This window comes from Ochotona curzoniae, unplaced genomic scaffold (assembly GCF_017591425.1).
Source record: "Ochotona curzoniae isolate NIBS_2020 unplaced genomic scaffold, NIBS_Ocur_1.0 scaffold_2587, whole genome shotgun sequence".
Classification (NCBI taxonomy): Eukaryota; Metazoa; Chordata; class Mammalia; order Lagomorpha; family Ochotonidae; genus Ochotona; species Ochotona curzoniae.
In genome coordinates, this window is record NW_024467096.1 from 17402114 (window position 1) to 17472645 (window position 70532).

Below are 70532 nucleotides of genomic sequence, written 5' to 3' on the forward strand. Positions count from 1 at the left end.
GCTGCACCAGCCTGAAATCCCACCAACAGTGAAGTAGGGTTCTTTTTTTCCTCACATTCTCACCAGCAGGCATTGTTGGTAGTTTTCTATATTTGGGCTATTCTCACTGGTGTTAAGTGGAACCTCAGTGTTGTTTTTATTTGACTTTCCCTTACTAGTAGGGGATTTGAGCATTTTTTCATATGCCTGTTAGCCATCTGGATTTGTTCCTTTGAAAAGTGCCTATTTCCTTTGCCCATTTCTTGACTGGTTTGTTTTGTCGTTATCATTGTTCTGGAGTTCTTTGTATATTCTGAATATTGGCCCCTTATTTTCTGTGTAATGTGCAAAGATTTTCTCCCATTCCATTGGTTGCTTTTTTTTACTTTGTTAGTTGTTTCCTTTGCGGGGCAGAAGTTTCTTAGCTTAATGTAGTCCCATTTGTTTATTTTGGTCTTGATTTCCTTTGCTTTTGATGATTTTTCTAGGAAGTCAGTGCCTACACCTATATCTTGCAGAGTATTTCCAATGTTTTCTTCCAAAAGCTTGATGGTTTCTGGGTGTAGGTTTAGATCTTTTACCCATTTAGATTAGATTTTTTTTTTTTGGTATGGTGAAAGGTGGGTCTTGCTTCTTATTTCTGCATGCTGCTATCCAATTGTCCTAACAGCATTTACTTCAGACCTGCCTTTTTCCCTGGGTTGTTTTCTGGGTTTTTTTGTTTGTTTGTTTGTTTTTTGTCAAAGATGGGTGGCTGTAAATGTGTGGGTTCCATGGATAGTTTTTGTAATAGACATTTTCCCTGAACTTCTTGAAGACCATTCATTTTGGGATTTCATTTCCCTCACTCAGTGATGCGGGCAGAGCTGGACGGGTTCCTGTCTTTCAGTCCAAAGACTCTAGTACCTTCCCACCAAAGTTATCCTGTGGAATGGCTGGTTGATGTTTGCCATGCATTTTGCAAATGCAGAAGTAAATAGACTATGGGGCATGCAAGCAATGGGAGGAATATAATGTCGTTACTCAGAAAAAGGTTTACAGTCCACGTGCATTGGGAGGAGCTTAAGCTGTATTGCTAAGGACTAGAAACAGGTTACAAAACGGTATCTAGAAAATGAGCTCCGTACATGTACAGGTGCAGCATAATTAGAAAAAGGCTAGGAGGAGAAATGCACTGAATATAGAGGGGCCTCTGTGACAGGGTACGGGAAGGGGAATTTCTCACACTGTAAGTATTACTTGAACCTTCTCAGGACATGGCGTCCATCTTGCCAGTTCCATAAGAAATTTTAAAGAGGCAGAAATCACAAGGCAATTGGGCCACGTTACCGTTTGGAACACTTCCAGTGTGTTATGCTAAGTGGGACAGTTGGAATCTACAGCTTTTTTCCTTTTACTTTCTCCTGTTTTGAAACTGTCTCACACTTATGTTTTGCAGAAAGGAGGTGAAAGGACCAATGTCTACGTGGACTTCTCCGTGAGGAACTGCTCTAGATCTCACTTCCACAAGCACCCTGTGAGTACAGGGATGTTTGTGAAACAAGTCCCTTCTGCTCTGCACCATTCCAAGCTCTTTACACACATATTTGTTACCCTCACACCACTCAGAAGGGCACGTACTAGTTTCAGCCTGGTTTGTAGGTGTGGAAACTGAAGTACTGAACATGAAGTGAATCATGAGAATGAAAAATTTTGCCATCTGCATCACAAGATATTGTTTGTGTACCTAACCTTAAAACAGTCTTTTAACCCATTGGGATTCAAGCTGAGCTAACTAGCATGTAGCTTACGTTAAGACCCTGCACAGCAGGTACCTTCACTCATTCCATCTCAAGCATACTTACCGGGGTCCCACTGGACACTGGAGGGAGAAGAGAATTCAGTTCTCACACCCCTTCTCAGAAGGAACCTTACCCTCCCCCACACCCAATCACGGACAAAATGATACTTATGACCCTGTAGAAGATCTCAGTAATAGCACACTTTCTTCTTCTTCTTCTTATTATTATTATTTTATGATACAGTTCCATAGGCTCTGGGATTTCCCTCCCCACTCCCTAAGTCCCTCCTCCCCACTGATTTCCCCCACATTATTACAGGAATAGTCGTTCACAAATAGTCAATAGCAGACACTTCCACGGTGACTTAAGGCTTATGCAACACCGTTGTGCAACACACACACACACACACACACACACACACACACACACTATTGCTTCGTAGGAGCCTCCTAACAGCCCTGCTGAAAAAGAGTAGAATATGTCTCCAAAAGTGTGATTAGGAAAGATTCTAAAATAACAGGAGGGAGAATCTGATGTTGCCCTGATTTTTCCTTCCTGCACATCTGGAAGCTTCTAGGGGGGTACCTACACACACATATTACACACACACACACACACACACACACACACACACTAATAGGCTCTCTTTTTTCACAGGATTTTGGATTCTGCAAAGCAGATCTGTCCTATAGTGTAGGAGCCTCAGACTTGGAAAACCCAGAAAACATCGTTATAAACTGTGAAGTCTTTAACTTTGAGGTAGGTTGTAACTAGCCTTCATTATGAGCAGTGCCAGGTCAAGTGATGTCTTCACATACATAGTGCATTTGGTTTATAAAGTTATGAGCACACCATGATGGTGGGTTGAGGGGTGGGGTGGCATTGAGAAATACAGAGAGAACAAGCCCCTGGGCAAAGGAGTGCAATTACTGATATCACTTCAAAGTAGGAAGAAATGTCCTAGAATTAAAAGGGATAATATTTAGCAGAAAAATTAAATTATCAACAATTCAAATCTACCCTGAATGAATTTCAAAATATTCTTTTGTAATCAAGACTCCAAGTACTAAGATTTAGTCATTCTTTTTTGAAGATTTATTTATTTTTATTGGAAAGTCAGATTTACAGAGAAAAGGAAAGACAGACAGAAAGATCTTCCACCCGTTGGTTCAATCCCCAAATGGCCACAACAGCCAGAGCTGAGCCAATCTGAAGCCAGGAGCCAGGAACCTCCCCCAGGTCTCCATGGGTGCAGGGTCCCAAGGCTTTGAACCATCCACAACTGCTTTCCCAGACCACAAGCAGGGAGCTGGCTGGGAAGTGGAGCAGCTGGGACATGAATGAGTGCCCACATGGGATTCTGGCACATGCAAGGTGAGGACCTTAGCCAAGAGGCTACCACATCAGTCCCAAGATAGTAATTCTTAGTTTTATTATTAGGGAAAAAAGCCTCCAGAGAATTTATCAGCTTCAATTTTATTTGTTAGAGGCATATAAAGGGGTAGCACTTGGTACAGTGGTTAAGTTGCCACTTGGGATATCCACAGCACATGTAATAGTGCCTGGGTTTCCATCTTGCCTCTACTTCCAAAGCAGCCTCAAAAATGAACATCCTAGGGGGCAGCAAGCAATTGTTCAAGTAACTTGGTCCTTGACAAACACAATCTCCTGGCTTCAGCCTGATCCAGCCCTGGCTGTTGGGGGGACCTGGGAAGTGAACCATCTGAGAGAAGCACTCTCTCTCTCTCTCATTCTCTCACTGCTTCAAATAAATTAAAAGTTATGTAAAATAAGATGTAACACATTTTTTACATATATTCCAGACTGTTCCGTTTTGTTTTTTTGGGTGACCTCACATAGTCTTAATAACATTTTTAATGTTATTTAACTTTCAAAATTTTATTTGAAAGAGAGAAAGCAATGAGAGCTCCCATTTGCTAGTTTATTCCCAAATGATCAGAATGGTGCCTGGCTGGGAAATAAGCCAGGAGCCAGAAACCTGATCCAGATCTCATTGTGGGAGGTAGGAATGTAGTAATGAGCCAGGGCTCCCAGAGTGTGCGTCAGCAGGCAGCCGGTGCTGAGCTGCAGACAGGGCTCAAACCCAGATACTCTGTTGTGAAATGAGAACGTGCTAACCCGTGCCCTAACTGCTAGGCAAAAAACTCACCCCATGGTATGTTTATATCATCCCAGAAACCTGAAAATAATCCAAACATCCATGTTCCAAGGAAAAAAGAAAGAGAAATCTTGTCCCCATGGAAGTGACTCCATTTTTTAAATTAAAATTTGGACAAAGAAGAATGTGACAAGACCAAATGTTTATCCTTTAGGAGTACAAAAGGTTTATATAATCGAGCCTCAGAATAATGTTGGGAGTATCTGTTATAAGGTACTCATTTCCCAATGGGTACCATTGGTCTACAGTGGAGGGTAACAGACCATAACTAAGTTTCCCAATTTTCTGTTAAAATGAGAAAACTAGGGATAATAAGGAAAGCTTTTCAAAATGCAACATTCATTCCATCTAAATGACTCTTTTTTAAGATTTTCTTTTTTCCTTGTTGTCAAAATATTGTTCCTTTTATGAAATAATGATTGTAGCAGATGAACGTTTTTCTTTGTATTTAAAATGTCCACTTAGCTAGGAAAAAATTTAAAAAGATGGTAGCCTACTTAAATATATATATTGATTTGATATAAGTTGATTGATTTGAAAGGCAGAGTTAGAGAAAAAGAAAAAACTTCCATCCATTGCTTCACTCTCTAAATGGCTGCAATGGCCAGAGCTGGGTCAAGCCAAAGCCAAAAACCGAGAACGGCATCTGGGTCTCACACATGGATGGCAGGGCCCAAACACTTGAGCCATCCTCTGCTGCTTTCCCAGACACACTAGTAGGGAAATGGAGCAGAGGATAAAGCAGAAGTGGAGCAGCCAGGACTCCAACTGGTGCTTATATGAAATTCTGGCATTGCAAGTGGTGGCTTAACCTGTTACACCACAACACCAGCCCTGGTAGATTACTTTTTAAACTGATTTGTGAAATCCAAGTTTTGGAAACCACTGTTCTCATCAAGTGAAACACCTGATGTCTCCTTTTGTGCTACACAGTGATGCTGACTCTTCTGTCTTTTCCAGGATCACAGAAACATCAGTGGTTTTGAATCCCGTCTGGGCCACCCTTTCCACTTTGGAGGTCACAAGCATCCCCACAAACCACATAAATCTGAATGCCCACCTTCCCAAGAAGGGAAAGACTTTTCAGATGGACCACCGCTCCCAGGAGAAGCACGCTCTTCAGGGCCAAGATGTCGTCATCGGCCTTTTGGAGCCAATGAAACCCATAGGTTCCCTCATCATCGTAATTTCAGTGAACACCATTCCCAAAGACCTCCTCCCCATGGTCATCCCCACCATAAACCCCCTCCCCACGGCCATCCCCATGGCCATCCTCCCCATGGGCCTCCTCCCCACGGCCATCCTCCCCATGGACCCCCTCCCCACGGCCATCTTCCCCATGGACCCCCTCCCCATGGCCATCCTCCCCATGGACGCCCTCCCCACGGCCATCCTCCCCATGGACCCCCTCCCCACGGCCATCCTCCCCATGGGCCCCCTCCCCACGGCCATCCTCCCCATGGACCCCCTCCCCACGGTCATGGTTTCCACGACCATGGACCCTGTGACCCACCATTACAAAGACAAGACCCCCAAGATCCCCATGAGCATGGCCACGGCCCCCCACCTAAGCATCCCGGAAAGAGGGGCCCAGGTAAAGGACACTTCCACGGGAGACCATTTGGAAATGTGTACCAGCTTCCTCCACTGCAGAAAGGTGAAGTCCTTCCTCTTCCAGAAGCCAATTTTCCCAGCTTCTCTTTGCGAAATCATACCCATCCTCTAAAGCCAGAGATTCAACCCTTCCCTCAGTCTGCCTCGGAACTCTGCCCAGGGGAGTTCAAGAGTGAGTTTTCACAACTTTCTAGGTTTTTTGCATCTACAGTTTCAAAATAAAATCTGATTTCCTTGGTGTGAAAAAAATGAAATGATGTTCTGTATTAGAACCATAAATAAAACATGATAATGAGTACAAATCAGTTCTTTAAACTTCACTTCTGTCCTCTGGCTAGGGGAAATGTGAGTGGGGGAGAAGAGCCCATGAGGACACTGAGCGAGGAAAGGAGTTGAATGCTCCCAGCACTTCGGTCAGTAGATCATTGTCCATAGGCCACCACCACACAGGAGGCAACCTCTAACCCTCAAAATTTCTGTCTTTTCTTGGCTTAACTCCTCATATCTTAGGACCTCCATTACTGCTTGCACTACAGTTGGGTATACCAAGAAAGCGTGTTAGCCTTTAAATGCTTATGATTACAAAAGTAATCCAGATTCTCTTCCCTCCCAGAACAATTAATTCTAAATTCAATTATGAAGCCAACAAAACTCTAGCTATAAGTTGTAAAGACGGCTGCAAGCATGCACCATGACCACACATCTTGGTACATGTAAATATCACATTCTTTTCTGAACCAATCCACTTCTGTTGCAAGGCATCACCCTACTGAACTCCTGTGTACTATAATCTCAGTCCTTTTGGTGTCCCCTCCCATGCACTGGACCACAGTTCCCAAAACTCACCCCACAGTGTTTGGGGTGAGCATGAGAAGGAGGTCTGGTTCTTGGTCATGGCTGTGCAAAGCCTCCTGCTGGAGAATGCTCCTCCAGTCTGCTGATATCATTCTTTAAGTCCTGACTGCTGACACGTGCACACAACTCTTTCTCCCTGGGGTCATGCTGCCTCCAGGTTGCATGCCCAGGAAACAAGGGAGAGGTCTCTTCTACCTCCTAGCCCAGTCTGTACTTTCTCCTTCACTTCTCCCCAAACAAGGGATTCCTTTTTTAGTCCAGTTGTTTCTTTATCCAATTTTCTTAAGCCTCTTTCTTTCCCCTTCTTCCCCAAAGAAGGAGTGATCATTTAGTCACAGGCTGGTAAGAATTCAGTCTCTGTGCCTTAAGCCACAGTGGTGGCATTCCTAATACTGAATAACCAAGACGACACAAGTGCTGAGCAATCAGACCAGAGACAACATGTCATCAGAAGAGTTGCCAGGTATATTGTGCCAGCCAGGCCACAATGGTGGGTACCAGCTGAATGCCACTGTGCAGACTCCTGCAGCACAGGGCAAGCTGCTTGAATGGGGATCATGGAAAGCTGAACTCCAGGGATCCCCCAAAATATACATGAATTAACTTCTTCTGAAGCATTTATCACCTACCAGGGGTAAGGAACATTCAGCCCAGCAGGCCATATCAGGTCTGCAAAATCATTTGATCTGGCCCTGCAAGGCAGCCAGAGACAGGATTTAAAAATCAGTAAATGAATAATGTTCATTTTTGAGTTGATCATTTTGTATGACCTGCAAATTATGTTATAAATACACAAATAGTTCTTGGCTGAAAAAAAAGATTTCCTACCCAGGATAGTACTTTGAAAACCATTGCTTGAGTTAATTAAAGTGCTACTTGGAAGACGTAGGGATTAAAAGTCTAAATTGGGGGTAGGGGGGAGGGAGGAGCAATGTGGTAGCTCAACAGGCTAATTCTCTACCTGCAAGCGGCAGTATCCCATCTGGGCACCAGTTCGTGTCCCAGCCACTCCACTTTCAATCCAGTTTTCTGCTTATGACCTAAGACCACAGCGGAGGACTTGTTGCAACCCTGTACCCACATGGAAGACCCAGAGGAAGCTCCTGGATCCTGGCTTTGGATCAGCTCAGCTACAGTCATTGTGACCATTTGGAGAGCGAATCAGCAGATGGAAGATTTTTCTCTCTGTCTTTGCTTCTCTCTATAAACCTGCCTTTCCAATAAAAATAAATAAATCTAAAAATAAAAGTCTTGAGGGGGAATCAAGATGGCGGAATAGGGTAAGGACGTGTTTAAATGGATGGAAAAACATTTAATCAGGATGAAGCTGAGAGGACATATTTCAGGAAATAGGAAAGGACAGAACAACAGCAGAGGAGTAACTGGAGACTGACAGACACAGGAAAGCAGCAGACACAGCAGTGTGGTGTTGCAGTGACTGATACTCCAGCACAGCGATCTGAACTCCACCAGCAGCTGGAATTCCACCAGCAACCAGGTGGGAAGGGACTTTCACTGGGAGCTTGGGAGGTGAACCCAGACAAAGAACTGTCCGTCTGCTGGTCCGTTTGATTTGACGAGGAGCAGAGACAGAGCAGCAAATCTCAGATGGACAATGTGAGAACAGAGTGGATTTCATAGCCCAGTCAGCTCCTAAAGCTGAATTGGATGCCATTTTGCGTAAGGAGGAAAAAGCAAGGGAAAGGACTAAGCATTCTCTGAGCTGGGAGTGAGCTCATTTCTGACTCAGTGAACTGCAATGACGTGGCATTCTACGGGTTCCACCAGGGGCAGGTCTGGGTAGCCCTCAGACCTGACGGCCAGCAGATCAAGAACTATAGTAGTGGTGTGTCAGGTGCCATTTTTTACACTGTGGCAAAAGCTTTAGGACTAAAGGAGACAACAGTGAACTGTGCATGTGCTGAGCTCGTGAGAACTCGCTGACGTCCTGCAGGAAAATAATACTGAGTGTGGCATAGTACTGGTCAAAATAGGTCCGTGTGGCACCCAGACCTAACGTCCCACAGATTCCGACAAGATCAGCACCAACAACAACCTAGCTATATAGGACACCTGGTGTCTCCCTAATCCTGGGACCTGCTCCAACCGGAAGTGGGAGAAAGGTTGCAGAGACAACAGTGCAGCCTCAGCATGGTATCACAGGAGGTGGAAAGTGGTCAGCCAGGATCTGGGGCTGTGGAGACCACAGTGGAAATCTGACATAAGAACCCAGACCTGGAACTCACTGGAGGTTGTGGCACAATTGACTGCAAGCGAAGAGCTGTGTGCCAACTGCAATAAGTAAAGTCAGACTATAGACCTGTGGGTGACACAGCTTAGAAACCTGCCCCAAGGAGAAGACTCTGCTAACCAGAAGTACAATGATCAAGAGCAAAAGAAGAGACAAATGGCACAATGAATATTACTGAAAACTCCCCTGCAAAGGAGCAAAACCCTATGCCAACCTCAGAGTTCACTGAGGAAGACATTGAGAAAATGGGGAACACAAAATTCACAAAACTCATTTCAAAGCTTCTGATCAACAATGAGAAGCACATAAAAGAGTTCAAAGAATTTAAGGAAGCAATGTATCAAATCAAGGCTGATATATCAGAAATTAAGAACACAGCAGAGCAAATGAAAAGTACAGTGGAGAGTCTCCAAAGTAGAATGAAGCAAGCAGAACAAAGAATCTCAGAATTGAAAGGTATCTCCTGTCATCAGGGGGAAGCTAACAAAAAGCTGGAAGCAGAGCTGGATCAGGCCAAAAAAAGTATTCAAGAATTGAAAGACACTATTAAGAGGCCAAATATAAGAATTATGAGAGTCCCAGAAGGTGCAGAAAGAGAAGCTGAGTTTCAAATGTATTTAATGAAATGATCAAGGAAAAATTCCCTAATCTGGAGAAAGAATTGGGAAACAAGATCCAGGAGGGGCACAGAACTCCCAACAGGCTTGATCAAAAGTGATCTTCACCAAGACACATCATCATGAAACTCTCTTCAATTGAACATAAGGAAAAGATCCTGAAATGTGCACGTGAAAAAAAATCAATTGTCATATAAAGGAATGCCAATTAAACTCACAGGAGATCTCTCCCAGGAAACTCTACAGGCCAGAAGAGAATGGAGTGACATATTCCAGATTCTAAAAGGAAAAACTTGTCAGCCTAGGATAACATATCCAGCAAAGTTTTCTTTTGTCTTTGAAAATGAAATACAATTCTTCCATAGTAAAGAAAAGTTAAAAGAATTTGCCTCTTCCAAACCTGCCCTACAACTGATACTTCAAGGCGCTCTCCTGACAGAGAAGAGGAATAGCACCTACCAAAACCAAAGGCAAATGGGAAGAACATCCCAGTAAAATGACAACAGAAGACTAAACCAATGAACAACCCATTCCTAAAATGACAGGACCAAAGTACCACCCATGCATATTTAACTCTGAATGTAAATAGCGTAAGCTCAATTAAACATCATAGGTTAGTAGACTGGATTAAAAAACAAAACCCATCTGTTTATTGTCTGGAGGAGACACACTTCAACAAAGATCAGTGGAAACTATATTGTATGGGTTTTGTTGTTTTCTGTTGGTTTCATCTCTTCAAAACACTTTCTTCTGATTAAATCATTCAATGACTCGTGGATCATGCAGTGGCATCATTTTCTTCAAGAAGGTTTTTGATTTTCATTTCTTCAGCTACACGTCAGTCATTTAATAGCATTTTATTTAATTTCTTGGTGATGTTAGCTTCTTTTTTTCCCGGATGTTGATTTTGTTTTGTGGCTCTTAATTTAAGGGGATGTATGGTAGCTGTGTAATGGAGACTGTCATATCTAGTAACATGTCATTTAACTTCATGGCATTGTAAATTTCTATTTTTCTTACTATTGTTGATTTTGTATCATGACTTTTCATTTAAGGGAATAACAGTAGGGTGTAATGAAGACTGTCATATCTAGTAATATGTCATTTAACTTCATGGCATTGTAAATTTTTATTTTTCTTTCTATTGTTGATTTTGTATCATGACTTTTCATTTAAGGAGATGTACAGTAGCTTTGAAATGGAGACTAACATCCAGATGTGAGAATGCAGTGTGATATGCATTTCTGCTTCCAGACAAAGATGGACTTACAATGAAACTGTTTACTATATCTTGACAATAGGATTCTGGACTCTCTGCCATTGTCCATGCCCATAATGATGGACATATGACTGAGTATGTTGAACTATATGTTAGTAATTATATATAGAGGAACTAGGTGGGGGGGTCAGGGAATTGGGGAGGGGATAAGGGAATATGGAACTGTATCATAAAATGATAATAATAATAAAATGTAAAAAAAAAAATCCTACAACAGTAGGGGCAGGGGCAAGCCAAATCCTGGAGCCAGAAACTCAATCCAAGGCTCCCATATGGCAGGAAGTTCCTTGGGCCACCACTTGGTACATCCAGGATGTGCATTAGCAGGAAATCAGATTTGGGTATGGAAGTGACACTTCTTTTCTTAATGCATATTTATTTTGTTTCACCTGTCTGAGAGGTAGAGTGGCTAAGACAGAGAATGAGGTGGGGACACTGGGGGGAGAGAGAAACCAAGGAACAGAGGGACAGATATCCCATCTGTTGACTTGCTTCTCAAATGCTCCCAAAAGCCAGAGTTATCTCAGGTTGAAGCCAGGTCTCCCACTTCAGTGGCAAGGGCCTAAGTCCTTGGGCTATCTCCTACTGCTTTTCTGGGTTAGGTTAGCAGGAAGCCAGGTCAGAAGCAGAGGTGCCAGCACTCTGATATGGGATGTAGGCATCCTATCATCTGCTTTACCCGTGGTGTCACAATGCCCACCCCTGGAGTCAGTACCAAAACCCAGGGATTCGGGTGTCCTGATAAATATTTTAACTAGTAGTACAATCACCCAAGTTCTTTTATCCAGATAATACTGCAGCAGGCCATCTGCTATAACGAACAAACACAGAGCCTTAAGGAGACAGAATGTGATTCTCTCCCATGTAACAGCTCCATGTGGGCTACCAGAAGGTAACCTTCCATACAGTGATTGAGAGTCCAAAAATTCTTTCATCTTGCAACTCTATCTTCCTTCTGGGCACCTATGTTTTCCCCTAGATCTTCTGTATCCAGCCTCCTTAAGATAAAAGATCATGAGAGTGGTTTTTAATGGGCCTGATTTAGAAGTGATATACATAATTTATATTCACATTTCATTGGCTAGAAGTCAGTCAGGTGGCCACACTTATGAATGCAAAGGAAATGAATGCCCTCTTTGTCTTCTGCTCCAGGCTGCTGCTCAGTGAGACCCAGGAACTACACACTGAAGAAATTGACTGCAGCAACGAGGATGTGTTTAAGGCTGTGGATGCTGCTCTGAACAAATATAACACCAGAAGGGGTGAAGGGTGGCTGTACACCAAGAAGAAAAGGGAAATAAGTTTGGAAAATGAATGCCATATTGTTTTTTTTAGAGAGGGAAGATGAGGTCCAAACAGGTTTAATTACTTGTGTAGTACTTCACAATTAATAATTTGTGGTACTGGGATTAGAGTTCTTACTGTTCCCCCTCCAAAGCCACATTTGTTCTTCTTTATTTATTACACTGCATGAACACACTACCAAACCCAGCTACAAAGACTGTGTGTCATCTGCTGGACACATCCCCTGCTGGGCAGCCTTGCCTAACCCCTTCCAACCCCTCTGGGGCGTGCATGTCACTCGATTCCTCACCCTCCCAGTTCTCAGCTCCTGCATCTCTGCTGCCTGCTCCTTCCTGTAAGCCTAAGAACCTACCCAAGTTTTGTTCACCTTTAATTTTGTTCTTTCCTCTTCAGGTAGAATTTATCTCTGCCATCACCATGCAACTTTGAGTAAGTCAGAGATCGCCAAACATCTCCCCCAATAGCAGACACCATTTATAACAGATAATTACCAGGCCTTGCACATACACTTCACTCACTCCTAAAAAAAAAATGAAACAAAACAAAAACCTTTTTAAGAAGGGGGCCAGTATTGTGACATAGTGTGTTAGCTGATGCCTGAGATGCTGGCATACCATGTGTTCACCTGTTTGAGACCCAGCTGGGTCCGCTTCTCATCCAGCTGCCTGCTAGTAACCTTGGGGAAGCAGTGGAGTAAAAGAAAGTCCTTGAGCCTCTGTACCCACTTGAAAGACCCAGGAGCTCCTGGCTTCAGCTTATCCCAATCCTGGTCATTGTGGCCATTTGGGGAATAAACCAGTAGATGGAAGATTCTCTCTCCCTATCTGTAATTTAACCCTTCAAATAAATTAATACATCTTTTAAAAAGGAAAAGATATGATGACTTTCCACATTTTACAGAAGAAACTGATTCACAGAAAGGTTATATAATTCCTCCTTGCTCAAGATAACATAGTTCTCAAGTAGCACATCCAGACTGGAACACAAATTAAACTTACTGCCCTGTTCTTATACTACTCTAAGGGCACCATTCAGTCCCCACTGACTCTTCTTTTCCAAAATGGGGAGGGGCTTCTCAGACAAATTCAATTGCCAAGCTAAAGATCCTATTAACAACCGCAAAAGAATTCAACCTTTGTTTTGGTAAGACTTGTAGGCAAGCATCTACCAAGGACGAACTCACAGTTTTAACCTTACAGCTTCCATCAGAAAGCTTGCTTAGGCTTGGCGAGCAAAAGACACCCATACCTAGAAACAAGAAGCAAAGGCAGGAACTGCAGGCCTGCACTCAACCCAACCTTTACTACGGGAGACTAATTGTCTCCTGTCTCTTCCACCCTGCTGACAATTCATTTTTTTTTTTTTAAACGTAACCAATGCACTCGAACTACGAGACTGGCTTGGCCAAAGACCCAAGAGATTGCTCATGTTTCTTTTCAGTTGTGCTACTGTTATGGGGTTCCCAGGCATGCACATCAAGTGACAGCAGCTGGCTTCTATACAGACAGATGCATTGCCTAGAAAGTTGTTGGGCAAAGAGGCCTGCACCTTGTACTCTTTGTTGCATTGTTTGCCCATGGAGTCACCTTTGGGAAAGTCATCAGAGAATAACAGAGCTGACTGATGGTGTTTTCTGCTTTAATGGACTCTGCTGTGATTTGCAATGCAAAGTGGTGCAATCTCCTGTAAATATGTTCTGTGCTCTGACACACTTTCCCAAGGCCAATGGGCAGGTCAGCAACCCCAGAGTCACAATGTTCTAAGCCAGAAACTGCCTTGGGTAATGAAACAGTCATTTGTCCTTTTGGAATAGGGGCACATAGCGTATGGCAGCAGGAATCCAATCAAGTCCCCATACGCTGAGGCAGAAGAGAGAGAAGACAAGAGACTGAAGATTGCTGGACTCAGCATCCAAGTTGGCTACAGAATCCTCATCCCTCTGCTCCTAGAGGGAGACTGTTACATCATGAAGCTCATTGCCCTCCTTGTCTTCTGCTCCAGGCTGCTGCTCAGTGAGACCCAGGAACTACACACTGAAGAAATTGACTGCAACAACGAGGATGTGTTTAAGGCTGTGGATGCTGCTCTGGAAAAATATAACACCAGAAGCCAAAGTGGCAACCAGTTTGTGTTGCATCGCGTAACAGATGTCAAGAAGACGGTGAGTTAGATTTCACCTTGGGGTCCTTTGGGATTTATGCTGATACTCAGAGACCAGGCACCTCCCCCTACACACACACACACACATGCACACACAATCATTGATAATCAAAGGTAGACTTTCCAACTCTTAAAAACATCAACACCACTCTCTGGCCTTGGAGGGAGGACAGGGAATGATGAGTCCTTGGACCACCATCGTAAGGCTCCTCAGTGATGAGAGAAGTGATACGTAGCAATGGGAGAAGCTGTTTCTAGGGTGAAATGAAACAAAGGGAGGGGGAGTGACCTAAAAGGCATTCAGCCAAGTAGGAGGACCCAGGAACTCGGACTGCAATAAGAAAAACCCTGGGGGTCTGGGATCAACTAAAATATAAAGCCCGTAGATCTCAAGTGAAACAAATCACCAAGAAGGTCCATCTACACAGGGTCAAGGCTGAGATTAGCGTGGGTAGGCTGCTTAGACAAAATACAAAATATGAAACTCAGACGCCAGATCAAATCAAGTCTGACAGCCAGGACTTAGCTGGTTGTTCCCATTTTTGGTCACTGCCCTGACAGCCCCAGGTAGGGGACAACTTCTAGCAGAAAGTGTGATTCAAAGAAGTCATCTTTCCAAGGTTTGTTTTCGCTAGAAAAGACTACGTGGCTGAGATAGATAAGCAATTGATCGCCTTGATGGGGAAATAACCCAACCATGTGACCTCACAAAGATTGGGCCAAAAACCACAGTGGGAAGATCTCGGTTGTTGGTTTTTGTTTTTGTTTTTTTTTTTCCCCTGAAAGTAAAATCACGCCACTCTGTCTCATAACCTGGGGTGGTCATGTGAGGAGTTCTGTCCCCAGGGGCCCTTGCACACAGTTGGCCTGTGGTGTCTTCGTTGGATGAGGTTGGTAGCAACCAGGGACTTTGCTCTAAACTGACCATGTCATTCTCTAGTTAATCTTTACTTTGCCACATGAGTGCTCCCGCCACTACCTGTGCCTTAGGCCTGCCTTGTCACCATGCAGGGAATCTTGGAGACCATGCTGTTTGACTGTCCTTGCCTGATGCATTTACTCTGACCAGGCAGGATCACGGCCAGCACAGTCATGGGCTTCCCTAGCTCCAGAATTGTAGCAGGCTCTGCTCAGGACCTGGGGGCAGCTTGAGCCAGGTCCCATTCCTCCTGGGACGTGCCTGCTCTCAGCTGCAAAGAGAGGGGCTGCACCATGTCACTGCCTAGGCCCTTTACTGCTCCACATGCCAGAAATCTGCATCCAAAAACCCACCCAACACAGCACCTTTCCACCGTAAAAACATACTCAATTAGATCTTACAAAGTAATAGAACAGCCATGAAAAGGAAGGAAGTACTAACATATCCCACACATGGCCAACATTGAAAACATGGTACAAAGTGACAGGAGCCACCGATGATGACCACATGCATGACTCACTAATAGAAGTGTCTGGAACAGGCAAAGACAAACTCAGAAAGTAGGTTATTGGCTGCTGGGCTGGAGGAAAGGAGGAACGTGTAAAATTTCTTTCAGGGGTGAAGAATTACTTGGAAGAATACTAAAAAACATTTAAGTGTATACTTGGGTGGGTTAATACATCTATTTAAAATCGGAAAGAAGAAAGGGCCTGCTGTGGTGCCCTTTCAATCAATTGCGCAATCCTCTCTCTACAAGTGCTTACATACCTAAGGATGCCAGGTTTGTGTCCCAGATGCTTTCCCTTCCAGCTCCCTGCCTGTAGCCTGGGAAAACAATAGGGATCGGCCCAAAGCCTTGGGACCCTGCACCCGTGTAGAGTCCTGGCAGAAACTCTTGGCTTCTGGTATCATATTGGCTCAGCTCCAGCCGTAGTGGCCATTTGAGGAGTGAGCCAGCAGACAAAAGATCTTTCTGTCTTTCCTTCTCTCTATAAATCTGCCTTTCCAATAAAAATAACTTTTTTTTTTATTCAAAGAAGAAAAACTAGAAAATAAATAGAAATACCAAAATTACCCATATTAAACCCCACCACTCAGACACAGTTATTCACATTTTTCTCTTTAATCATGATGTCTTTTTTGATTTTTATTTTGTTGTATTGTGTTCTTTGATTGTCTAAAGTACTTCAGTGAGGCTGGAACCATGGCATTATAGGGTAAGCCTCTGCCTGTGGCACCAGCATCCTATATGAATACCAATTCAAGTCCTCACTGGTCCTTTTCTTTAAAATAAATAAATAAATAAATAGTTTTTCCCAGACCACAGGCCAAGAGCTGATGGGAAGTGGGACATGAAGGACATGACCTAGGGCCCATATGGGATGTCAGTGCTTTCAGGTGGAAGATTAGCCAATTGAGCCATCATGCTGGCCTCTGCTGCTCCACTTCTTCTTCTTTTTTTTTTTTTTAAAGATTTATTTTTATTATTTTTTTTATTGGAAAGGCGGATGTACAGAGAGGAGAGACAGAGAGGAAGATCTTCCGTCCGATGATTCACTCCCCAAGTGAGCGCAACGGGTTGATACTATGCCGATCCGAAGCCAGGAGCCTCTTCCAGGTCTCCCACGCAGGTGCAGGGTTCCAAAGCTTTGGGCTGTCCTCGACTGCCTTCCCAGGCCACAGGCAGGGAGCTGGAAGGGAAGCGGGGCTGCTGGGATTAGAACCGGCGCCCATATGGGATCCCGGGCGTGCAAGGCGAGGACTTTTAACCACTTGCGCCACCGTGCCGGGCCCTGCTGCTTCACTTCTAATATAGCTTTCTGCTAATGATCTGGGAAAGCAGCACAAGATGACCAAAGTGCTTGGGCCCTGCACCCACATGTGTGACCCAGAAGAAGCTTCTTGCTTCTGGCTTCATTTTGGCCCATCCCCAGTCTTTGCAGCCAAATGGGGAGTAAATCAATAGAAGGAAGATCTCTCTCTCTCTCTCTCTCTCTCTCTCTCTCTCTCTCTCTCCTCTCTCTCCTTCTCTCTCTCTCTCTCTCTGTAACTTTGCCTTTTAAGTAAACAGATACTTTCATGCTCATTAGGAAAAAATTAGAAGACCATTTAGAAATGTTTGTTTGAAGGCACTCCACTATTCCAGCATCACAAGTAGCAGCTTAACCCACTGTGCTACAAAATCTGCCCTTTTTCTAGTCTTTTAAAAGACATGCAAGGGATCTTCTAAAAGTCTATAGAAAATGTATATAATGGAAGCCAGTGCTGTGGCAGCAAATTAAGTTGCCATATGGACACTGGTTCGAGTTCAAGTTGCTCTAATTCTGATCTAGCTCCCTGCTGATGAGCTCTGGAAAGCAGTGGAAGTGCTTGGGACCCCACACCCATGTAGGAGACCCAGGGGAAGCTCCTGCCTCCTGACTTCGACCTGGCCCAGCCCCTACCATTGTAGCCATTTGGGGTGTGAACCAACAGGTGGAATCTTTCTCTCTCACTCTCTCTCTATTACTCTCTCTCTCTCCTCTGTAACTCTGCCTTTCAAGCTAATTAATTAATTATTAAACTAAAAAAAGAAAACATGTATCATAAAAAAAGCTATGCAGGAATCTTAAGGGTTTGTTCTGTGCAAACAGACTTATCTTTTATTCCATTTTCTTCTAAATTTGTAAAAGTTTCATCACCTGTGGACATATACAAGTGTTGTTTTTTAATTAACCTTTGAAAGTGACAAGTGCTGGTGATCCAGCTGCCACCTCGGTGCATGTTAGCGCATCGCAGTCATTGGCATGAGAACTCTGTTCCCACCGGCTGGATCAGCCATCACAACTCCACGCACACGCTGAGGACTGCTCTGCAGTGAGCTGACCACACTGTAACTTTGATTGCTTTTTCAGGTTGGCTCGGATATATTTTACTCCCTCAAGTACCAAATCAAGGAGGGTGACTGTCCTGTTCAAGACGGCAAGAGCTGGCAGGATTGTAACTACCGAGACGCTCAGGAAGCTGTAAGTGTCATGTCAGCAACACAGTTTTGCTTGCACAGATTAAAAAAACAAAATAATGAAGAAGCCAGAAGTTAAACAGAGCAAGCCCACCTAAAAGATGGGGGCTCTGGTGTCCAGCCAGGGCACTGGACAGGGTGAGGGAGTGTCACCTTCAGGAAAACAACTGAGCGCTGGGTAAGCTGAGCTGAAGGATTGGCGAGGGAAGGACACGGGGCTTCAACGGCACAGACCTGAGAACAAGCGTTAACCTTGTCTCCAACTAGCTGTGTGCTTGCAGGCAACTTGTATGCCTTCTCTGAACTCATGTTCTCCCTTGTTTTTAAAAAAGAAAAAAATCTGGGGCCTGGCGCGGTGGCGCAGTGGTTAAGGTCCTCGCCTTGCACGCCTGGGATCCCATATGGGCACCGGCTCTAATCTCGGCAGCCCCGCTTCCCATCCAGCTCCCTGCCTGTGGCCCGGGAAAGCAGTCGAGGACGGCCCAAAGCTTTGGGACCCTGCACCTGCGTGGGAGACCCCGAAGAGGCTCCTGGCTTCGGTGCGCTCACTTGGGGAGTGAAACATTGGACGGAAGATCTTCCTCTCTGTCTCTCCTCTCTGTATATCTGCCTTTCCAATAAAAATAAAATAAATCTTTAAAAAAAAATCTGGAGAAGGAAAAGGTGACGATTATGCAAGTGATCTTATAAGTAACGGCCATTTTAACCGAGCCCCTAACAGATGCTGGGCACACCATGGCCGTCTGGAAGTTTGCGGTCCTCCTCCTCAGCCTGTAGATTCAGCACTTGGGTGTCAAGACACAGGCAGTCTGCATGTGGTTTGAACATGGCAGTCAGCTGCAGTTCTAAGAGAGTGCTGGGCTCCAAATCAGATGTCCTCAATGATCTCATTTGCAAAGTGGGGACAGGTGGCCACTGTACCCTGTCCGGCCTGGCTCCCAAGGCTATACAGCACGTACATAGAGAGATGTGCTTCATCCTGAGAGAACAGCTCTGGATGTGACTGAAGAATGGGGAGGCAAGATAAAATGGAAACCGTTGTTCTGCCTAGCCAAAAGCTACCAACAGGAAAGGCTGACCATGGTGGGCCTCTGTCAGGTGCTCCCATGTTCACAGCATCCTGTCAGATCCATGTGGCATGTCTCCTACAAGATGGGTAAACATGAAGGGACTTGACAAAGATAACCTCTAGCCTGTGCCTGGGCTACATGGGCACCAAGTCCTTGTTCTTTCTACTAATTTGAACCTAGGTTCATAGGAATTGTATGAAGCCACTGACATTAAGAGGTGAGTTAGGAGAAGCATTCAGTAGGCTGGTTCTTCGACCCTGTAGTCCAAACCTCTTAGGGGAAAAGAAGGCTCTTCATGGCTGGAAATGAAGACACAGGCTTAGGAACGCCACCACTGATACTGCTTCTCCTCCCACCTCTCATGAATCTTGGTGACTTGTACGGGATTATTGTTAGGCTACAAAAGCACACATCTTTACTTGTCAAAGCTCTCCTAGAGTGGAGCTTTCTGTGTTTCGTGGAGATAGCTGTGTTTAGCAGGAGTTCAAAGAGAGCCTCTCTGTGTGATGCATTAGCATAGATGTTGCCTTTCTGTTACTCATAGGCTACAGGAGAATGCACAGCCATCGTATCGAAGAGGAAAAGTGGAAAATTCTCCGTGGCAACACAGACCTGCCAGATCACTCCAGGTAACCGATAGGCTCATGGCACAGTCCTAGGGGCAGGGAACCAGAATGGACAGTAGCAGTGCCACTGGCAGTGTCAGGGAGAGGGGAGCGTTCACGTGGGTGGGGTGAAGTGACTGAGTGCCAGAGTTGGACCAGGGTCCTGCTGGTCATCACCCCCACTTTGCTTCAGAACTATCCTAACCATTCTGTGGGGCCACACTGTATTACGTGTGTGTGCAAAGCAGTGGAAAAACTCAAGCCTAACCTGTGTGTAGTTGGCAGCAGCAGGCTGTTGTGGAAGAGGTGGCTGAGCACAGACCCTTAGGTCCAACCTGACCTAGAACCAGAGCTCCTCTCTTTCTTGACTTTCATTTTCCTACACAGACAATGGAGCAAGCAGGAGTTTCCTCCTCCTGGGATTGCTGTGAGACTGACAAAAGACGAAGTGCAAGTCCTGTCTGGCACATAGGCCAGCACAAACACACGGGCAGCAGTGCGAGTCGCGGGCACAGAGGAGGAGCACTGAGCTAGGAGCAAGAATATCTCTTGACCAAAATCTTGGCTCCCCAAACAGCCAGGAGTTCCATGTTGTATAGGGCTAACTTCCAGGAAAGCCATCCATATTCATTAACTTTCAAGGGCCATTCCGGGAAGAGGCATGCATATTCCAAAGGGAGCCAGCACACATGCCCACTAGGCAGGCTCTCAAGCATGTTGCTTGGAGTCCATGCTCAGTTGGGGGTTAGGAGGGGGTGTAGGCATCTTCCCATGGCAGCAAGGTGAAGGAAAGGGTACAGCTGCCAGCTGTGCCAGGGACCTCAAACATCTGGATCAGGACTTGCAACTCCCTTTTTTCTTTAAAAAAAATTGTTTTTAATTACCTATTTATTTGAGAGGCAAACAGAGAACACCCATCAACTGTTCACTCCCCTAAATGCCCACAGTTGCCAGTGTTGGACCAAGTCAAAGGCAGGAGGCAGGAATGCAATCCAGGTCTCCCAGGTGGATGGCAGGGGCTACCATCTGCTGCCTCTCAGGGTCTGCTCTAGCAGGAAGTTGGAGTCAGGAGCCAGAACAAGGGATTGAACCCAGAACAAGGAATCGAGACACACAGATATGGGACTCTGGTGTCTTAATTAGCCAGCTAAAGCACCAAGCCAAAGGCCTTCCCTCCAGATTTGCAACTTTTTAATGAGAAGTCTTAGCCATTGAGCTTTGCTTCATTCACTAAGCTGCATCCTGCTTGGCTGCAGGAACACCTGGTTATTCTCAACCAAGGTTTAATCAAGGCTATGTTATTTATTTTTCCTTTGGAGAGATGGTCAAAAGCATCATGCCTAGCAACCGTAAAAATGTATTTATGGCAATCATCAGAGCTCAAATATTAGCAAGCAAAACTATTGAGGTCTTCTATGGCAGCCATGGTTCTGAACATTTTACTTGCCTTAACATACCTCACCCTCATCTCAACTCCAAGAAGTAGACATTCATATCCCCCAAGTACTGATGAGGAAGTAGAAACCCAGATCACTTAATAAACCTGCCCAAGATCCCATAGCTAGTAAGCAGTGTAACTGGGAGAGCAAATCCTCAATAAACAAAATTCCTGAAGACTATAAGTTACAGTGCAACCAGTCAAGAGATGGGCCTACTATTAGCTTCTTCCGTAACATGGCAGACATGCAAAGTTCAGAGGGTGGGCACATCTGGATAATGTCAATCAGCAAAGCCTTCCCAGAATGGGCCTTCCTTCTGTGAGACCTAGCAGCTGACGAGGCTGGGACAGCTCGGCTTCCCTGTCCAACGTGGACCTTGTGGCAGTGGTTGCCCATCGGCACTAGCGATGGCTAGAACCTACAGAAACAGCATTCCTGGCCTTCAAATGGCTGCCAGCAGTTGCAGTCCAAGAAAAACAACCCCAAACAGGAAAGAACTCACTAGTAATCGCAAATATTTAATTGCTAAACATATCTCTAGGAATAGGAGGGTAGGTGGGTAGAAAATCATTCTGCCACCCAGACAAATGGAGTGATTCTGTCCCTGCTAACCTCAGCTCAGGGGTGGTTCTTCTCTCCCACCAGGCCCCAGTCAATGTCCTTAATGCGAGCTAGCTTTGAGAACAGACAAAGCAACCTCTGGCCTTGTCTCTAGCACCAGCTCTGCCATTCAGGCTTATTATTTGTATTCAGTAGTTCTTTTCATTTCCTCATGGAACTCCCCTCCAGTGTTTAATGTCACCCAATACCCTGACTCAAAAGGAACCTTCAAAAAGAAAGGAGGGAGGAAGCTGCACACATCCATCCTGCAGATGTTTCCCTCACCCACTTATCTAAGGAGAGAAATGGTTGCGAGGAGAGTTGTGTTGAGCTGTTTACAACTTGGGGACAGTGCAGTCCAACTGCTGGCTTCCTGATCGTATTTGGAACGCAGGCATGCAGACACAGGTGCAGCCAGGGAGTGGAGCATCCTAGAGGAGGTAGTCTTGGAGGCCCAAGACCAGCCAGCCTTCTGCAGCTGCTTACCCCCACCGTCCCACACCCCCCCAGCCACGGCATTTGCCCCCAGCAGCCAGCAGGTGGAACCATCTGTTAATGAACGTTGCTTGGCAATGAAGCAGTACTTTCAAAATCCTTTGCATAAACTGAGTACTGACCTCGGACCACAGTTAGTAACCACAGGCCTAGGGAAATGAAGGCTGTATAACTGCACGGGGTCCTCTTTGCAGAGGCTCCACGCTCTGATGACCGCCCTCCTCCCCACCGCAATCTTGAGGCTCTGGTAAAATGCCTGTGTGCTGTGTCCCATGCTGCTGTGTCCCCTTGTCCGGGCTGGGGCCATCCATCCCTCTTCGCCACGCTCTCACGCTTACATGCATGCCTCATGTTATGTCATCCTTTTCAGCTCAGAAATCTTTATCTTTACATACAGGAGTCTTCCTTGATGCCAACCCAGCTCCTGCCTTGCAAGGTGTTACCAAATAATTTTGAGGTGATCTGCTTACAGTTCTGACTCTCCCCTCCTCCCTGTCCTTTTCTTTACATCAGTAACTGGAGAGCCCAGTGTGTAACAGCAGGTACAAAATACATCTTGATGAGATTTAGTTAAGATAATATCTAGGCATCCCTGTGCTCGGCTTCAAAGAGCTTTTTGTAACACTGAACTATAAATAATAATAATTATTATAATGTTTTACTTCTTTTATAAAAAGGGTGAATTAAAAATGAGTTATATAATTTAAAATTACTTCAAAATAAAAATTAAAATAACGATTCATGTCCCTATACCTATAAGATGTCCCTGAGTGGGCCAGCACAATGGCTCAATCAGCTAATCCTCTACCTGCAAGCACCAGGATCCCATATGGACACTGGTTAGTATCCCAGATGCTCCACTTCCTACCCAGCTCTTTGCATATCGCCTGAGAAAGCAACAGAGGATGGCCTAAAGCTTTGAACCCCTGCACTCATGCGAGACACCTGAAGAACCTCCTGCCTCCTGGCTTTGGATCAGTTCAGTTCCAACAACTGAGGGTAAACCAGCAGATGAAAGATCTCTCTATCTCTCCCTCTCTCTGTAAATCTGCCTTTTCAATTAAAAGAAGAAGAAGAGGAAGAAGGAATGTTCCTGAGTGAATGATAGGAACATTTCCCCCCCTGATAAAGCATCTTGTATTCTTTCTTCCTAATGCATACTAACATTGACTAGGAACCTATTAGGGCCTGCTCAATTGTCCTTATTGTTTTAAACCCCAGTGCCTGAATGCTGGTATCCTTCCTTAACACTGCCCTTTCTTGCCCTTTGTGAAGCCGAGGGCCCTGTGGTGACAGCTCATTATGACTGCCTGGGCTGCGTGCATCCTGTGTCCACCAAGAGCCCTGAACTGGAGCCCGTTCTGAGGCACGCCGTTCAACATTTCAACAACCACACTAAGCATTCGCACTTGTTCACTCTTCAGGAAGTCAAAGGGGCCCTAAAACAGGTTTGCTCTTTCATTTTTCATGTTACAGGATATTGATCAAAACAAAATGTTAGTTCTTTATGCTTAGGGTGTCATGATCTTAAACACCATTGGCTACCACGGCAGCAAGGCCGTGGTGAGGAGCTCTTCCAGGTGTCTCATGTCCAGCACTGGGGCAAGGATGGTGTGACCCACAGTGGGAAAGGTGGATGGGAACAAACTTCAAGGGAAGTTGAAGTTTGTTCATAAAGGGGAAATGTGAGTCCTACCAGTGGTGTAATGGCAAATCACCCTGGCTTTATAGTCTTGAGAGAACTGGTACCGTCTTGCTATCATGATTTAAACATGGTTCTAGCACGCTAAATTGTATCTTAAGAGGTTGAAATGCCTTTCTGAGTACCCCTGAAATTATAGTTTCCATATCCTCAGAAGAATAAAGGAAGTAATAAACCAAATTTTTTTTTATTGTTGCTTACATTATATTATGTAGTACAGTTTTATAGGCGCTGGGGATCCCCCCCACCCCTCCCATACCCCTCCCCCCATGGTGGATTCCTCCACCTTGTTGCATAACCATAGTTCAAGTTCAGTTGAGATTCATTGCTTGCAAACACATGCCTAGCATAAAGTTCAGCGTCTTATTGTCCAGATAAGTTCAGTGGCCTCTTGGGGAGACCTTCTATGGTCTGAAGATAGGTCTAACAGAGTAAAGATCCAGTCAGTTAAAAGCCCCAACAAGGCCTCAGTATCATTATACAACATTATGGAATTAATTGACATAGTATTGGGTAAACAATATGTTAAAAATAATGCAAGTTCCATTCTTCGAAACATCTGGGTTGAGACAGTATCAATGACAGGTTCAAAAAATAACAAACAACCAAACAAAAAATTACAGGTTAAATCAAGGCAAACATGTGGTATCTAATCTTTTGGGATTCACTCATTTCCCTTAGCATTATAGTTTCCAGTTGGGCCCATTTAGCCACAAAGAACTGCGTTTTGTTTTTTTTAATAGCTGAGTAGTATTCCATGGAGTAGATGAACCAAAGCTTTCTTATCCAATCTTCTGCTGATGGGCATTTCGGTTGCTTCCATGTTTTCGCAATTACTGATTGTGCTGCAATGAACATAGGGATGCATGTTGGTTTGTCGTAAAACAGGTGTTTTGGATATATTCCTAGGAGTGCTATTGCTGGGTCATATGGTATGCAGATTTTGAGTTGTTTGAGTGTTCTCCAGACTGATTTCCATAAAGGCTGTACCAATTTGCAGCTCCACCAGCAGTGGAGTAGGGTTCCCTTTTCCCCGCATCCTCGCCAGCAAGCATTGTTGGTGTTCTTGTTTATGTGGGCCAATCTAACTGGTGTTAGGTGGTACCTCATCGATGTTTTAATTTGGATTTCCCTTATTGCTAGGGAGCAGGAACATTTTTTCATATGTTTGTTTGCCATTTGGACTTGTTCCTTTGTGAAATGTTTGCCCATTTCCCGTGCCCATTTCTTGAGTGGCTTGTTTGTTTTGGTTTTTTGGTTGTTTTGAAGTTCTTTGTATATCCTGGAAATTAGCCCCCTATCGCCTATATCGTGTGCAAAGATCTTCTCCCACTCTGTGGGTTGCTTTTTTACTTTGTTGATTGTTTCCCTTGCTGTACAGAAGCTTCTTAGTTTGATGAGGTCCCATTTGTTTATTCTGTTCTCAACTGCTATTGCTTTTGGTGTCCTTCTTAGAAAGTCGGTACCTACTCCTAGGTCTTGCAGGGTATTTCCTACATTTTCTTGCAAGAGTTTGAAGGTTTCTGGATGTAGGTTTAGGTCTTTTATCCATGTAGATTGGATCTTAGTGTATGGTGATAGATGTGGGTCTATCTTTTTGTTTCTACAGGCTATCAGCCAGTTGTCCCAACAACATTTACTAAAGAGTCCTTCCCACTTGCTTAAGCTGTCATTGGTCTTTTTGTCAAAGATTAATTGGCTGTATCTGTGTGGATTCCCTTTTGGTGCTTCTATTCTATTCCATTGATCTTCCTTTCTGTCTTTGTGCCAGTACCAGGCTGTTTTGATAACCACTGCTCTATAGTATGTCCAGAGGTCCGGGATTGTGATTCCCCCTGCTAATTTCTTATTTTTCAGGATGGTTCTAGCTATTCGTGGTTTTTTGTGTTTTCAGATGAACTTTTGAATCATTGTATCCAGTTCCGTGAAGAATGTTTTGGGCAATTTGATTGGAATTGCGTTGAAAATGTATATTGCTTGTGGTAGTATAGACATTTTAATGATATTGATTTTGCCTATCCAGGAGCACGGGATGTTATTCCATCTTTTGAGGTTTTGTTCAATTTCCTTTTTAAATAGTTTGTAGTTTTCTTCGAATAGGTCTCCTACACTTTTGGTTAGATTTATTCCCAAATACTTCATACTTCTCTCTGCTATTTTGAATGGTATCCTGTTGGTTAGATCTTCTTCCATCTTGGTGTTATTTGCGTACACTATGGCTGTTGATTTTCGTTCGTTAATTTTGTACCCCGCCACTCTGCCAAACTCTCGTATAAGTTCTAGCAGTTTCTGTATTGAGTCTCCTGGTTTTTCTATGTATAGGATTATGTCATCTGCATATAGTGAAAGCTTGACTTCTTCGTTTCCTATACGTATGCCTTTGATTTCTTTTTCTTGTCTTATGGCCTCTGCAAGTACCTCTAGGACTATGTTGAATAGCAGTGGTGATAGTGGGCACCCTTGTCTTGTTCCAGATCTCAGTGGGAAGGGTTCTAGCTTTTCTCCATTCAGTATGATACTGGCGTTGGGTTTTTCATAAATTGCTTTAATTATGTTGTGGATTTTCCCATCTATGCCTACTTTGGCTAGAGTTTTTAGCATGAAGAGGTGTTGGATTTTGTCGAAAGCTTTTTCTGCATCTATTGAAACTATTATGTGGTTCTTGTTTTGCAGTTTTTGTATGTGGTTTATAACATTTATGGATTTCCGAATGTTGAACCATCCCTGCATTCCAGGGATGAATCCTACTTGATCTGGATGAATGATCTGTCTGATGATTTTTTGAATTCTATTGGCTAGGATTTTGTTGAGAATTTTAGCATCAATGTTCATCAGAGAAATAGGTCTGTAGTTTTCCTTCTCTGATGGTTCTCTATCCGGTTTTGGGATTAAGGTGATGTTGGCTTCATAGAATGAGTTTGGGAGGGTTGCTTCCTCCTCTATTGTTTTGAAGAGCTTGTAGAGGATTGGGGTTAGTTCTGTTCGGAATGTTTTGTAGAATTCTGTAGTGAAGCCGTCTGGGCCTGGGCTTTTTTTCGTTGGGAGATCCTTGATGACTGTTTCAATCTCTACCTCGGTTATGGGTTTATTTAATTCTGCAGTTGCCTCCGGACTGAGTTTTGGTAAATGGTGGGAGTCCAAGAACTTTTCTATTTCTTGGTGGTCCTCAAATTTGTGGGAGTACAGTTCTTTGTAGTAATTTCTAATTATTTTCTTAATGATTGCAGTGTCTGTTGTTATGTTGCCTTTTTCATCTTTAATGCTGTTGATTCTCACTTTCTCTTGTTTTTTTTTGGTCAATCGGGCCAGTGGAGTGTCTATTTTGTTTATTTTCTCAAAAAACCAACTTTTTGATTTGTTGATTTTATGTATAGTTTTTTTGATTTCTATTTGGTTTATCTCCTCCCTTGTTTTGATGATTTCTTGTTTCCTATTGTGCGTGGGACTCTTCTGCTGCTGTTTTTCCAGATCCTGGAGGTGTGTGGTTAGTTCCTGTATTTGGCGTCTTTCTTGGGCCTTGACATGCGCTCCGATTGCGATGAATCTACCTCGTAGCACTGCTTTGGCGGTGTCCCACAAGTTTTGGAATGTAGTATCAGAGTTTTCATTGGTTTCCATGAATTTTTTGATCTCATCTTTAATTTCTTCTCTGACCCATTGTTCGTTTAATAGCATATTGTTCAATTTCCAAGAGTGCCTATACTTCCTGGGGAGTTTTGAGTTGTTGATTTCCAGTTTCATCCCATGGTGGTCTGAGAGGGTACATGGTATGATACTAATGTTTTGGAAGTTGTTTAGATTCGCTTTATGTCCTATCATGTGGTCGATTCTGGAGAAGGTGCCATGCACCGCTGAGAAGAATGTATAGTCTGTGGCCTTAGGATAAAAAGTTCTATATATGTCTACTAAGTCCAGTTGTTCTATTGTTTGTGTGAGCTCTGTTGTTTCTTTGTTGAGTTTTTGTTTCGTAGACCGGTCCATTGTTGTTAGAGGTGTGTTGAGATCGCCTACAAGAATTGTGCGGGTGTCTATGTCTTCCCTTAAGTCTGTAAGTAATTGCTTTACGTAACTAGGTGCATTAAGATTCGGTGCATAAACATTAATGATGGTGATTGCTTCTTGATGGATCATTCCTTTCACCAGTATAAAATGGCCTTCCCTGTCTCTTTTGATGTTAGTTAGAATGAAATCTATTTCGTCTGAAATTAGGATAGCTACCCCAGCTTTTTTTTCTTGTCTATTGGCGTGAAATATCTTTTTCCATCCCTTCACTTTCAGTTTCTTTGCATCCTTTCTGGTTAGATGCGTTTCTTGTAGGCAACAGATGGTTGGGTCTTGTTTGATGATCCATTCTATTAATCTCTGTCTTTTGATTGGTGAATTTAGACCATTTGTGTTGAGAGTTAAAATTGAGAGGTTGCAATTTTGCCCTGCCATGTGATTGTGTTGTGTGTGTGTTGTTGCCTATGTAATTGTCTTGTTTGTGCGGCCTTTAGTTTGGAGACCTTCTTATTTGCCAACTTTGTTTGTGATTTGCCTCCTTTTTGTCCGGGACTAGCGCATTTCTAAGGAGACTTTGCAGAGCTGGTTTTGTGTAGACATATTCTTCTAGTTTTTCTTTGCTATTGAAGTATCTGATTTCGTTCTCATATACAAATGAGATCTTTGCTGGGTAGATTATTTTTGGTTGACAGTTGTTTTGTTTCAGGACTTGGAAGATCTTTGTCCATTCTCTCCTTGCTTGTAGGGTCTCTTCGGAGAAGTCAGCAGTGATTCTGATGGGCTTTCCCCTGTATGTGATCTTTTCTCTACTTCGTACTTGTCTCAGGATTCCTTCTTTGTCTTCATTGGAGTAGAACTTGAGCACCGTGTGTCTGGGTGAAGATCTCTTTGGATCATGTCTGTTGGGAGTTCTCTGTCCGTCCTGTATGCGGGGTGGATTTGTGTTCCAAGTGTTTTGGAAGTTTTCCTGTATAATTTCATCAAGCACTGCTTGCATCCCAGATTCTCTTTCTACTCCCTCGGGGAGGCCGATGATCCGAATATTCAGTTTTCTAAGGTAATCTTTCATCTCTTGCATCATTTTATTAGTTTTGCTGAGGTTTGTCTCCAGCTGTTTAATTCGCTGGACACCTTCATTTTGTGTGTCTTCTGTTTCAGAGATCCTTTCCTCTGCCGCATTTATTCTGTTGATGAGGCTTTCAATTTTATTCTCTTGGGCATCCAGTTTGGTTTTGATTTGTTGTATTTCGGTGATTATGCGGTTCTGGAGGTCTTCCAGCTTTGTGTCCACGTCTCTGAGAGATTTTAGCATTATTTTCATCAATTCCTTTGTTGGTAACACTTCCATGTCTTCATCTCGCATCGCCGATATTGATAATGGCTTTTGGCCCTTGTTTGGTGGGGTGCTGGCTCTTTCATCTGGAGCACAACTCTTTCTGGTGGTTTTTCCCATTGCGTTGGTGTATTCTGGTGGGGCAAATGGACCCGTGTGTTGAGGGGCTGTCAGGTGCTTTCCTGTAGAGATTGGAGCCTGCAGGCGTGGTGTTGCCGGGCGTGGTAATTTTCAAGGCACCGTTGGTGCGTTCTCAGGGCCCGGGGCTGTAGAGCACCACCTTGGGGGCCCAGTGGATTCCAGGCACACTCTGGGCACCTCTTCTACAGGTGTGACACCCCAGGGCGTGGAGGGATGGAGGCGCTCTCTGGGTGTGCCCCCTGTGCGGGAATCCCCAGGGCTTAGAAGGTTTTATGTGCTTTCTCCCTGCGTTCTCCGTGTCAGGGACTGCAGGGTTTTTCAGGGCCCACCTGTTGCGTCTCCCACACACGGGACTGTGGGTGAGGCACTTTCCAGGCGTGGCTCTTGTGCAGTGAATCCACCACTCGTGGTGTGTGGGTGTTCAGAGCCCCTGCTCCCGTGTGGCTCCCCCACACAGGCCCTTAGCGGAGGAGTGACCCAGGCGCCCTGTTATAATGACTTCACGGCAGGTTCTCACCGTGTCAGTGTGATGCAGGAGTTTTCAGAGCTCTCCTGGTGGGTCGCCCACGCTCAGAATTGCGGGGTGGGAGGCTAGGAGTGAGCAGTTCACCCTATGGGAGTGGTACCTGCATGCCAGGGACACACAGCGCTACACTTCCCAAAACTGGGAGCTCTCCTGACACCTGACACCTGACACCTGTGCTGCGGAGGCGGCTGCTGCAGGCAGCGATCAGAATCCTCCTGGTGTTCCCGTGCATCCACCAGGCAGGATGTGGGGGACTCCAGATCCTCGCCAGCAGCCTCTGCGCACCGAGACGCACTGGCCCCCCTCAGCGCAGGAACATCTGAGGCGCCTTCCCTCACCACCAACACCACTGCGTGTAGTTCCCAAGGCACAGACCCAACCATTTCAGGCTGCCTGCCCCGCCTTCTCAGAGGCTGGAACCTCAGTAGGGGGCGAGGAATGCGGAGGCTGCCACGTCAACCCCCCCCCTCACCAAACGTCCGGCTGCTGCAGTCTGCCTCCGCCGCTGTCAAAGGCTTCCCGCCGGCGACGATCCACCCGATCTCCCTGCCTCCGAGCTGGCCGCGTCTCCCGTCAGGCCGTTTTCAAAAGTGACTCTGCAGGTCTGGAGTGGGATGTCGGTTTCTCTACCTTTGTCCTGCTCCGTTCTCGTTGTTCTTCCGAGTTGTGTGGATCTTTTTGGCTCCACACTGTCCCAGGGAGCTTCACAGACCTCTCCCTGCGGTTCCCTGCTGTTCCTCTTTGCTGCTTCTGTAGCGTTTTATCCCTATCTCGCTGAACGCTCCCTCACAGCCTTCCTCCCACGTCGGCCATCTTAAAACTCCAAAAATTTTTATTGGCTCAGTTCACCAAATCTTTGCTGACACTTGATTGGGTCGCTTGCATTTCACCCTCTTATTATGAGTGATTAATTTTAGTCAATAAGGTTCTCTCTTCAGTAAATGCCTCATAAGGGATAGGCGTTGCAGCACAGTGGGTTAAGCTGTTACTCGGGATGCCTGGGATGGAGTCCCATGTCCACCTGCAATCCAGCTTTCCGATAAGGCAGTGAAGGGAGGTAACAGATGATGACTCAATAACTTGGGCCCCTGGCCCCCACATGGGAGACCCAGATGGAGCTGCAGGCTCCTGTGTTGACACAACCACATCCTGGTTATTGTGATCATTGTAGGGAGTGAATCAGTAAATGGAAGATCGCTCCTCCTCTTGTCTCTCTCTCTCTCCAACTGCTTTCCTCTCTCCCTTCTCCTCTCTCTGCCTTTCAAATACATAAAAATAAGTAAACAAAAATATGTATTTCACTAATTTCGAAAAAGGCCCCATAGCTTGCCTTCATCAAAGATGCCAGTTTTGCACAATTACAATCTTATTCAGGCACCAGGATGAGGCAGCACAGAAAGCAGGAGAAAGTGTGCCACCTAGTGGCCTGATCATCTAAGCACACCCCAAAAGGTCTAAAGGCCACGGGAGCATCATTTTCTTTACTTAGAGGAGCATTCTTGTTTCATGAAAGTCAACAACACACACTCTCTCTGCAGCCTGACAGAGGAAATACTGTTGGGTCTTATGTAAGGAGTTGGCAGCTCCATCCATTTCTTTTTTTTTTCTTTAGATTTTTTTATTGGAAAGTTAAATATACTGAGAAGATCTTCTGTTTACTGATTCACTCCCCAAGTGGCCACAATGGCTGGAGCTGTGCTGATCCAAAGCCAGGAGCCAGGAGCCAGGAGCTTCTTCCGGTCTCCCAGGAGGGTGCAGGGTCCCAAGGCTCTTGGGCCGTCCTCGACTGCTTTCCCAGGCCACAAGCAGGGAGCTGGATGGAAAGCAGGGCCGTCGGGATTAGAACCAGTACCTATATGGGATCCTGGAGCTTGCAAGGCAAGGACTTTAGCTGCTAGGCTACCACACTAGGCCCTCCATCTACTTCTTATGCTTCAAGTTTTAGATGGATTGGGGCGCGTGTGTGTGGGTGGGTGTGAGTTGTGGGGGGATGTGGGACTCTCAAGTTATTTAGTTCTTGTTCAGTAGTGACATTTGTCTAGAAATTATTATAAAAGTCTACTTCTTAAACAGTGTATATTATGTGTAATAATATAGTATAAATGATATTTAGCATATTTGTAATATATATGTAATCTATGCCATGCAGTCTCCTAAACTCATTGTATTTACATCTCACAGTGATTAATGCTTAAATTGTCCTCTTTCAATGCTCAACCCCAAATTGTTTCAGGTGGTGGTTGGATGGAACTTTGAGATCACCTACACAATTATACAGACCAACTGTTCCAAGGAGCATTTTCTCTTCCTGACTCCAGACTGCAAGTCCCTTTCGAGTGGCGTAAGTAGACAAAAGTTGAAGGATGAAGTTCTCTGTTTTCTGTTTATAGGACTTACACACGGGCAAGATCAAGCTGTGTGCGACAGTCTAAGCCCTGGGGTTTTAGCTGACATTTTGTGATTTACACTCACCATCAGCCCGTGACTTTGCCTTACCTTCCAGGAGAAGGCTCTGCACAGCCAGCTATGAATGTTAACAGAACATAAGTAGGGCTCTGGGTGGGTCTGAGTGGACTGATGACATTGTCAAGTTCATCCTGGTTATGTCCTCATACCTCCCCGCTTCCTGTTCCTCCCTTTGCACTCAGTGTCCTTCCGCTGTTCCAGCTTTCCTTGGGACAGTTCCTCACTTTAAGCTTCTCTCTGTTTTTCTCACCTTCCCTTTTCTGCCTGTGTCTTTAACATTCAGACTCTATAACTTTGTGGTCCATGCTGGAACAATAGTTTGCCTTCTGAAGCATAATTACATTACCATGGCGTGTCTCAAAGTGGTAATAGGCAAGGAATATGCAAATGGCCAAGGCATGATGCCCAGCAGGAGTATTTTCATTTAACACTGTGCCACTACCAAGGCACCGCTGTTAAGCCAGTCTAGTCATCTTGCTTCTAAAAGTCCGTTCTACGGGGGGAAATGGGAACTGCAGACCACAAGATATTGATGTTGGTGTTATTTTTTAGAAGAAAAACAATGAAGCTAGATTTTATATGTAACATTAGGGAATAATTAAAATTCAGTATGTCCATACAGTACAGTATGATGTAGCTACCAAAAGACCTTAGAGCTTTTAGTGACATAGTAATATTGCTATGAGTTAAGTAACAGAAAAGTTAAGTCAAAAAAAATTAAAAGCAGAATCAAAAGTAAACATATAGATTTCATTCAAACATATGGTAAACATAAATATAAAACCTGATAGAAAGCAAACATGCCAAAATGGGATATAGCTAGTTTTCAGTGGGAATTACGGATCCTCCTCCTAAGCAGACATCAGTTTGAAAACAGCCTCTGTCACCACACCATGAATTCTGCCTAAAATTGAAGCAAGTACAACCACCAAATGTCTGGTGGAGGCAGAGTGGAAGAACCATGAAATCACGGAGTTCACGGAGACAATGTCCCAAGGAAATGAATAGTTTACAAGGGCAACCCAAGTAAAAAAGAGTGAACATAGTGTTACCCACAAACTACCCACATCAATTTTCAAGGAAAAAAAAATCACCTTATTTGTGCCCTAATTAAAAAAAACTAATGATTAATAACCAAAACAGTAGCCAACCCCACAGATATTTCTATTTGCTCACCTTACACAACTCTGACTGCAAAATTAAAGTGCAGCAAACTTTCTGCTTCATGGATGCCAAAACTGTTGTATGCAGATCATCTACAGAGAGGAGCAGAACTTTCCATCTGAATGTTAGGTAAATGGGACCTGGAACATAAAGTATTTCTCCCGAAAGTTGTCATAGAGATGAAACATAGCTTCTCCAGGATGGTCCTGAAGAGAAAGCACGATCAAGTGATTGCTACCACGGCAAGGAAGTGAGCTGACTGCAGAAGCAGACTGGCCAAGAGCAAGGCTTAAGACAACGGTTTCTTAGACATGCTACATGAGGGCAAGGGTCCAAGCACTTGTGTTATCTTCTGCTGCTTTTCCAGGCACAGTAACAGGAAGCCAGACTGCAAGCGGAACGCCAGGAAGTGAGCTACTACCCATACAAATGCCAGTGTCACATGTGGCAGTCTTCCCTGCCACACTACAATGCCAGCTCCATGGTTAATATTTCTTATTGAATATTTATTTATTTTTGTTGGACAGGCAGGTTTACAAAGTGAAGGAGAGACAGAAAGATCTTCCATTCACTGGTTTACTACCCAAATGGCCACAACAGCCAGAGTTGAGTTGATTTGAAGTCAGGAGCCTCCTCTGGGTCTCCAATGTGGGTACAGAATCCCAAGGCTTTGGGCCATCTTCTGCCCTTCCAGGCCACAAGCAGGGAGCAGGATGCAAAGTTGAACAGCCGGCACGTGAACCAGCATTCATATGGAATCTCAGCACTAGCAAGATTAGCCACTTGAGCCATTGTGCTGGGCCTATAGTTAATATTCTTATTCTACATTTTCTTGACATCTTATTCCATATTTTCTATATAGGCTTGTGTTTGTGTCTACAAATGTTGTTTTTAGTGCTAATACCTGTTTTTCATTTTCTCTTTTGCAGTTAGACTACAGTTTTCATATTTTCATATGACAATTTGGAAAGTAGATATCCTATTTGTAGATATTATAGTTGTTGAAAGAGCATAAAAAAATGTGATTTGTGTATATATTTGTGTATTTTTTTTCAACTTCAGGATATCGCTGAATGTATAGATCATGCATACATGGACCCTCAGCTAAGGATAACTTCCTTCTCCCAGAGGTGTGACATTCTCCCAGGTGAGGCCTAAAAAATGTGGGCAGCCCCCCAGCAGAATCGTGGACCCAGACAAATGGTGGGCTCTTTCTCGGAAACTGAATATGGCTCCCCATGGCCTAGCAGGCAGTGTATGTAACCTCACACCATTTTGGAGAGTACTGTCCCTGTCCCTACCCAACTTAGGCAGCAGGTGCACCAGAGTCTGCTCTGCCATAAAGGGACATGGTGACAGAAGGGAAATGTCATGTCCTCTGGGCAAGGCTGGCCTTGGCGATCAACACCAGCTGGCCTTCCTTGAGTAGAAATTGTCTTTAAGTTGGATAATAAAAGAGAGAAATGTATTCCACTGTTAATGACGCATAATAAAATCCTTGCAATCACAAGGGTTTTTCTTTTCTCCCCCACACGTTACAGCGGAAGAAAATGAAGTTTACTATCAAGTCAGTATTTCTTGTAACTGTGCTTGACTTTTCTCATGTCATATGCATTCAATGATGAGAAGTTTGACTTAAGCATTTTCATTAGAAAGTCATTCTTTTACTTTGAGCATTGCTTTTAGTATCAAAAGTGAAAAAGTAAAAAAAAATAAATAAATAAATCAGCATGCTGATTGACTCATTAATGCTTCCAAATGAAAGTGTTTCCCTACAATACACCAAGAAGAAGACAGTCAAATAATGCAGATCAGACAGAAACCTTCAGTACCTTGGCTACCTCGTGGCACTCCCTAAACCACAGGCTGGGTCTTGTGCAGGAGAGGTGTAAGGAGAGGCTGTTCTTGCACTGCGCACATTCACTTAAAATTTGATTCTTTCAGGGGAGGAGTTTATTCCACCACCCACCAGGATATGCGCTGGCTGTCCCAAGGACATACCTGTGGACAGCCCATTGCTGCAGGAGGTGCTGACTCATTCCACAAAAAAGCTGAATGAAGTGAATAATGGAACTTCCTTGTTTAAGATTGACACTGTGAAAAAAGCCACCGTACAGGTTCGTATCTTCTGCTACAAACACAGCGACACTAACAGTCTAGGCTCCAGTGGCTCACTAATTTTGTCACTGATGCTGATTCTGGATCGGGAGACGGTACCCTTGGGCACAGGACTTGGTTGATTTGAATTCCAAGTTCTGGCCTTGCTGCATGCTTGATGTATGACCATGAGTAAGTCTCTTAGAGCATTCTCTCTGTTTTCCATTTGTAAAGAACTGGGTTGAGGATCCAATAAGATAATCATAAATCACTTCTCAAATCCTAAAAGACTATATTAATACTAACAAGTAGAACATAAGAAACAAAAGTACAGACAAGGAAAGCAAGACTGATTCTACATGTATCTACTCTGTCATTACGTCACCTGGTGCCATGGGCTCAACTGTGTGGGTCAGTGTGTCAATTCGTCTCTTCACACTTCTGTCCATGTCATTCCTCCCTCCATTCTCATTGCCTGGGGTTCCCTTTCTTCTTAGAAATGCACCCTTAGGGCCCGGTGATGTGTGACCTAGTGGCTAAAGTCCTCGCGTTGAACACGCCAGGATCCCATATGGGTGCCAGTTCTAACCCCGACAGCTCTACTTCCTATCCAGCTCCCTGCTTGTGGCCTGGGAAAGCAGTCGAGGACGGCCCAATGCTTTGGGACCCTGCACCCGCCTGGGAGACCTGGAAGAGCTCCTGGCTTCTGGCTTCGGATCGGTATAGCACCGGCCGTTGCGCTCACTTGGGGAGTGAATCATCGGATGGAAGATCTTCCTGTCTGTCTCTCCTTCTCTCTGTATATCTGACTTTGTAATAAAAATAAATAAATCTTAAAAAAAAGAAAGAAATGTTCCCTTAGACATTGGGCTGCTCAATCAAGGCTTGTCCCTTGTGCACAGGTCAGAGCCTGGGAGGCAAAAACCCTGGGAGCCTAAAAGCAAGGTCAGGAATGTCCAGGTGGGGGTCAACTCCCCACCACCACCTCCACAGGTAGGGAAAGGCAGATGCAAGGTGAGGACTCTAGCTACCAGGCTACCACACCAGGCCTGCCATTCAAGTTTTTCAGCTCTTAGGGCTCCATCTGTAAAATGAGTGGCTGGGTTTGAAGAGCCTGAATCTCTTCCACTGCCACCATTTGGGACTAAGGTGTCTGTGGACGACAGGTGGCTATTGCAGAGACCCAAATCAGGCTTCCTTAAAGGTAAGCTAAAGAAAAGTAAACAAAATAGAACCTAATTCTTAGAAAGCAAGCCAATATGACCATAATATCATTGAAAATTTTCACAAGAATCTAAAATAGGAGTCTTGTATATATAATGATATTCATTGTAGTTTTGATGATAAGAGCAAAAAAAAAAATGGTGAACTGTCCAAAGATCAATAACACAAGAATTAATAGACAACTAGGTGGCCTGGCATAGCCTAAGAGTGGAGCATTAAATAGCCATTTTTAAAATAAAGATTTATTGGGCCCGGCGCGGTGGCGCAAGTGGTTAAAGGTCCTCGCCTTGCACGCCCGGGATCCCATATGGGCGCCGGTTCTAATCCCGGCAGCCCCGCTTCCCTTCCAGCTCCCTGCCTGTGGCCTGGGAAAGCAGTCGAGGACGGCCCAACGCTTTGGGAATCTGCACCCGCGTGGGAGACCCGGAAGAGGCTCCTGGCTTCGGATCGGCATAGTATCGGCCCGTTGCGCTCACTTGGGGAGTGAATCATCGGACGGAAGATCTTCCTCTCTGTCTCTCCTCTCTGTATATCCGCCTTTCCAATGAAAAAATAATAAAAATAAATCTTTAAAAAAAATAAATAAAAAATAAAATAAAATAAAGATTTATTTATTTATTTGAAAAGCAGAGTGACGAAAAGAGCGAGAGCCACACAGAGACAGAGAGCAAGAGAGAAGTTCTATCAGCTGGTTCACTTCCCAGATGGCTGTAACAGCTTGATGCTGAGCCAAGCTGATGCCAAGTGACAGAAACTCCGTCCAGGCCTTGCACCTTCTTCAACTGCTTTCCCAGGCACATCCGCAAGGAGCTGAATCAGAAGTAGAGCAGCTGAGACTCAAACTGGTGCTCACGTAGGAGGCTGGCATCACAAACAGCTGCCTAATCCATAGCACTACAACGCTGGCCCCTGAGCAGCAATTTTACAGTGCCCTTTGAAGAACTGTCATCATGGGAAATGTCTTCTGTTCTCATAGTTAACGTTTAAAAGCAGCCATACAATTGAATACTTATTGTATTCTCAATTATGATATAAAAAATGTGCAGAGAGCAATACTGAAAAGAAACCAAAGCCTCGAGATTTACAGAGATGGTTTTCAGGGGTTGCATTAGAGACCATTTATCTTCACCGTTCTGATTTCTTGTGCTGCTTTATAACTGGGAAAAAGGTGAACAAATTACCAAAACCAATCAAAACTGACCCTCCAACTTCTGTACTCTGGGCCCTCATTCCTGTTCCCCCCCCCTCTTCTCATAGTCACATAACCTGCCTGGGGCTTACTTGGTACCAACCCAGAACAGTCTTGGTTGTTGTCAGTTTGACTTCCCCTTTCTGTTTTTGCTTTCCTATGGAACTTTATTCTTTAATTTACTTAATTATTTATTTGAATCACAGTGAGACACTGATATCTCCCATCTCTTGGCTCACTCTCTCAGAACAGCCAGTTCTGAGTTAAGCTGGGCTGACCACAGCCCAGAACCCAAAACTCAATCCAACTCACCCACATGGGTGGCAGGGACCTCCCAGGGTCTGTATCAGCAAGATGAGTCAGGACACAGCGCCGGAAACCAAATCCAGACTCTTCAGTGTGACACATGAGTATCCTAACCACTAGGCTAAATATCCACCTGCCAAATATTTTAAATATGCATACAAACACAAAGCTTTGTTGCAAAGCATTGGTATTTTCTCATATGTAACCCTCTAAGTCAGTCAGGATATAATCAAAACTTCAAGAATCTCTCTTTAACATCCTTAGAGTAAAAATATACATGATTTATTATACATACCTTTATTAAGCACTTATTTCATACAAATTAATTTTCCAGGTGGTGGCTGGACAAAAATTTGCTATTGAGTTCACAGCCAAGGAAACCACATGTTCTAAGGAAAGTAATCAAGAATTGACTGAAAGTTGTGAAATCAAATCACCTGGTGTAAGTACTAACACAGATGTCTACTTTCTCCCTGGAAACCTCTTTGATATGCTAAGAATTACTTGTTTCAGCCTCTTACAAATGACCTCTTGTTTTCTGTCTTCACGAATAGCAAAATCTAGAATGCAAGGCTAACGTTCATGTGATACCTTGGGAGCAAAAAATTTACCCCACTGTCAACTGTCAACCACTGGAAATGGTATGACTCTCATTTTCTCAAATATTTATTTGAAAGGCAAAATGACAAAGGGAGAGTTGGAGATCTTCTGTTTGTTTCTATTACCCAAATGGCTGCAACAACTGGGCTGAAGCCAAGAGCCAGGAGTGCCATCCAGGTCTCCCAGGGGTGTCAGGGGCCTGAGTACCTAGGACAGCATCTACTGCTTTCCCATGCATAGTAATAAGAAGCCAAGCCTCAGACCAGTGCTCCAGTACAGGAGACTAGCCCTGCAAGTGGCGGCTTAACTGAACTGGCCCCCAAGTGATATTATTGTAACTACGGTCAGCTTGGTGTCATTTCTGCTCATTGCTCATTCTAAAAAGTCCTATTTTTAGGTTGACAATGGAGAATTTTTTTTAGAAATTTATTTATTTCTATTACAAAGTCAGATATCCAGAGAGGAGGAGAGACAGAGAGGAAGATCTTCCGTTCAATTATCTACTCCCCAAGTGACCACAACAGTCGGTGCTGTGCCAATCTGAAGCTAGGAGCCAGGAACTTCCTCCAGGTCTCCCACATGGGTGCAGGATCCCAAGGCTTTGGGCCGTCCTCGACTGCTTTCCAAGGCCACAAGCAAGGAGCTGGTTGGGCAGTGGAGCTGCCGGGATATGAACCAGTACCCATATGGCTTCCCGTGCATTCAAGGTGAGGACTTTAGCCGCTAGGCCACAGCGCCGGGCCCAATGGAGCATTGTTGAAATAAATTGGGAGACTATCATTTTTTAAATGGGAGAAATCTTACATTTCTCTGCTGATCCTTTTTCCCCCTTTTTTAAATGGCTAGAATGACAACAAGCCTCACAACCACTTCTCATACAGGATTATTATTCTTTTTTTTTTTTTTAGCATTTTCAAAAAAATTATTGGAAAGTCAGATTTACAGAGAGAAGGAGAGACAGAGATGGAAAGATCTTCTGTCCAATGATTCACTCCCCAGGTGGCTGCAATGGTCGGAGTTGAGCTGATCTAAAGCCAGGAGCCAGGAGCTTCCTCCAGGTTTCCCACACGGGTGCAGGGTCCCAAGCATTGGGCCATCCTCGAATGCTTTCCCAGGACACAAGCAGGAAGCTGGATGAGAAGCGGAGCAGTTAGGATATGAACTGGAGCCCATATGGAAACCTGGTGCATGCAAGGCGAGGACTTCGCTGCTAGGCTATCACACTCTGCACAGAATCAGTGTCTTAAAGCTCCCTTTGCAAAGTACTGGGAGAATATTCACTGGCCATCTACCCTGCAAGTGTCCCTAAGGGAAATGTCATCTCTCCACTGCCCTCTACTTACCCACAATGAGCTTGTCAGAACTCACTCAGCCCCACTCCAGCTCTAATGAATCAGAATTTGCTTTTTAACAAATTCCGTAGGAGCTCCAGTCACATGATTTGACTTGGGTTTTCAGACGTGTAGAGGTATACTGAGAGCTTAACCTGAACAGCATGCAAAGGGGGAACTTCACGCTGGTGAACACGTCCTAACTCAAGAGAGTAACCATTAATACATGCTCCCTTTGTATTCAGTTCATAAAGGCCTTCGGGTTTTTCAGGGTAAAAACAGTCATGGTGATTGCAGATATAAAATCAATTTTATGGGGCCCGGCGTGGTGGCGCAGTGGTTAAGGTCCTCGCCTTGAACACCTGGGGTCCCATATGGGCACCGGTTCTAATCCCGGCAGCCCCGCTCCCCTTCCAGCTCCCTGCCTGTGGCCTGGGAAAGCAGTCGAGGATGGCCCAAGGCTTTGGGACCCTGCACCTGTGTGGGAGACCCGGAAGAGGCTCCTGGCTTCGGATCGGCATAGGATCGGCATAGTATCGGCCGTTGCACTCACTTGGGGAGTGAATCATCGGACGGAAGATCTTCCTGTCTCTCCTCTCTGTATATCCGCCTTTCCAATAAAAAAAATAATAATAAAAATAAATCTTTAAAAATAAATAAATAGGGCCCGGCGCGGTGGCGCAAGTGGTTAAGTCCTCGCCTTGCACGCCCGGGATCCCATATGGGCGCCGGTTCTAATCCCGGCAGCCCCGCTTCCCTTCCAGCTCCCTGCCTGTGGCCTGGGAAAGCAGTCGAGGACGGCCCAAAGCTTTGGGAACCTGCACCCGCGTGGGAGACCCGGAAGAGGCTCCTGGCTTCGGATCGGCATAGTATCGACCCGTTGCGGCTCACTTGGGGAGTGAATCATCGGACGGAAGATCTTCCTCTCTGTCTCTCCTCTCTGTATATCCGCCTATCCAATAAAAAATAATAAAAATAAACTCTTTAAAAAATAAATAAATAAATAAATAAAATAAAATCAATTTATGAACAATGTACCATGTACTTGCCCAATTATAAGCTTGCAGACACAGCGGCAGGGATGGGAAACCTTTCTTGTACCAAGAAACATTTGGATGTTTATAACATCATTCACAGGCCATACAAAATGATCAACCTAAAAATTAGCCTGCTAAAGACGTACGAAATTTCAAATCCTGCCTGCAGCTGCCTTGGCAGAGCCAGACAAAATGATTTTGCAGGCCTTATTTGGCCCACAGACCAAAAGTTCCCCACTTCCACTAAAGGCTATATAGCTGAGCCAATCCACTTTTCTAGATAGAAGAAAAACAAAGCAAAAAACACTCTAGCTTGCTTTAGAGTATTAATAAAATGAATTCCTCAAAAGAGGAATATATGTTATTCACTCATTCTGGAACACTAATGCAGTAGATAAAATCTGGCAGACCTTTCCCTTTGTAAATCAAGATTAGCATCACCAGATGTCAATCTCCTTTTTCTTTACTGATACAATGGTTTTCACAGTAAACCACTCACTCTAATATTGCCTTTTAGGTGTCATTTATGAAAAGACCTCCAGGATTCTCACCTTTTCGATCAGTACTCATGGAGCAAGGGAAAGAAGGCACAACTGTAAGTCCATCCCACACTTTCACGGCACCTGTACAAGATGAAGAGCAGGATCCAGAAAAAGAACAAAGATCCACTCGTGGGCATGGCTGGTACCTTGAAGAGCAAAAAAAACATAGCTTTGACCATGACCATAAGCATGGGCATGACCAAACTCCTGGGCACAAAAAGGGACATGGCCTTGGCCATGGGCATAAAAAACAACATGGCCTTGGCTATGGACACCAACAGGAACTTAACTATGATGTTGAACATCAAGGAGGACATGGCCTTAATCATGGACAGAAAAGGGGGCGTGGCCTAGCCCTTGGACAAAAAAATAAGCATAAGCTTGGTCATGGCCATGAAAAACATAAAAATAAAGGCAAAAACAAAGGAAAGCACTCGGAAAGCTCATCTGAAGAGATTACCACTTCTGCACAGACACAAGAGAAGACAGAAGGGCCGACATCTGTGCCTTTCCTAACCCAGGCAGATAGAGCAGTTACCCTTTCCGGGTTTCAGGACTCAGACCTCTTGGCAACTACGATGCCTAATATACCACCAGTTCCCACAGAAAGTGATGATGATTGGATCCCTGATGTCAAGATAGGTTCCAACATCCCTTTGTTTAACCTGATATCTGACTTTCCAGAAACAACATCCCCCAAATGCCCTGGACGTCCCTGGAAACCAGTTAGTGTAGCAAGTCCAGAAACATCAGCATTTGATGATTTTGACCTTGCTGATGCTCTTGGTTAATCGGTTAATTGGTTAATGGGTATTTCTTTAGCACTTTATCGTTCCCTTTGCCCCTTATCCAAACATAAGCATCCTGATATAAGGCACCAAAAACCATGTTGCTTCAGAATAGGCTAAAAAAGAAGCAGTGAGAATCTCAGTGTGGACACTGTTAATCTCCACAGACTACATAAAACAACATGACACAGCCCTAAATCCTTCCTGGGCTTTCTAAACTAGCCCAGAAACTGGACAAACAAATGTGCCTTTTGATCTACTGCAGTTGCTTCTCTGAGAACAAATATGTACCTTAAAAAAGGTGTCATCAAACTGTTATACAAAGATTCTTGGGATCCCAAACAGAATGATCCCTAAATCCATGTGAAAATTAGGGAAATCAAGAGAGTAAATGCTGGCCTTATTAACGGGGTGAGAATGACAATAAAACTTCTCCAAGACACCAAAGCAGGATAACAAGAAAGATGAGTTGGCCAAAGAAAAGGGAAGTGAATCCATTGCCTTTCTGCTTGCCACATGAGCTAATTGTATCAAGTAGATACTCCCATTTGATAAAGCTCTTCTAATAATTCCTTCTCTTGGTGGGAGTGTTTCCCATAGGTCAATATCCTCTGTGTGGTCATTAACTACTCTGTGCAACAAGATTTTTCAAATAGGAATTTTCTGTATACACTTTATCCAGCTAGATTGAGTAATCCTTAGTTTGCAGAAGGCCTGATAAGGAAGAAAAACAGAACCACACTTGCCAAGAAAATCTTTTTTTCATAATTAACAAGAGACTATTACAAAACAAACTTTGTTCAGAAGTTTGGTCAGGAAATTGTTCTCCAGCCTCACTTTATAATCATGCCTTCTTTTTGCAATGGAATTGAAGGCCACACACTTTTGTAAAAGAAGAATAAATTGTCTTTGCTGCCTTAGAACACAAGAAAAGCAAGTATCCCATGACGCATGCTGTATTTACAACTAGAGATACAAGATAAGGCTTGAAACTTCTACACACACCTGTGGCTGTCACCATTACTCCCGTTGCTCGGATGTCTTTTATTTCATTTCAAATATGGTCTGTATTTTAAATAAATAACCAATGATGCCAGGAAAAAAAACTCATGTCAACTGGTTGCTTTACTTTTGTTAAAAAATGAATGATGACATCAGATTAATAGAGTTTTACTATACTTACAGAGGCAACTAAGGTCCTGCGAGTACCAGGGCCGACCCCCAAAGGCAGGTGCAGAGCCAGCTCCTGAGAGTGAGGTCTCTTGACCAGTGGGCTGATTCTTCATACCTTTGGCACGATAGCCCCAACAACGTCTGCCAGCAACCTTGAGTGCAAGGACAAGAAGGAAGATGGGGTAGAATTTATACAGAAGATCTCCATCTTTATCATTCTGTTTCTGGGTGAAATAAAGTTCGGTTTGGACATTCTCACTCATGATTGAATCACAGTGCTTTGCTTTCATCCATTCCTTCCTATAGCCAACCCCAGCTACGCAGAATTGTGGAGCTCCTCACCCAATTCTGGAACACTCTGTCAGTTCAAGTCAACAACCCATCAGGTGGATTTTGTTCCCACCAAGAACTGATCATGGATGCTAAATCTAGGTTTACTGGGTCAAGTTTATACCACTAATTCAAGGATTCTCTCACATTCCAGTTTTACCTTTTTGACATTTGTATCAAAGTTCAGAATAACTTGACCTGTTGATTATTACTTATTATCCAGATACTTGCCAAAAAAAGAAAAAATATAACTTATTAATATAATGTTTTCCAGTCTTCATAATTAGAAAATATCTAACTCCTAAAAATTTTGAGGAAAGGACTCAGCATGATATCCTAGTGGTTAAAGTCTTCACCTTGCACATACCAGGATCCCATATGGGTACTGGTTCTAATCCTGGCAGTCCTGCTTCCCATCAAGCTCCCGCTTGTAGCCTGGGAAAGTAGTTGAGGACAACCCAAAGCCTTGGGACCCTACACCCGCATAGGAGACCTGGAAGAAGCCCCTGGCTCCTGGATCCTGGCTTCTGATTGGCACAGTTCTGGCTGTTGTGGCCAGAAGATCTTCCTGTCTGTCTCTCCTCCTCTCTGTATATCTGACTTTCCAATAAAATAAATTAATTAATTAAAAAAACCTTAAAGAAATTTTGGAATCATCTGTCTGATCTGAGTACAGGAGTTAATAGCCAACAATAAAATCAAAGGAGAGCAATTTTAAATTTTCTGTATTAAAACATTTATTGAATGCCATTTATAGCCACTTTCTGTGTTAGACACTTTACCTTTAGCATGACACTTCATCCTCACATCTCCTCTTTCTTTATTACAAGGTTATAAAGGTCACAGGACCCTGCCCAATGTTGCAGTCAATAAGTCACAGAACTGGGCTCGGCAGCGTGGCCTAGCAGCTAAAGTCCTCGCCTTGAACATGCCAGGATCCCATATGGGTGCCAGTTCTAATCCCGGCAGCTCCACTTCCCATCCAGCTCCCTGCTTGTGGCCTGGGAGTGCAGTCAAGACGGCCCAATGCTTTGGGACCCTGCACCCACGAGGGAGACCCAAAAGAGGTTCCTAGTTCCCGGCTTCAGATCGGAGCAGTACCGGCCGTTGCGTTCATTTGGGGAAGTGAAGATTGGACGGAAGATCTTCCTGTCTGTCTCTCCTTCTCTCTGTATATCTGACTTTGTAATAAAAATAAATAAATCTTAAAAAAAAATAAGTCACAAAACTGGCATACGAAACACTTTTTGAACTCTATTATCATCATTCATGTTGAGGCTTTATGATCAATTCTGTAAACACAAACACACACACAAAACAACACAAGGCTGCTTTCTAACTCTGAGATGACCATGGTCTTAATACAACCCCCTCTCCCAAATATCTCCTGTGGCCAACATTACTGAGGCTTGCTCGGGGTAAGCCACAGCTGAGTTAAGCAGCAGGCTTCCATGGTTTACCATGTGCTTAGCACTAGGTTCTGAGAAGAGAAATAAACTTTAAAAGACATTAAATCCTGGAGACGGCGCTGTAGCATAGTGCCTAAAGCCACCATATGTGATGTCTGTATCTCTCATGGTATCCTGTTCATGTCCTGGCTACTCCACTTCAAAACCCACTCCCTGCTGATATCCTGGGAAAATCAGCAAAAGATGGTCAAAGTATCTGTGACCATGGACCCACTTGGGAGACCCAGAAAAGCTCCCAGTCTGGCTCCTGGCTTCAGCCTGACCTAACCCTAACCCCAGCCATTGTGGCCATTTGTGGAGTGAACCAGCAGACTAAAAATCTCTCCCTCTTTCTCTTTTACCTCCCTCTGTAACCTTTTCAAATAAATAAATAAATAAAAAGAAAGAAAAGAAGGAAAGGAAAGGAAAGGAAAGGAAAGGAAAGGAAAGGAAAGGAAAGGAAAGGAAAGGAAAGGAAAGGAAAGGAAGGAAGGAAGGACGGAAGGAAGAAAGAAAGAAAGAAAAGAAAGAAAGAAAGAAAGAAAGAAAGAAAGAAAGAAAGAAAGAAAGAAAGAAAGAAAGAAAGAAAGAAAGAAAGAAAGAAAGAAAGAAATTCTGTTCATCAAAGTTTATCATTCCTATGGGAAATCAAGATGAAAGTTTAAGGAGAATTAATCAAACTGCCATTCTTTCTGGAACAAGGGGCTGTCCTGAGCAGTGGGATAAGACGATGATAAAGAGAAGGTGCCGACCCAAAAGGCAGAAGGAAGCTCAGCTGGGGCAGGTGGCCAAGTCCCATCTATCGTTCTTGACAGGCTCAAAGAGCACTGAAGCCAGATTATTCCCAAGATTCTGGCTAGCAAAGGCCATGATGGGATAAGACTAAATTGAGTTTTAGTTTAGATGGCAGGTTTTAGCCCACAGGTGATTTACTTGAGACAACACTCACTTCACTGGGCCTCCCCTTCAGGCTCTGTGGCCCAGGAGTCTTTAAATATTTGCATCCTCCCACCACTCCCAAGCCAAAGGCATGCCTCTGTGTATAACCTGGGCTCTGGAATGACGGAGCTTTATCCATAGACATTTATCAGTGCTGAGACTTTCCCTTACCTAACCCACATTCCTCTCATGGTTTAAAACAAGCCCTAGCCAAGGAGGCCTTTCCTTGGATTTTTGCCCCATGCTCCACAGGCTGATAACTTCCAGGAAGACACCTGTGTGTTAGCCTGGCACACTCTGTCCTACATCCATGCCCTCTCTGCTATGTTCTGAACTTCCACCCTGGGGGGAGAAGCCAGGCCTCCTCTGGCTCCTGGGAACAGACCAGCGAGGTCTCAGTATGACAGTCATAATGAGTTAGTTGGCAGTTCAGTCACACGCCTGTTGGAATGAGAGATGTGGGAGTCACTTTAAAAATGTACAAAAATGTTTGCTTCTGCCTGGAAGGTACTTCTAGCAAAACAAATATGCCCTCCCACCATGCTGAGTTATTAGCTTATCAGGAAAAGTTACCAGTCACACCCTCTGATGGCTTTTTGCTTTATTGTGAGCCACTCACCCAGACAAGATTACAGTTCTGGCTTTCTGAAGGACTTTGTCCCTACCCTCTTGCTAATTGCTGGTTCTGGGGCTAGTCACCCGAATTATGTATAAAGGACATCACTTTCACCATTTTCTCAGATCTTTGCTCTTATGGATTCCCCCTCCTGATCCTGCGGCAGAAGGTTTCTGTCTTTAAATTTTATTTTACTCACTGAAATTGTCTGCATAAATATTCTTCTTTTGAACAGAACAAGTCGGTCAACCACCTCAGCCATATGTTGGCAATGAAAAACTGGGCAAACGGAGACTCTAAGATGGACTATGTCAGTCAGAGGATTCTTCAGCGATCCCATCTTGCTTGGAATGATGAGATGGGCAGCGATTCATAACTGTTGAACTATCAAAACCATTTGAGCAAGACCCTCAGAGTATGCCCCATATCAGGAACCTGGGAAGGGTGGGAGGTTGGGTGTGACTTCTCCTTTTATCTCCTCCTTTACCCTAGATACATGAAAAAAACAATGTGGAAATAATAGTCTTACCCACTTTTCTGTAGCCCTTGAACCTTTTTGCTCTAATTAACTATGTAAAGATTGTCAAAAATAAAGGAAAAAATAAATAAGATTCTTCTTTCATGTGAGTTAAGAATTGAGATTGTCTTTGTCTTTCATGTCAAGTTCCTATAAATACCGGTATGTCCGTGAACAGCCCCTGTTCCAGAAGTTTCTCCCTAGAGTATACAGACCATCAGCAAACAGTGTGTCATTTCAATATGTTACTCCCCCCAAAAAATACTCTCATTAGATTATTTAGCTTTATTCTGGAAGAATATCCATTCAAGCACCATGTGGCTTCTTCAAAACCAACTGGAGAATTGCAGATTTGCAAGGAAGTTAAGGACCTGGATTCTATGGTTAGGCAGCCTGAGTCCAAACTCCGGCATTTAACTTCTTGAAGTCCTAGCTTCCTCATTAGAAATATTCAATTAATAATATACTCATTTCCAGTTGTGTTATGAAGATTGCAAGAGATAAGTTTCTTTTTTTAAAAAGCTATTTATTTACTACAAAGTCAGATATCCAGAGAGGAGGAGAGACAGAGAGGAAGATCTTCCATCCGATGATTCACTCCCCAAGTGACCACAATGGCCGGTACTGTGCCGATCCGGAGCCAGGAGCCAGGAACTTCCTCCAGGTCTCCCACATGGGTGCAGGGTCCCAAAGCTTTGGGCCGTCCTCAACTGCTTTCCCAGGCCACAGGCAGGGAGCAGGATGGGAAGTGGAGCTGCCAGGATCAGAACCGGCGCCTATATGGGATCCTGGGGCATGCAAGGTGAGGACCTTAGCCGCTAGGCCATGCTGCCAGGCACGAGAGATAAGTTTCTTTACTGGCATAATACATGGTAAGCACTCAGTAGAAAATAGCTACTATTGGTGGGTCTCAGGACGGGGCGTCTCATGCCTGGATCCCGGACGGCCGCCATGGGCACATGGTGAGCCGTTCTCCCCGGGCCTGCTGGGTTTCGGGGGCCGCTTCCTTCGGGGTGAGTAGACCGAGGGGGGGAGGCCTCCGGGACTGGGCAGGTCCGGGGCCCACCCGCCGCCTTCATGGGGCGGTGAAGGGGATTTGGGAGGGGCGCGACCTTGGGCCTGGGTTATTTAAACCTCCAGCAGCCTCCTGGCAGCTGGTGGGTCTCAGGACAGGGCGTCTCATGCCTGGATCCCAGACGGCCGCCATGGGCACATGGTGAGCCGTTCTCCCCGGGCGGCCAGTGCCCCATTGGTGCCAGGCTCCGCCTGCTGGCCGCCCGGCCCGGGAGCTCTGGGGATTTGGTTCTTTGAGTTGCTGCTTAATTAGCTCCAGGTTGAACCCATTGTGCTTCTTGGACCTGAAACAGGCAGTAACTCTTCCTTAGCAAAACTTGTAATCACTAATAATGCTGAGCACCAAATACCAGTCATGCAGAAGCTATGGCTTGGGGCTTGTCCTGCACAAGTAGCTCCAACAGCTGGCCAAAGTGTCAACTGGTAATGGAACAGAGTAGATTAGGCACGACTGAGCAAACCTTAGCCCACAAGTAAAACTAGAAACCAGGAGGGAGCAGAGGTCATGCCGAGCTAGGCTCTTGTACCTGCTGGTCTGTGGGAGCCTGGGACGCTAAGCCACAGTGTCTAAGGCAGAGTTCGGGACAGGGGAGGGGCTGTGCCAAGCTGAGTCAGAGCATCTATTGGCAGGCATGTGATCTATGGCTGGGAACAGACCCGGTTGGGGAGCAAAGGGGACAACCCTAGCTGGGCTGAGGTTCCCACCAAGAGGCGCGTGGCCTGGAAGGGGGCTGTGTTCTGATCTGGAAACAGATGTAGTCTCCCTTGGCACAAGTGTGGACTGGGATTGAATGCACCGAACTGGGCCGGACCCCGACTCCCCCTGGTGTTCTGGAGGACCAGGGCAGATGTGGGATGGACTAGGCAGGGTCTCAAACCCCTACTGAGCCATGTGTGAGCCATACGTGGGTATGGGCAAACCATGTCTGGGCTGGAACATCCAACAGCAAGAACCAGATTGGGTTGAAGGCCAGTCAGGAAAAGCCACAGTTCCTGCTATGACAGGAGGTGGACTGAGTAGGGTTGGCTCATGGACCCACTGGTAAGCGTGAAACCTGGCATTGGGAGAGGTTCTGATGGAGGAGCCTGGGCAACTCCTCTGGCAGGGCACAGACCCAGCAGGTAAACGCAAGAAACATGATAAGAAACAGCCCAGAAAAAGCCATGGAAAACTACCCACTGGCACACAATTGGCAGACGTGGGGGCAAGACCAGGCTGAATCTGTCCACGTCATCCACTGGCAAATCCAGGCACCAGTGTGGGTCGAGCCAGGTTCGGTCGCAACAAAGACTAGTGCACATTATGGAATGCCAAGGTGAGGTGGCCTGTACCGGAGGGGACCGCAGCGTCCAACCAGCCTGAGAACAAGAAAGGAAGTGGGCAGAGCTGGCAGGGGAATAAGGGAGGGTTCCTTTGCTGGACAGCTACTTCCACAGGAGAGCATGGGCTGGGATGGGGGCAGACCAGACTAGGCAGAGCTACCACACCTGTGCGCCTCATGTGGACTAGATCAGGGAAAGGCCAGGCTGGGCGGATTATTCCTACTGGTGCAAACAAAATTAAAGTGGGCGAGGTTTGTTTGGGCAGCATCAACTGGAATCTGGGAGTGGGAGAGGCCTGGGAGGGAAATAGTGGGCTCATCCCTCTTGGGTTACCACTTCCATGGGAGGACATAAAACTAAGACAGCGGCTGGGGTGGAATGGGATGTGGGACAGACTGGATTACTGCTACACTTACTGGCAAACCAGGGTAGGGGGTGGGCCTGGTTGGGGTTATTGTGGGTCGCTCCAACCTAGGCTGCAGCTCCTGCTGGTTTATGTGAGGGCCAAGTATGTGCTGGGCAGAACCAGGCTGGACTGCAACACCCATTGGTTCCAGTGGAAGTCGGGAGTGAAAACAGAACCAACCCAGGAATTGCAACCACCAGCTGATTGGAGCGATGGACGGTGCCAGGCCCTGTACTTGTTAGCACATACAAGAAGTTTCTTTGGAGATCTTCCTAATCTAAATGCTGGACTCAGAACCCTAACGAAGAAAAGAGAGAAGACAGAACAGGTCAACCAACCATCTCAGCTATGATGGACTATGTCAATCAGTGGATTTTTCAAAGATCTCATAGTGCTTGGAGTGGCAAGATTGACAGTGATTCATAACTGTGGCAATATCAAGACCACTTGAGCAAGAACCTCAGAGCATGCCCTATATCCGGGACCTGGGGAGAGTGGGAAATTGGGTGGGCTTTTCCCTTAAATACCCCCCTTTGAATATGAAGCTAACAATATGGAAAACATACTAGTATTATCCACTTTCCTGTAGCCCTTGAACCTTCTTACCCTAATTAACTATGTAAAGAATGTCAAAATAAAATTTATTAATAAGAAAAAAAAAAAAGAAAATAGCTACTATTATAACTACACTAAAACACACACAATATGTGACTTTAAGAGTTTAGCTCTGGGGCCCGGCACAGTGGCGCAGTGGTTAAGGTCCTCACCTTGCATGCCCAGGATCCCATATGGGCGCCGATTCTAATCCCGGCAGCCCCGCTTCCCTTCCAGCTCCCTGCCTGTGGCCTGGGAAAGCAGTTGAGGACGGCCCAAAGCTTTGGGAACCTGCACCCGCGTGGGAGACCCGGAAGAGGCTCCTGGCTTCGGATCGGCATAGTATCGGCCGTTGCGGCTCACTTGGGGAGTGAATCATCGGATGGAAGATCTTCCTCTCTGTCTCTCCTCTCTGTATATCCGCCTTTCCAATCAAAAAATAATAAAAATAAATCTTTAAAAAAAAAAAAAAAAGAGTTTAGCTCTGGGGCCCGGCACAGTGGCGCAGTGGTTAAGGTCCTCACCTAGCATGCCCAGGATCCCATATGGGCGCGGATTCTAATCCCGGCAGCCCCGCTTCCCTTCCAGCTCCCTGCCTGTGGCCCGGGAAAGCAGTCGAGGACGGCCCAAAGCTTTGGGACCCTGCACCCACGTGGGAGACCCAGAAGAGGCTCCTGGCTTCGGATCAGCATAGTATCGGCCGTTGTGCTCACTTGGGGAGTGAATCATCAGATGGAAGATCTTCCTCTCTGTCTCTCCTCTCTGTATATCCGCCTTTCCAAAAAAAATAAATAAATAAAAATAAATCTTTAAAAAAAAAAAGAGTTTAGCTCTGGAAGAAAAAAGTGTTTTGTCAGACAAGGCTGTGTGATGCTTCCCATGATGCTTTTGCAGTTACACCCAGGACTCAGCTGTTGTTGTCAGCACATGCCCAGTCTGGTCATGTTTAGTCTCTTTTTCTCTTCCGCTTGTTCTCTACGTTGCTGAACATTGGAATAACCAAGGGTCTCCAGATTGCAAGTACCTACACTTCTAGGAGTAGTTCTAGGGATCAGCATTCTTCTAACATTCTTCAGTGATTCTAACACATACAAGGGTGAGAACAATTGGTTTGGTCTCAGCTCTCCTTTGCATCTTAACCATCCAGTGTTACATTGTTCCATTTGCTTGACCCTTTCTAATCTCCCTGAAAATAGAATTGCTATGAAACTCCTCCGTGATGGATGGGAGGATGAGGGGGTGGTGACTAAGTATTACCTGACCAGAACTGTCACAATAGGATTACAGAGAATACGTTGGGTGTAAAAATCATTTCAAAGACATAAATGAATAATTTAGTGAAAACGAAGGAATAAACCAAGGTGACAAAAGAAACTTCCTGCCACAGGATCAGGAGGGGGGATCCATGAGAGGAAAGAGCTGAGAAAAGGGTGAAAGTGATGTGAAGAATGTGAGTTTAGGTGCCTGAGAATGGGAATGCCATTTCCACAAACAAGAAAACAGCCCATCTGTGCTTTCTAGTTCATTAAGTCTCAGAGAGGAGCCAGTGCCATGGAATATCAAGCTAAGCCTTCACCTGCAGCACCAGCATCCTATATGGGCACAAGTGTGAGTCCTGGCAGCTCTGCTTCTCATCCAGCTTCCTGCTAATGGACTGGGAAAGCAGTTGAGGATGGCTCAAAGCCTGGGCCCCTGTACCCACAGGGGAGACCTGGACGAGGTTCCTGGCTCCTGACTTCAGACTGGTCCAGCTCCAGCCATTGTAGCCATTTAGGGAGTAAACCAGTGAATGGAAAAATCTCTGTCTCTCCTCTCCCTGTAACACAGCTTTTCAACTAATAAATAAATAAATAAATAAATAAATAAATAAATAAATAATTGACCTAAAGTGCACAAAATTTAAAACATTTTAAGGGCAAAAGTTTAGCCTAGCCCTTTGGAATGTCTGAGTTTGAATACTGTCTCCATCTCCTGATCTCAGTTTTTGCTATTGCAGACCCTAGGCAGTGATGGTTAAAATGATTGGGTTCCTGCTACTCACGTGGGAAACTTTGATTGAGTTCCTAGTGTTGGGGGCACTGACCATTTCCTGCCCTGTGATTGGCCCTTTGCCCTGATTGGTGTGCCTTGGTGATCTTTAAGCTGATTGGGCAGGTTTGACAGATAAGAGGGGGAGGGGCTGGCAGGGGAGGGTCTTCAGCGTAACGGAATTAACAGACCTAACGGTTTCAACGGAAGATCGGAATAAAGCACCTCTGAGACTCTCTCCAGTGTCAGGTGATTTCTTCCGCGGAACGGGAGACCCCGATAACTAGCTCCTGGCTTCAGCATGTTCTGGCTCTGGCAGACACTGAGGGAGTGAGTCAGCCTATGGGAGTTCTCTCTCTTTGTCTCTCTCTCTCTCATTCTCTTTCAGAGTTCAAGGCTAGTCTTCATACTTCCTACTTTGCACACAGCTCTTTTCTGCACTGCTAGCCATACAACCTACAGCCAACTAAGCCCAAAGATTTCTTTACTTGCTCCATGCAGTCTCCCTCTGGCAGCTGGATATACCCATGTTGATTTCTCACAAAGCTCTGACTTGCCTAATGGCACCAGTGCCGGAAGACGGCTACTTAGTAGCGTTGCTCTTAGTAACTTCCCTTCTTTGCATCTTACTTTCCTATCTTTTCTCACCCTGAAAAGAAACCTAGTTCCTATGATAAACACCCTAATGTGCCTTAGTATGCACAGGTCTTCTTCCCTGGTCAAACATAACGATCATCTTTTTTTAAAAGACTTATTCATTTTTATTACAAATTCAGATATACAGAGAGGAGGAGAGACAGACAGGAAGATCTTCCGTTTGATGATTCATTTCCGCAAGTGAGCACAACGGCCAGTGCTAAGCCAATCCGAAGCTAGGAGCCAGGAGCTCTTCCTCCAGGTCTCCCACGCAGGTGCAGGGTCCCAAGGCTTTGGGCCGTCCTCGACTGTTTTCCCAGGCCACAGCAGGGAGCTGGATGGGAAGTGGAGCTGCCGGGATTAGAACCGGCGCCCATATGGGATCCTGGGGCTTTCAAGGTGAGGACATTAGCCAGTAGGCCACCGTGCCAGGCCCTCTTATTCCCTATCATTTTGATATAGGATAATAGGTAGGCAACTAGTTAGGTTTGTGGAGCTGGAGTCACAAACCACCATGCCCCACCCCCCCAACCACTTCTCTCCTACTAACTGATCAAAGTGCCCACGTTCCCATCATGCATCTGTTGCATCCAGATGGCACATAGACAGTAACAGGAGCTTGAAGGTGGGAGAGTGCTTCTCGGTGCCTTGGCCTCGCTTGGAGGTACTGTGCCTGTCCTTAACGAGGGACACAGATTTTCCCCTCTCCAGGCCTCCTGATCTCACACAGACAGGCACTGTTTTTGGTTTTGTCCTTTCTCTCTACTTTATGGGAACCTTGGTCCACTCTTGTTGTATGCTTCTCTGTGTAGGGTGGCTCATGCTTGCATGTGGATCCATGTTTATACTGTCAGTTTCAAACAAACTATATTTCTAGTTGGGCAGAATACCAATCTCTGCTCAGCACTTCTATCTCTGTGGGAGACAATAATCTGGGTTAAAAAATGAATAAATTCGGGCCCGGTGCCATGGCCTAACAGCTAAAGTCCTCACCTTGAATGCACTGGGATCCCATATGGGCACTGGTTCTAATCCCAGCAGCTCCACTACCCATTCAGCTCCCTACTTGTGGTCTGGGAAAGCAGTTGAGGACGGCCCAAAGCCTTGGGACCCTGCACCCATGTGGGAGACCTGGAGGAAGCTCCTGGCTCCTAGCTTTGGATTGGTGCAGTACCAGCCATTGCGGTCACTTGGGGAAGTGAATCAGATGGAAGATCTTCCTCTGTGTCTCTCCTCCTCTCTGTATATCTGACTTTGCAATAAAAATAAATCTTTTTAAAAATGAATAAATTAATTGCCTGCACAAATTTAACTGTAGGCAAGCATGGGCTATTGCTTTTGGGTGAAAAATTAGATCTAGCAGGCTACCTACATCAGAGCACCTCCTGAGAAAAGGGCTAAAAGCTGTTCCTGCACTTGAGGGGATCATAGAGCGTGTGAGACACAGTGACATAAAAATATACAAGATGTGAGACGGCACAAAATTACAACAGTGGAGAATAAGGGATGAAGAAACACAGACCTGAGAGGATTTAATAAGAGAATAGGACCTGTCTCCTGTGGCATCATATGCCCAGAATCCAGGCACAATGCCTTAACAGAAAGTTAGGTCTCAGTAAGTATTTCAGAAATTGAATTGAGCTAAACATAATTTGTGTGTGGCACAGTGTGAAGCCCTAGGAAGGCATCCCTAAGCACACAGTTCATGTCTTTTTTCATTTTTCAACTTAAGGCAGTTGTTTGTAATTTTAACATCACCATCTCCTGGAAGTTTATTGAAAGCTAACTGTTGAGGGCTAGAATGGTGGCTCAACAGGTTAATCCTCTCCTCGCAAGTACCAGGATCCCATATGAGGGCTGGTTTGTGTCCCACTGCTCTATTGTAGATCCGGCTTCCTGCTTGCGGCCTGAGAAAGCAGTGGAGGATGGCTCATGTCCTTAGGACCCTGCTACCCACATGAGAGACCTAGAAATGCTCCTGCATTGTATTAGTCAGCTCTAGTTCTTTGACAATTTGGAGAGTGAACCAGCAGATGGAAAATCTTGTTTTCTCTATTTCTCTGTGTAGTCTTCTTTTCAAATAAAAAGTCAGTAAATCTCAGGGGGAAAAAAAGTCAATTGCTGGAGTTCATTTCTACGATTTCAGTAGGCCTATTGGTGGGGGGTACTACAATTTGTATTTCTAGCAGTTTCTCAGGAGATGGTATTGCTGACCTTGGGACCATGTTCCCAGAAACATGAGTCAAGTACAGTAGTTTACAACTCTGATTACACCTTAGAATAATTTGAAAACAAACAAAAAAAAACCTTGGGCGAGTCACAGTAGCCTAGCAGCTAAAGTCCTCACCTTGAACGTGCCAGGATCCCATACGGGCACTGGTTCATATTCTGGCAGTCCCAATTCTTATCCAGCTCCCTGCTTGTGGCCTGGGAAAGCAGCCAAGGACAGCCCAAAGCCTTGGGACCCTGCATCCTCATGGGAAGCTCCTGGTTCCTGGTTTCAGACTAGCGCAGCTCCAGCCATTGCAGCCACTTAGGGAGTGAATCAGTGGATGGAAGATCTTCCTGTCTCTCCTCCTCTCTGAATATCTGACTTTCCAATAAAAATAAATAAATCCTTAAAAAAAAAAAAAAGCTCACTGACACATCAACACATAACTATTACACCATGTTTTAAAAGTTCTGTCTTAGATTTAAGAAAAACAAAAGCCTGTATTGATTTGAAAGGTAGAGACAGCGTGAGAGGTTCAATCTGCCGGTTCATCTTTTAAGTGGCCATGGCAGTCAGGGATAGGTCAGGCTGAAGCCCAGAGTCTGAAACTCAATCCAGGTGTCCCACAGAAGTAGCCATTCCAGCTACCTGAACCATCAACTGCTGTCTCCTAGGATACATAATTCCAGAAGGAAGCTGGAATTAGAAGATTTGATATGGGATGTGGTCATCCCAAGTAGAGTCGTAACTGCTGCATCAAGCCCTGTCATATGGCTATGATTGCATATTTTTTAGAGATTTATTTATTTGTTTGTTTGAAAGTAAGAGCAGGAGAGAGACAGAGATCTTCCATCCATTGGATTACTCCCTGGGTGTCACAACAGCTAGGGCTGGGCCAGGCTTGGCTAGGAACAGGAGCATCTTCTGGATCTCCCACATGGGTGGAAAGGGCCCAAGCACTTGGACCATCTTCCACTGTTTTTTCCAGGGCATTAGCAAGGAGCTGGTTCATGAGTAGTGCAGCCAGGACTTGAACCAAAGCCTGTATGGGACACTGGCACCATAGGCAGCAGCTTTACCCACTACACCAAAACATTAGCCACTGCTTGCAATTTTAACATGCATGTCAGGGTTGAAACCAATGATGTGACCAATAGTAGTAGTTACCATTCATTGATTGTTTGGTCTGTACCAGCCACCACCTGAAGATGAAATAGTACTGTCCCTCCCGAGAACCCATCTTCACAGGTGAGAAACCCAAAGCTGGCCATGATGGTAGAAGCAATGGTGAGTACTGGAGGCCCCCATTCTGACAGTGGAGACCACATACATAACTGCCCCCTGACAGCAAATGGGCCTCACAGAAGACTGGAGTGCTGAACGCTGAGTAAATATTCCTGAGGCAGGCCAATCATCTCTGGAGGTGTTGGGGGAGAGGCAGGAAGGGAGTTACTATAGGAGGGATTTCTGAGCCGGACAGGAAAGCAGGAGCAGGTGACCATCGTGGCCTGCCCTTGTCCAAGTCAGTCCAGATGCTGACAGCTGCTTCATCTACAAAGACCCGGCCAGGACCCAGGAGAAAGGAGAAAGGCCTGGTTTGCTCAAGTTGCCCTGAGAGAAGAGCAAAATACATGTGCTGTGTTTAGTCCCCTTTCCTTGAATCTCATCCATCCCCAAACAACTTCATGCTAGATCTATGTACTCTAGAAATATATATTATCATATATATTATGTTACATATATTTATAATATATATATAGAGAGAGGAAAATGTGGGATGGAGGCCAGCTTTTTAAAAACATTCATTTAAATATTGGAATTCATTATTTTTCTCTGCATTATTTTTCTAGACTAGTTTTTATTACAAATTATAATATTTAGTGTGGAAAGTCAAGAAACTAAATAACAATGTAATGAAGGAAAGAAACACTTATAATCTCATTGACTACTGTTGAAATTTTGGTTATAACTTCAGAAACAGTTACTCCAGATGTATATTTTAAAAATTTAAATGAAATAGAAATACATTATGTAATGTCTTTTTTTTACATGCAATATATGCCACAATGTATCTGGAGCATTTATTTGATTTCCATACGTTGCTTTGTAATTATAGTAAATGCCCAGTATACCTTTCAGCGATGATAGGTGGCGGGAGGACCCCAGCGCATGTGAAGACGCAGGAGGTGTGGTCATCGTCCTCTTTATTGTGCTGCGCTGGGGCCACCCTCAAAAATACTGAACCAGAACAGACGTGGAGTCGCCACTTGTGAGTCATTCCTAACTGACTCACATGAGGAGCTAAATGGGTTTGCTCTGTGATAAGTGTTCCTATGTCCGAGAGGTGACTAAGCTTAAAGTTTCCATCTGAACGCAGGTGAGCAAGGGTCCACTGGGAGTACTATTCCTCGGCCATGGTACAATGGGAGACAGACTGTCTCAATGGGGACACAGAGCTCCTTTCCCCTGCCGGCCTCCTTGAACCAGGAGCTGCTGTCCCCGCGAGGGTGAAAGTGTGCCTGCAGCTCAGCGCATTTCCCTCCCTGCAGGGCGTCTGGGTGATTTACCTAGAACTGCTCTTAACTCTTTTGTTACCTATGATTTTCCTCCATCCCTGCTAATCCCTATATCTGCAGGAGGAGCTAGGACCTCCAAAGCTTGGAGGCCAGGGATTTTGAAGCCTTCTGGAGTGAAAGCTTTATCCCCAGAGGGCAGAGGGCTGGTGAAGCCCCAGGGAATTGTAACAAAGGGCAGGGCCAGGACACTCCCCAGAAGTGGCCTTTGAACTGGAAGGGGTAATTTATGCAAGGAGATTAGGACTAAAGGGAGCTACAGCACCTCGGGTTCAATGGCGTATGTATGATGGGATCCAAAGGACTAAGTAGACCTTATAAGAATTTAAGGGAAATGGCTTTCAGGGTAATGAAGGGAAGTGAGTCACTGAGCCCAAAGAAGAGCTCTCCTGGCAGGGCAGAGAGGACAAATACACTGTCACCCTTACTCCAGGTGTCCTGCACTAAAATTGCACCGTGTGATTCATACAAATGCACTGTGGGTTGAAGTCGGTCAAGAGCACTGAACCCTAAAAAAAAAGTGTTTAGACCAAGACAGGATGACTTTTGAGTAGAAAAGTTCAACTGTAGATGAGAGTTCAAAATCTATCTCATCAAAATAGCTTTTATGAGATACAAGTTAGGGCATAAACATGTATTCATAAAAATGTTCACAGCCAGTCTGTTATTCTCTAACATAAGCATTCTCAACATTGTTCTCAGGCAGGAAAAGGGAAAATTCAACTTACACTGAGTCACCTCACGTATTTCTTATGATGAAATGCAGACAGGTGATAAGAATCTTGATAGTGAGAGTTGGATTAATCATAAGGAAAGGGAGGAGGAGGAAAAGGAAGGGGAGAACATAGGAAGGTTTACAAATGAACCATAACTCCATAACTCCCAGGCCGAAGTTTTGAAAACTTGATGAGAGTGACCAGAAACATTGTCCATGGCGAAAAGTGAACAGCAGAAGCTCTCTGGACAGAAGAGCAAACCAGCATGAAAAGCCACCTTTCCGCCATTTGTCCTTTCCTTTCTTGGCCTGTTGAGCAATGGATACCGCTCATCCAAAAGCTGAAAAGAGGGATGGATACTTAGACACACTGGTTAAGACACTGCTTGGGGGTGACCACACCCCATATTGGGGTGCCTGAGATTAAGTCTCACCTCCATCTTTGATCCAGCTTCACGTTACTATGGTAGGAGATAGCAGATGATAGCTTAAGCGCTGGAGGTCCTTGCCACCCTTTTGAGAAATTGGAAATGGAGTTCCTGGCTCTCAGCTCCTGCTTTATACCTGCTCCAGCCCCGGCCAGTGCAAATGCTTGAGGAATGAACCAGTGGATGAAAAATCCCGCTGTCTCCCTCCCTCTCTAGCTTCTTTCTGCCTTTTCTCCTGCTATAATTCTACTCTTCAAATAAATCTAGAAGAGCAAAGAAGAAAAAGGGGGAGGTAGAAGAGCAGGAGAAAGAGGAAGAAGACAGCACTCCAGCTTTGCTCTTGGTTCCAGTTTTCTGTTAATGCATATTTTAGGAGACACCAGTGATAATCCATGCAGTGGAAACTCTGCTACCCTGTGGGAGACCCACTCGAGTTCCCGGCTTTGGGCTGATCCGGCCGTAGAGATCATCTGGGGAGTGAACCAGTGGATGGAAGATCTGTTTCTCCTCTTTGTAAATCTGCCTTTCCAATATAAATAAATAAATTTTTTAAAGGGAGGGGTGCAGATAGGCAGCCATCTATATTTTAAACGGAATCATGTGATTCTGAAGGTCAATGATTTGATGACTGAAGGGAGGTGAGAGAGGAGGAGGCAGGAACTAAAAGAAAAAGGAAAATTCCAGAGGGCTCATCAGTCTTCCTACTGTTAACAAGGAGTTTTGGTTTCATGTTTGTTTGTTTCTCATAGAAACCAACATTGTGATGCCTCAAGGATTGTACTTAGCCACTTTTGACCTGAGTGAACTTGTCCCCAAGACTTTAAAAGGATTTACAGGAGTTGGAGGCACGGCCTAGCCGCTAGAGTCCTCGCCCTGAACACGCCCAGATCCCATATGGGCACCAGTTCTAATCCCGGCAGTTCCACTTCCCATCCAGCTCCCTGCTTGTGGCCCGGGAAAACAGCCGAGAACAGCCCAAAGCTTTGGGACCCTGCACCTGTGTGGGAGACCTGGAGGAGCTTCCTGGCTCCTGGCTTCGGATCGGTATAGCACCGGCCGTTGCAGTCATTTGGGGAGTGAATCCCAGTCACTTGAGGGTGAATCACTGGACGGAAGATCTTCTTCTCTGTCTCTCCTCTTCTCTGTATATCTGACTTTCCAATAAAAATAAATTTTTAAAAAGGATTTATAAAGTACTATATAGATAACCTTTTCTGCCCAAGCTGGCTTTAATCACTATCTTGTCAAGAACTAAGTACACATGAGCAGTCTTCTTTACACAATTCCAGCATACACACATTTGAGCTAGCATGACCAGTGAATGAAACCAGTCCAACGACAACAGGGTCAAATTCCAGTTACACAGTATATTCAACAACATGAAGATCAAACTCCACTGTCCTCAAGTTAGGACAGAACAGCAAGGTGTACGGTAATTGGTGACCCAGCACCTCAATTCTTGCCAAGTCTGTTGCAGTCACTAGGCATTCACTATTCAGTTTATACACAGTCTAACCAAGGAGCCACTGTCTCTTGCCTTCCCATGATAAACCCACAGCACAGTTTACAGAATTGGATAATCAAAAGAGGTAACTGGGGCCTGGTGCGGCCTAGTAGGTAAAGTCCTCCCCTTGAACGTGCCGGGATTCCATATGGGCACCAGTTCTAATCCCAGTGGCCCTGTTTTCCATCCAGCTCCCTGCCTATGGCCTGGGAAAGCAGTCAAGGACGGCCCAAGGCCTTGGGACCCTGCACCATGTGGGAGACCTAGAAGAGCCTCCTTGCTCCTGGCTTTGGATCGTTGCAGCTTTAGCCATTGCAGCTACTTGGGGAGTGAATCAACAGATGGAAGATCTTCTTCTCTGCCTCTCTTCCTCTCTGTATATCTGACTTTGCAATAAAAATAAATAAATCTCAAAAAAAAAATTGAAAAGGTAACTGGCCAATGGATCTGAAAGTGCAACTAAGAATGGAAAAGTGATATTGCAAGAAGCAGAGTTGGATATGTTTAGAAGAAACTTAAGTGGAGGCCCTGGTGCAATAACGTAATGGTTAAGGTCCTCGCCTTGCACGCCCGGGATCCCATATGGGTGCCAGTTCTATCCCGGCAGCCCCACTTCCCTTCCAGCTCCCTGCCTGTGGCCTGGGAAAGCAGTCGAGGACGGCCCAAGGCTTTGGGACCCTGCACCCGCGTGGGATGCCCGGAAGAGGCTCCTGGCTTCAGATCAGCATAGCATTGGCAGTTGCGCTCACTTGGGGAGTGAATCATCGGATGGAAGATCTTCCTCTCTTTCTCTCCTCTCTGTATATCCACCTTTCCAATTAAAAAATAATAATAAAAATCTTTTAAAAAATAAATAAATCTTTAAAAAGAAAAAAAAAAGAAGAAAGAAACTCAAGTGGAGAGACGTTAATACTTCTACCTTTCTCAGGACCCCAGATTCAGAAACAGGAACTACTGTGACAGGAAGGAATGAAGCCCTCTGGAGTGTCCCAAAGGAAGGCATGCTTGCAGAAAAAAAATTCACACTAAATGAAACTCTGAGATATAATTCATGGATACTTCACTTTAGATATCTCCTTCTCCTTGGAAGTTCAGCTATGAATTCTTAAAAATATTCATTTATTTTTATTTGAAAGGTAGATCTACAGAGGGAAATCTTCCAGCTGCTGATTCACTCACTAGCTGGCCACAATGGCCACAGCTGATCTGATCCAAAGACAGGAGTCAGGAACTTCTGGACCTCCCACATGGGTGCAGGTACTGAAGGATTTGAGCCATCCTCTCCTGCTTTCCCAGGCCATAATCAGGGAGCTGGATGGGCAGTGGAGCAACTGGGACATAAATCTGCACCTTTGTGAGATGCTGGCACTGTAGGCAGAAGATTAGCCCATTGAACCACTGTGCCAGCCCCTAGCTTTGAATTTAAAGCACTTTTTGCTATAATATGTCTAGCATTTCTGTGAGTTTATTGCTGGTGGATTTTTCAAGTCAGATTAATTTCAGTACACACAAAGCTTCAATTCTCTACTTTCTCTTTCATCCGCCTAATCAAGTCCTCATTCCCACTACCGAATCTGTGCCAGTCAGTGTTATTAATGACACCCATCTCCCAAATCCAGTGGCCTAATCTTATTAGTCAGATAGTCAGGCTTTCATTAGCATTGGAACTGGTGAGTCCTTCCTCCTTGAAACTATTTCCTTTCCAACCACACTGGCCTCTCAGCCTCCACAGTGGACATATATAAATTTTGTTGAACTTTAAATGTTGAATCCCACTGGGCTTATTCTAGTACCCAGTCTCAAAACTTGACGTTAACATCTTAAGTGATACCATCCAGTCCAAGGATTTTGAATGACATGTATATGTATGTCAATGGCTTCAAAATGGAGATCTTCCAGGTTAGTTTCTCTGGCCTTCCGCACATTAACTCAACATCCCTGTTTTAGCGTCAATCTTAATACAGCTCAAACAGAACTCTCAATTTGGTGTCAGCTGTAGTGGAAAATAGTGAAGTAAGTCATTATGGCAAAAAGCCCTTTGTAGCACAACAGAATAGACTGGAGAATGTATACTTGGTCCTTCCCCCAAGAAAAACAGTATGAAACGGGAAAGTGGTGGGTCTCTATGTGACCACCAAACTTCAAATGTACCTTCTTCACAAGGCCTCTCAATCCAGAGAACTTTGTATTCTAGTCACCATTGTTGAAGAATAAACCTCCAGGTTAGCCATAGTGGAGGAAGGAAAGCTGCCTGGTTGCAGAAGCCAGGAGGATTTCTGAAGCCTGGTTGCTTTTTCAGCTAATCTGCAGTGTGTTTTATTCTCACATGTCCACGTGCAAAGGTACATGGTGCTACTAATTTCTGAGTCTCGCTTGTTCTACTGTAGGCTTTCTTTCTTTTGTTAATGGGAAAGTCAGATATACAGAGAGGTAGAGAGACAGAGAGGAAGATCTTCCATTTGTTGGTCCACTCCCCAAGTGGCCACAATGGCTGGTGCTGCGCCAATCTTAAGCCAGGAGTCTGGAACCTCCTCCAGGTCTCCCACATGGGTACAGGGTACCAAGGCTAAGGCCGTCCTCGACTGCACTCCCAGGCCACAAGCAGGAAGCTGGATGGGAAGTGGAGCTGCTAGGATATGACCTGCCCCCAAATGGGATCCAGGTGCATTCAAGGCGAGGACTTTAGCCACTGGGCTACTGCACTGGGCCCTCTACTATAGGCTTTCCTCACTCCTGTGGTAGGACTCCACTTTCTCCCATCTGTTAATTTGGTGATTATTTTCCCATTTTTTTCCCAACTGAGGGAACTTTGTGAGTTTTTGTCTCTTTTGTAATTTTCCCTGTAAGTCTTTAATAAGACTTTTTTTTTTTTACTGCATTTTGATGAACTCTCAGGTAAGAGAAGCTGAATTTCAATCCTCCAATTTTAACCCTCCAGCCTCCAAAAAAAAAATCAAGTCTTGATACAAGTTGACCAAATCTATCCCAGAAATGAGTTGGAAGCAGACCCTTTTACTCAATTAATTTTCCCAGTTACTCAGGAGTCTAATTCACTGGCCGGCAGACTGCCCTGTTTTATGACATGTGGAAGAGAGAAGCATCACCCATCAGCTGTGTTCAGTTTTTAAGCAACAACCGTCCAATCAATGAGGAGAGCACTGGCACATGATAAGAATCAGTCTCCCAAGCTTATATCAGCGCACAGTGCAAATCATCCAGCCAACTATAGTGGCAGACAATTACTTTAGACTTTGTGCACTCTAAACTATCCCATCAGTGAGAACTGCATCATGTCTAGTGGCAGACACCGGAACCCGGCAAACAGGTACTTACAATTCCATGTAATGGAAACCAACGTGGGGCTCAGCGCGTGAGCCGTAAAAGGAAAGCAAGAGCTCATCTTGGAATGGGATAGTTTCTGGCAATAAGCACTCTCACATTCCCGGAACTTTCTGAGAATCCAAGGGTAGGGACACGTCCAGGAAAAATGTCAGGAGATCTAGCTTACTGTCACCATTTTGTTGTTGTTGTCCAAGCTGTCACAGACTTTCATCCATGTAGACAAAAATCACTACGAAAAGGGAGGCAAGCTGGGGTGAACAGCAGCCTTTGGGGAGCCTAAAGCGACTCTCTAGCCTCAAAAACTCCCTGGAGAGCTCTGAAAAGCCCCAGGGGTTGCCCCAGGGAATTCAGCTCAGCTCAGCTGTGCTCACCCAGGCAGAGCATTTCAAGGCCCTCTCCTAGAGAAAGATCAACCTTGGAGGAGCTTGGGAAATTCCTTCATTGGGATGCAGTCCCTGCAGTTGAGCCAAAGAAGCAAGGTAAGGAGCAGCCCAGACAATGCCAGGTTATGGTACCTGCTGGCATACATGTGGGTCAGGTCTAGGGACACACCAGTCTTGGCCAGCACACAGCACCCACTGACAGCTCTGAGAACCAGGGCGGCTTCTAACATATATTTTTATTGGAAAGTCACATACAGAGAGGAAAAGAGAGAGGAAGATCTTGCATCCGCTGATTCACTTTCCAAGCGACCACAACGGCCAGAGCTGAGCCAATCCAAAACCAGGAGCCTGGAGCCTCTTCTGGGTCTCCCACGTGGGTGCAGGGTCCCAAGTCTTTGGGCCATCTTTGACTGCTTTTCCAGGCCACAAGCAGAAGCTGGATGGGAAGTGGAAGTGGAGAAGCCCAGATATAAATTGGCACCTATACTGGATCCTGACACATGCAAGGTGAGGTCTTTAAGCCACTAGGCTACTGCACCAGAACCTGAGGTCTGCTTAAATTTAAGCCTATATGAATCACCCTTCTACTTTTAGTCACATAACCATCAAAACTAACACAGACTTGTTAACACATTGAGAACCGTGAAGTTACATAGTGAGAAAGGTTAAATCAGGCTGTTAGAGTTCTACAACTTCACTACTTTCCTACTGCACAAATACACCATAGATTAAGGAACAGTGCAAACCTGTGGGTGCTTAGGATGGAAGGAGATCAGGGACAGGCGTTTGGCATACTAGTTAAATTGCTTGCTTGAGATGCCCGCATCCCAAAGCGGAGTGCCTGGCTTTAAAACCCTAGAGTTGGGCCTAGTGCGGTAGCCTAGCAGCTAAAGTCCTCGCCTTGAACTGAGATCCCATATGGGCGCTGGTTCTAATCCCAGCAGCCCCATTTCCCATGAAACTCTGTGCTTGTGACCTGGGAAAGCAGTTGAGGATGACCCAAAGCCTTGGGATCCTGCACCCACATGGGAGAACCAGAAGCTCCTGGCTCCTGGCTTCGGATTGGCTCAGCTCCAGCCGTTGCGGCCACTCGGGGAGTGAACCAGTGGAAGGAAGATCTTCCTCTGTCTCTCCTCTTCTCTCTATATATCTGACTTTCCAATAAAAAATAAGTAAATCTTTTTTTTATTTATTGGAAAGTCAGATATACAGAGGGGAGGAGAGACAGAGAGGAAGATCTTCCGTCCGATGATTCACTCCCCAAGTGAGCGGAACGGCCTAAGGTCCTAAGGTCCTGCTTCTGGGCGAGCTCCCCTGTGGGAAGTTGCACCGAATGGTTCAATTCAAGTAGTTGAGTTCCTGCGACACACATGAGAGAGTTGGCTCTGTCTCTCTAATAACTAAAAAGTAAATATTAAAAAGACAGGAGAAGTAAGTACGAATGAGAAGCTCAGGAAGAGCCTCTTAGGAGAAGTCACAGTGCTGCTTGTACATAAGGAGGGATAGAACCTCACAAATTGCAATTAAATCTGATTATTCTCCACCACTCATGTCTTTATCTTTTTTTTAAGATTTTTTTTTTTAATCGGAAAGTCAGATATACAGAGAGAAGGAAAGACAGAGAGGAAGATCTTCCGTCCAATGGTTCACTCTCCAAGTGACCACAATGGCTGGAGCTGCGCCAATCTTAAGCCTCTGGAACCTCCTCCAGGTCTCCCGCATGGGTGCAGGTCCCAAGGCTTTGGGCTGTCCTCGACTGCTTTCTCAGGCCACAAGCAGGGAGCTGGATGGGAAGCAGGGCCACCGGGATTAGAACTGGCGCCCATATGGGATCCCTGTGCTTTGAAGGTGAGGACTTTAGATGCTAGGCCACAGCGCTGGGCCCTCATGTCTCTTTATTCCTGATAGTACATATTCTTGATCTCTAACCCCATAGTTTATGGGGAAAGATAACACTATGAAATTCCAGATGATATTGTGAAAAAGGGAAAGAATTTAGCATATAGGAAACTTGTACCCAAAGTTTATTAAGTGGCATTTTAACTTAGAGCTTAAATAGAGAGTTAATTCTAAATTTTTGATGTTGCTTTCCAAAAGGGTTTTAAAGGAGAAATAAAAATAAAATCCCCCTTGTGTTTTCCTCCCTTCCAGGCAGGTCCAAGGGCCACCTAGAGACAGCTTGGAAAGCCCCAGTGAGTTCCCCAACACCACAAAATTGTCATGGGGACAAATGGCAGTTGGCCAAGTGGCAGTGCTGAAGTTTTATTGTTACTTTTTTTTTTTTTAAGACTGAAGGTCTAGTGACATAACCAAAAATAATTTTCTCCGGAAACAGCTGACAACATTTGTCTGCTAGTCACAGACTTCAGCAGAACCACAAACCAGAATTTAAAATTGGAAACCAGGGCCCAGCACAGTGGCCTAGCTGCTAAAGTCTTCACATTGCAAGCACCAAGATTCCATATAGGCACCAGTTCTAATCCCTGTGGCCCTGCTTCCCATCCAGCTCCCTGCTTCTGGCCTGGGGAAGCAGTCAAGGACGGCCCAAAGCCTTGGGACCCTGCACACAGATAGAAGACCCAGAAGAAGCTCCTGGCTCCTGGCTTCAGATTGGCGCAGCTCCAGCCATTGCAGCTGCTGGGGGAGTAAACCATTGGATGAAAGATTTTCCTCTCTGTTTCTCTACCTATTTATCTGATTTTCCTAAAAAAATAAATGTCGGGCCCAGCGCGGTGGCGCAAGTGGTTAAGGTCCTCACCTTGCACGCCCGGGATCCCATATGGGCGCCGGTTCTAATTCTGGCAGCCCCGCTTCCCTTCCAGCTCCCTGCCTGTGGCCCGGGAAAGCAGTCGAGGACAGCCCAAAGCTTTGGGACCCTGCACCCACGTGGGATGCCTGGAAGAGGCTCCTGGCTTCAGATCGGCACAGCATCAGCTGTTGCGCTCACTTGGGGAGTGAATCATTGGACGGAAGATCTTCCTCTCTGTCTCTCCTCTCTGTATATCTGCCTTTCCAATAAAAAATAAATAATAAAAATAAATCTTAAAAAAAAACAAATGTCTTAAATAAAATAAAATTGGAAACCAAAGACTATGTGGTCTGGCTGGTGACGACAGGCTCCAGCAGACGCCAGTGCATCCCTGTGTATCCCAGTCAGAAGATTTCAGATGCAATGCTGCCATACATTGTATTTAATTTCATAAAGGTGGAATTGTCCTAATCAGCTTCAGAAAAAAATATAACAAACCGGTGGTTTCACTAAAGCTAAGCAAATGCAAATTAGAACCTATAGTCACAACAATTTCTTAAGAAAAATTAGAGCAGTTAGAAGGGAATCGAGGATGGATGGCATAAATATGACATCTAGTAACTGGAGAATGACTGGATTTACAGCAAGGAGACAGGGGTGGGAATGGCTGCTTCACTTCCATATGTTTGCGCCCACAGGCTGACGTGCGATGCAGCAAGAGGAACTGTCTTGTTATGCTGAGCTTTGCTCCTTAGTATGGTAGGGTGAGAGACGTTTCATTTTTTTGCACATATAACCATTTTAATGGTATAAGTTTATTTTTTATACTTTTTGCACGTTTGATTAGGGTGCAAAGGTTCAAGGGCTAGAGGAAAGTGGGTGTGACCACTGTTTTGACATTCTCTTTTTTTCCTTCCTGTATCTGGGGAGAGAGGAGAGATAAGGGGAGAAGCCACACCCAGCCTCCCAACCATCCCAGGTTCCCCCAGGTGGAGTATGCGCAGAGGGTCCTGCTCAAATGGTTTTGATTGTTCAACATTTCTGTGTTGCTGCCAATCTTGCCACTCCACTTGCAATGAAATCCCTTCAGATTCCACTGGCTGCCATAGTCCACCTTCGTCTCGATTTGCCCAGGTATTCACTACCAACTCTTGGCTGGGGTTGTTGATCAATTTGTTCTGTCCCCCTTCATCTGTTATGGTATCAGGTGTCCTCTGCAGGCTCCAGTGTACTGCCATATCCTCCATGTGCATATGGATATACTGTCCACTGCTCCATCTAAGACACTGAGGAGGCCCAGCTCTGACACATGCACTCCACAGTCAGACCATAAAACCTGCCATTTTCTCCAAGGTTGGAATTCTGAGTCCAGTCATTCAGTTGGGGGGGATTCCCAAAGAAACTTCAAGTGAGGTGATCCCAGACCTGATTCTTGTATGTGCATGCCAACGTAGGGTCAAGTACAGCCCGTCGCCCAAATTGGCCTACGTACATACTGTTAGTTGCAATTGTGGGGTCAGTTGTCTCTAGCCTGTCTTCTACGCAAACTAACAGGTGCTGCAGTCCAGTCCAATTCTGCCCACTGTACACTTGGCCCTGAATCAAACCAGTGGGAGTTGTAGCCTAATCAGAGTGACCCGCAATAATCTCCACCAGGCCTGCCCCCTGCCCTAGTTCCTGTGCTTGCCAGTATGTACAGCGGAATGGGTCCAATCTGTCCCACATCCCATTCAGCTCTCATACACGCCAATGAGCACTGTAGGCTAGTTCAATCCAACCAGTCCACACATGTGCCGGCAGGTACCACTCTCCGTCTAGCCATGCCTGTCCCAGTTCTGGTTTTCACGCTCACCAGTCAGAGTGGCAACCCAAGAGGTGCTCACTGTTTCCCTACTGGGCTCACTCCTACTCCTGGATCTTGTACGTTCCAGGTGTACTGCAGTTTAGCTCAATAGAGTTTTCCCCCCATGCCAGCATCTGCTAGCTGATGCTATGGTTTGCCACAGCGAACCCTCACCCACTCTGGCTTATGCATGTTACCAGTAGGTACAGACTACCGAGCCTGGCTTGTCCCCAGTCCAGCTTACATGCAGGCCAACAGGTGTTGTAGCCCTGCCCAGCCTGGTCTGCCCTCAATCCCAGCTCTCACGCTCACCAGTGGGAATACCGGCCTAGCAGGGAAGCTCCCTGCAGTCCCTCTACCGGGTTTGCCCACTCTCCTGGGTCTCACAGGTGCTGGTTGGGCACCGCGGCCCATTCTGGCAGGCCTGCCTCGCCTTGGCATTTGCCAGTAGGTGCTATAGCCTAGGCCAACCCGGCCTGCCCCAAGGTCCAGCTCATGCTAGTAGGGACTACAGCATAGTCAGCCCAGCCAGCCCTCAGTCCCAGCCGTAATTTGAACTGACTTGTATTATCCCCCAACCTGGCATAACCCACACACTGTTCTGGCTCTCAGATTTGTCATTGGGTGATATGAACTGGCCCAGCCTGGCTCGTCCCAGATCTGAGCCAAAGGTAAGACCATGGGTATCATAACCTGGTCTTGTCTGGGCTGCTCCCTTTCTTGCTTCTTGTGCTCACCTGCAGAGACTGTGTCCCAACAGAGAAGTTCCCCAAGTTCCTTCATCAGAACCTCTCCCATTGCCAGATCTCACAAACACCAGTGGTTCCATGAGCCAGCCCTACTTAGTCTACCTCCTGCACTAGCAGGAACAGTAGCCTTTCCTGACTGGCCTTCACCCATTCCAGTTCTTATTGTTGGGTGCTACAGCCCAGCCAAGCCTAGTCCACACCCAAACACAGCTCATGCATGGCTCAGCAGGGACAGAGACCTAGCCCAGCCCTACACCCACCCTGGTTCGCATGATCATCAGTGGGTGCTGGAGTCTAGCCCAGTCTGGCACACCCCAGACCAAGTCCACACTTGTGCCAAGGGAGACTACATT

General features: G+C 45.2%; 2 protein-coding genes across 5 annotated transcripts in view; both read left to right on the forward strand.

Moving 5' to 3' along the window:
* Positions 1 to 5848, forward strand: part of HRG (histidine rich glycoprotein) — an 11512-nt gene extending 5664 nt beyond the window's left edge. The window contains exons 5-7 of the mRNA XM_041002893.1: positions 1418 to 1495; positions 2418 to 2519; positions 4900 to 5848. Of these exons, the coding sequence (XP_040858827.1) occupies positions 1418 to 1495; positions 2418 to 2519; positions 4900 to 5775 (1056 nt within the window). The 3' untranslated portion in view covers positions 5776 to 5848. The remainder of the gene's footprint in view (positions 1 to 1417; positions 1496 to 2417; positions 2520 to 4899) is intronic.
* Positions 5849 to 13644: 7796 nt separating this feature from the next.
* Positions 13645 to 44028, forward strand: KNG1 (kininogen 1). Of its 4 annotated transcripts, none has more exons than XR_005886112.1 (11): positions 13645 to 14021; positions 17834 to 17944; positions 19555 to 19639; positions 23425 to 23597; positions 32087 to 32194; positions 34546 to 34630; positions 35428 to 35600; positions 38634 to 38745; positions 38854 to 38940; positions 41785 to 41862; positions 43783 to 44028. XR_005886112.1 is itself a non-coding variant. In XM_041002973.1 (11 exons), the coding sequence occupies exons 1-11, from the start codon at positions 13827 to 13829 to the stop codon at positions 43861 to 43863; spliced, it is 1284 nt and encodes a 427-aa protein (XP_040858907.1). In that variant the 5' UTR covers positions 13645 to 13826; the 3' UTR covers positions 43864 to 44028. The 4 variants fall into 4 exon arrangements, 3 of the variants coding, with proteins under 3 accessions (XP_040858907.1, XP_040858906.1, XP_040858908.1); XM_041002973.1 differs by having other exon boundaries at positions 38634 to 38741; XM_041002972.1 differs by having other exon boundaries at positions 38634 to 38741; positions 41785 to 44028.
* Positions 44029 to 70532: the final 26504 nt, after the last annotated feature.

Coding starts and splice junctions, on each gene's coding strand:
- KNG1 (XM_041002972.1), top strand. CDS start 13,827: ATGAAGCTCATTGCCCTCCTTGTCTTCTGCTCCAGGCTGCTGCTCAGT. Junction 38,742..38,853: donor GTGAAATCAAATCACCTGGT/GTAAGTACTAAC, acceptor CTTCACGAATAG/CAAAATCTAGAATGCAAGGC. Junction 38,941..41,784: donor ACTGTCAACCACTGGAAATG/GTATGACTCTCA, acceptor ATTGCCTTTTAG/GTGTCATTTATGAAAAGACC.